General features: G+C 42.5%; 1 protein-coding gene across 9 annotated transcripts; it reads right to left on the bottom strand.

Annotated features, from left to right (window-relative positions):
- Window positions 1–21,338: 21,338 nt before the first annotated feature.
- On the bottom strand, window positions 21,339–41,369 carry tle3a (TLE family member 3, transcriptional corepressor a). 9 transcript variants are annotated; one of them, XM_026365081.1, is made up of 21 exons: window positions 41,234–41,369; window positions 40,570–40,670; window positions 40,282–40,345; window positions 38,950–38,994; window positions 34,713–34,775; window positions 34,352–34,456; window positions 32,658–32,687; window positions 30,677–30,881; window positions 30,254–30,261; window positions 28,640–28,759; window positions 28,410–28,460; window positions 28,164–28,316; window positions 27,563–27,695; window positions 27,278–27,450; window positions 27,077–27,150; window positions 26,742–26,991; window positions 25,985–26,232; window positions 25,712–25,859; window positions 25,463–25,613; window positions 25,252–25,328; window positions 21,339–24,958 (listed from the first exon to the last, which is right to left on the bottom strand). In XM_026365081.1, exons 1-21 carry the CDS (start codon window positions 41,255–41,257, stop codon window positions 24,851–24,853), a joined length of 2,331 nt encoding a protein of 776 aa, XP_026220866.1. In that variant the 5' UTR covers window positions 41,258–41,369; the 3' UTR covers window positions 21,339–24,850. The 9 variants fall into 9 exon arrangements, with proteins under 9 accessions (XP_026220866.1, XP_026220868.1, XP_026220869.1 ...); XM_026365083.1 differs by having other exon boundaries at window positions 27,278–27,453; window positions 34,382–34,456; XM_026365084.1 differs by having other exon boundaries at window positions 27,278–27,453; window positions 32,658–32,684; window positions 34,382–34,456.
- Between the last annotated feature and the right edge of the window lie 30,720 nt (window positions 41,370–72,089).

Raw genomic sequence — 72,089 nt, 5'->3', positions numbered from 1 at the left:
ACTTAAATTTAGTAGACGTTGTTGTTTCTCAAACGTCTCACAACTGACTGTGTTTGAGTGAAACTATGTCAGCTACCTCCCAGCCGTTGAAACAAGGGAGAGATGAATATAATAGCCCATACACAGTGCTGCTATTCCAGTCACTGATTGTTTCGCACACAGTCTATCATTTATTCACAGGGGGCAGCCTGCCAGAACAGGAACAGGATGGCTCATGTTGGCCACTATACCTCCAAAGCTGCAGCTTGAGACAAGCAAGCAGCCAGGCAGACGGTTTAAAGGGTCATAAGACCTCAACAGTCATCAGGTGGCTCTCAATTACCAGAAGTGTCTCATTTTACAGTCTCAAAAAACCGCTTTAATGTAAGCAGCTGACTGGGGCAATTAACCAATTCACATTTGACTTAATTTCCTGAATATGACCCAGACACATTGACGCATATGTATTCACACACACTGAGTCTCAAATGGATGCCATATGGACACACACACACACACATTACATGCAGCCAATTATGCATACTTGATCTTTTACAAACATAAACACACTCATACACACTAACCCATTCACTTATTCAATCATACACACAAACATGCAGTTAATGACCCATTTACAGGGGGAGGGGGGGCAAAATGATTAGCACTGCTGAAACATGAGCGGTTATTAAAAAATCAATACATTGTCATTGTAAGTGAAGATTGTTCCCTCAGAGTGAAGATATTGATCAATTCATGTGCTTACTGGTCATCGACCCAACCAGTTTCTATTCCATGATGGTCGGTACATTAGTTACCCTTACAAAAATGAAACTGTTTCAGTAAGTGAATAGGATTTAGGATTTAAATGTGTCCGTAGTCATACCACATCACAGAATTGTGCAGTCATGGCACAATTGCAGAGAAAACCAAATCTTACCAATAGCTCAATTTGTTACTTGTTCTGTAGCTTTTGATCATAACACATGATCTTCATTATCAGAGTTTACCCAGATCTAGCAGAAATGTAGATCTTCAATCTACATTTACATTTAGTCATTTGGCAGATGCTTTTATTACTTTATGAGTTACTGACTTATAAGTAAGGTACAAGGCAAATAAAATATCTAAGCCAAAGAGAAAAACTTAAAGTGCTCTAGGAAGAACTGTTTCCATTTCATGGGGTGTAAGTGCAATTTTTTTTTAAGATTTAAGTGCAGGGAAAGTTGCAGAATAGTTCTGTTTCAGCAGATTTTTGAAAACTGAAAGTGAGGCTGCTGAGCGTGCAGAGTTGTGTAGGTAGTTGCACCATCGTGGAACCGCTGAGCTGAGCTACATTTACAGTTTACAATTTCTTTGCAGTTTATGAGAACAATTACAAATTTACATCTGTGATTCTAACTTCATCTGCTGATGAATATCATGTTGTATGATCAAAAGCTACTACCAAAGAAAAAACTACTAAACAGCCCCACATAGTGACATATTTTCCTCAACTGCTGTTCCTCAGGTCAACAACAATCTTTAAACCTCTTTATTTGGTAATTATGGGCGACTTTGCTGATTTTCAACTTTCTTGCTGTGGTTCTGGTTTGGGGAGTACAAACATATGAGTTGTACTAAATTTGTCCCCATTTTTCGTTTTAAGTTAAAACGGGGTCCCAAAAAGAACCTTGTGACATAAATAGTTTAAAAATTGACAAGAATCATCCTTCACAAGCCACTTTCTATCCCCTCTCATGGAATCCAAAAACATATTAATAAATCTATAAATACACAAGACTACTGTTTAATTAAAAAATGATAATGGCATAATAGGAACAAATGGCAGAACAGTCTGTAACATTGTATTATGTGCCAACCTGGACAGAACAGCCACAACTAATGTTAAGTGCTGGCTGCTTGTATTATCTGTTTTCGTGAAAAGGTTAAAATTTCAGCCATACTCACAAATGTATTTTTAATACAAACACATGAAAAGTGAACTCTCAACAGAGTGTAACATCTATTACCATGTACTATTTACCATTATACCATCCCAGGTTAGTGAAGCTGTCAGTGGCAAAGTGGTCTGCAGACACAAATAAGTATTTGCCCATGTTGTCAGGAACTTTTTCAACTATTGACCCCCAGTAGTAGATGTAGTGATTTGTGTTATTCAGTGTAACCAACCACACTGCATTTATTCACCGGCAGCACATTTCTGCTTTCTGGCAGTAGCGTTGGTCATCATGCCAGTGTTGTGAGAGAGTACATTACAGCTTATGATGCTATCTCGAGCTAGCTCCTGCGCCGTAGGTGGAGCTTGGGGGGGGTAGACGCTCTGTCAGTGAGCCACAAACTTACATAATTTTTGTGCCCAAATCAAATATGGGATCAGTACACCGGGCATGCACCCTGTAAACAATGTGTATTCAAAAACTAGTAAAAAGTGACAAAAACAAAAGTATCTAACTGTGCACATATACAGACACATATAGTACCCGTATACTTACACAACAAACAATTACTTGCTGTTTTGTACTGAAATGACAATAATTACTTACTGTAGAAGACAACAAGATTGGTACTATTTAGAACAATCCGCAAAATAATGGTTTCCTTTTGGCAGCGCTGATGGCTGATCAGAAAAATGAAATGTGGCGAGGAAACAAGGCTTTTGTTCAATTCTGCAAAAAGCTCCCGTCTATTGGACCAAATGAAACTCCCCTGCAAATCAAAGCAACGATTATCATCCACCTCCTATGCTTTCACTCAGCCTCTGTGACAGGCATGTTTGTCTTTCAACCAATGCATTATTTAATTGGATATTATTCAGAGGTAATTCAAATGCAGACCTATTCATGAAAAGAGAGCTTGAAGATTTATGTTTGCTTAATCCTTTGAATTTGTGTATGCTATGTGATTCAGCAATGCACTGAAGCAAAACTCAATCATTTGAAAAGAAAAAAAAATTGCCCTCTTTAATATTTATAATCCCTTTTGAACTGTAAACTCCATCTGTAGTTTAAAGTGATGACTCATTCAAAGCATAATCTTAATCCTTTTTTACGCAGCTTAGTTGTGAAACCAAAGGGAACTGGGGGAAATTGAAAGCTGCCATGAATGCAATAAACTAGATTCAAGAACAACCAAGGGCACACTTTAATTCTCATACAAGGGCACTAATGCTGTTCATCTGTGTCCCTCACTGCAAAGTAAAGCTGAGAAAAAAAATCCACAATCTAGATTCTGTTGAATTGTAAGAATCCACACAGACACAAACCATTGTCCTCTGCTTCTTTGTATATTACATTCAGACCCGTGTGTCATTTTGTATGACTCAAAGGAAACGTAATTTACTTTGACATGCACTATAAAATTGTGATTCAATAATTATCCTGGTATGACAACTGTCATGTCAACACCTTAATCAGGTTATCTTACTTGCATCGTCTGTCTCTGTCCCTGAAGAAGCAGATGTCTTTGCAGCCAGCTGTAACCATATTTTATTTGCCATAACCATGCTCCTTCTCTAAATGTAACCACATAGCATTTGCCATGCACAGATATAAAACCTTTGAGCAATGTTGGCACTGGATGTAAGACAAAAATGCTGGCATTGAACATAATTACGGGTTTTGGAATCATCCAATCGGGATATTTCACTCCACTTTGCTACTACACTGTGAATTTTTCATTCTCTATTACACAACCTTCTTAATATGGTTGGACTACAGTTCAAACAACACATTAGGAGTGTGTCTTGAATGACTACTTAAGTGACAGCTCTCCTGCTTAACATGCAAGAAAAACAGTCACACAGCATCTTTTCCACAGATCAAAGCCAACACTCAGATTGACAGAGTTGCCGCTTGACAATTAAGGTATTAATTGCAGGGCTACTGTACTGGATCACATAATATACAGTATGCATACAGCGTTGCATATGCAGGATTTAATCTAATGGAATTAAAACAGGGTATGGTATTGTTTTTTTAATTCTAACTGCACTTGCATTAAGAATGTTCCACTTGTAATGAGAACACCATAAACTAATTTCTGCATGTAGTATAAACAAGACTCCAAAATAGTGATTCAGCTTCAGCTAAAGAATGTAAACAATCTCAATTAGCTGAGATTACAGTGGTGCTGATTGGCACAGACATTAAGCAGGTCTAAACATTTTGTTGCCCTTATCTATATCTGTTTTCACTCTGCTTTGTGTGGTGATGAATTGAGCGCTGGGAGTTATGGATGGGTTAATTAGCAGAGAGAGCTCATCTCATTAGACAGTGAATGTCATCAGTGCTGAGTCTACAACATGCTGTCAGAGCTCTAATGACACATTCCTCCACAGACCTGCTTCAGCAGTTTCTCCGTGTTTACAGATCTGTTTATAGGTGGTGACCACCTCATTTTGTCTCAGTCTCTAGATTAAACTGCACTAAATTTACAAAATGACTTTATGTTTTATGAATGATTTTATATTCCTAAAGGAAACATATAGTTTCTTTAAGAAAGATGTTTCTTAAAAGCATTTCCTATGTTGTTATATGATTCCAGAGAAGAGGTACAAGTTAGATTATTATTTATTATTTATTTTATTACTACATTTAATTAGTTTCAGGAGATGTGAATTGGTTTTCCCATCACCACCAAAAATAAAATTACTAATTCACAAGTCAGTACTCCAGTTTTACGATATAATTAATTAAAAGACTGCATTTATCCAATAATAATCTATGCACAGAGACTTCACAGATTTCTCACCTCATATGTTTGTAACTAGCCATGATGCAGAATTGTTATCTGAATCTGTCTGTAGGTATGGTACACACCGGTATACACTGGTTGTGGGTCCTGTGATGTATTAAAATAAAATCTGTGTGTAGAGAAAGTGCTGAAGAAGTCTCAATCTAGTTACACATTCAGTGAAAATTAAAGAAACATCTCACATAGTGAAGGTCAAATGAATAAGCTAAAAAGTGGTATCAGAGAAAAATGCAGAATCAGCTAAAATCAAATTAATGACCAGAGACAATGTTTACAGCTGTGAAAAAAGTAAAGCTAGATGCATAATGTTTATAGCCAATGACTCTGTAGCAAGAAATGAAGAGACATTCGAAGCCCTTTAATTTCTGCACTTCACTCATTGCTGTACAAGGACAAATAGGCAACACTTGAAAATATGCTCATGTGGGAACTCAACTTTAAATAAAAGTATAAAATGAAGCTACTAATGAATGAAGACTACTGTCCTTTTAGCTTTCTGGGTGTTCTTGCTCAGCCTACAACATTAACCTATTTAAATATCTATAAAAAGTGTGCTGTGACTTTCATTTGATGTTAAAATTTAGCAAGCAATATGAAAAAGAAAACATAAGTATATGTTTTAGACTTAGTGAATCTAATCATTGTATGCATTTTCACTGCAAGCTCCTGTGCTTTCTGACTGATTTTACTTCCACAGATAGGACACCTGTATAAATGGCTGAATATCGGATGCAAAATGTCCCTAATGTAGAATCTAATTAAGTTTGATCATGTCTCGTTTTCAATGAGGACAACCACAGGAGCTCTCCCCATATTGGTCAAATACAGATTATTTTACAAATCATCCCCCCTAGCAGGCTTAATGTCCCGTGCATATTCATAGGTTTTTCAGATTTCTAATCAAAGTGGTTGGCAGATCTCTGGTGTGAGCTGTGCCTCTCACTCCTCTATGAATCATTCATGCTGTTTAGCTCACAGTTGTTTGGGTGCATCTGGCTCAGGGAGGTATGGAGTTGGCCAAATGGAGAGGCCACATGGCAGCTCCAGATGTTTTGCTTTTGTGTATGCACAGCTCATCAAAAACAACAAGAGTGCCACCCTAGAGTATCTGCCATCTGGGGGAGACCAGACAACAGCTTCTCATGCTCCCTGGTGAACTATTTGAGGCCTCTTTTGAAAAGATATGATATATGTTATATTCAGGTAAGCCCCTAATGCCATATTCAGCAACAACGAAGCCAGGAGCACCTAGTTTACTGTTGTTTAATTTTGGGCAACAGCCTGCAAATTTAAAGACAGTTTTTCAGCTGGAAGGCCTGAATTTAAGAGAAAACAAGCATCTGCACTTTCGAAGTGTCCTTGAGCAGGACAGCAAATCCCTGCAGCACCACAAGATGTTTTGTAGGGGGTAAAGCAAAAAGACTTCTCTCTAAAGGGATCAATATTAAAATGATTAACAATGCTGTTGCAACGCTAACATGTCTTTTAGTTGTTACGGATTTACACCACTACATAAATCAATCAAAGTAATGAGAGGAATGTTTGAGAGCTGAAGTTCACTTTTTGCACAAAGTTTCTGAATATCTGTCAGGTCACATTATTCTGAGTGCCGTGTGCTCTGTTCTGTGCAGGCTCTTTGTGTCCAGCCCCCTGTGCACATCACACCCATTCCCAGATCCCTGCCACTCTCAGTAAAATCATTATTTAGTCCTTTTGTAAGCAAGCAGTGTCCCAGATCACAAATTAATCTTTCATATGTTTCCAAGATCTAGCCTTCTGTAATCCCATCTGTATGAGACACAACAAAGCACAGCGAGAGAGTGCCTATGAATTATTCATTCATTTCTCATGAAAGGCTTTCGTTATGTCTGTCATGTTTCACTCTTGCAAGGAAAATCCATTGATCCTTGCCTTTTCTCTGACAACAAGAACAAACAAGCGACATCACATGGCTGTACATTTTCACTCATTCCAACAAACAGAAGAGAGAAAAATGCATAAATAAGGACATGTATAATATGCATATATGCATAATATATATTCGCATGTTACTCCTGCGCATACTGTATGCTCACCATATTAAACGCATCTCCTTGCTATTAACTAACAGCTGCAAGTGCAACCTCAGGGAAAATGATTTAACCCAAACACAGGGAGGCACAGTGGATTAAGGCACATGTGGCTTGCCAGTAATCATTTATATCCCGTAGTTTTATAATCTAATGGGCATGTCTTCTTTCTGACAAGTTGCCTTCATAATTCAGTGCAACAGAATAGATAAAACAGCATTGTTAACAAGAAAAGGCTTTAAATCACAAGCACGGAGTACATTTCCTGTGAAATATTAATGTGGAAAGTGTGTTTGTGTACAAGGAACAGAGGGCAGAGTGTTGTACATCAATGGGCTGACAGTGCTACAGGCTCTACAGACCAGGCTCTGCTTACTCCAGCTATGGCACACTATGTATGTATAGGGGGTTGGTGCATTGGTGGAAAGAGAGAGGGCCATTTATAATGTATAGGCCTGACGGAGCATGAGGTGTTGGGTCTGCTTAGGTTAGTGTACATAGGTCTGTGTGGCTGGTCTTCACATCGCTCAGAGCACTTGCCTTATTTACTTCAAAAGCTTTCCTCTGGGGCCTTGTTTGAAAAAGTTGCGAGGCTGGATGCATAAAACTGATCTAATTCACTAACGCATCAATTTTTCCAATGATGAGCTTATGGCCTTGCAAGAGTGGGAGGAGGCACAATTCTCCCCCTGAAAATCACACAGCCACATTAGTGTCTTGTTACCTGCAGTGTAATGAGGTTAGTCGGGCGGTTGTCTGCAGGGTGCTCCAGTAACGCTCTTGGCTCTCAGGTTGGAGGAATCTGACTGGATCCTATTAAGAACAAAACAGTGGCTTTATCTCAGTTCACACCAATGACAAACTAAATATCAGACACATTTAAAAACACTGTACAATTACCATTAATGCTAGCGTACCTGTGGCTTGTTTTACACTTGTCACTCATATTTATTTCATAGTACACTGCAGCTCTGATATGACAAGTTGCTTGTGCTGATTGTCTGTACTTGACTATGTAGATTATACACCAGCTTGCAGGATAAGAGTTCTGTTGTTGGCCCAGGCTGCCTCCTCCCTGCCTGTCAGCGCCAAGCAGAGATGAGCTTGTGGCCCGTTCTGTCTGCTGTTAATCCTGCCTGTTCTGCTTTGTCAAAGCTGCTGTTTGAACAATGGAGCTGTCTTCTTGTCTGCTAATTTAGGAACAAACATTTGCCTGCGTAGCAAACAAGCTCTCCCAGGAAGTGCTATTAATAGGATAATTAAGCAGACGGTAATGAGCAGGATTACTGCTAATTATGACAAGATTTGTTTTGGCATTTGCCTGAGAGGCAGCGGAGTGTTAAAGTCTGCACCGGAGTTCATCACTGCACCGAGCGAACAGGCAGGCACCTGAGTAAACAGACTGGGACTCACTGGGGGTATGGGTGTGCTGCATGCATGTGTGCATGTCTGTGTGTGGATGGGAATGTTGTGTGTAGGAGGGGGCAGGGGGTCCTGGAATAAACACAGGGGAGATGATAGCAAAAGCACAATAATGCCAGACGTAATGCCTCTTTACGACTTCATAGCTGCGAGGGGCTGCCAGCTGACCCTGTACAGGGCATTCATGTCCTACAGCTGGTGAAACATTTTTGTCAGTTTCCCAGAGCTTCCAATGAAGTCTTTAAATGTTTTCCACCTCTAAAGATATTAAATTTACAATAAATAAAAACAGTGAGAGACTCTCTCTGTTAACTTAAACAATTATATAATTATTTCTATCCATTGGCTAACATTTTATATGATTTCCCATATTGTAATAGGTTGAAGATATCAGCACCTTTTCTACCTTTACTCTAAATATTCACCGTCACCTCTTCTCTAAATATGGGCCATAATGATGAAAATATATAGTATCTTAGATACAACAGACAACATAACCCACTTTCAAATATGACTTCCAGACAATGTCTGAACAAATGTCAGCTTGCTCTTTCACCCATGTAGCACACAACATGAGTTTGTCTGTGTCAAATGTGTTCTCGTTTAGAGAAATTATCCATTTGATTTCTGCGAGGGGTGGTCCCTGTGTAGAGCATGCAGGAGACATCATGTAAAACCAAAAAGTAAACTGCAGAAATCACCATGTTTTGGGTTCAGGTTTCTGCTGCTTGACGTACTGTCGATGTGCTGTTGCAGTAGCAGCTGTCACATGATTACAAATGATGTGTTATGTATATAACCCTGTCTTTCTGAAGAAGAGAAGTGTTGTATAACACTTGTTGTTATGCTGAGCATATCAACTGAGAGGAAACGCCCACTCTCTTACTGTGAATCCTCCAGACAATTATCTGCTGTATTGGCACACGGGCTCAATCAGACATTACTTGGAGTTTGTACTGACGTCCATTTGATGTCAGGGCAAACTGGCTCAGGCGTTTACATACAGAGCTCCTCCAAATAATGTCTAGGCAGGTTCGAGTGAATATGTGAAAAAGCCTACAGTAGACAATGTTATTAGATCCAGCTTCAGGGCAGTGTCTAAGTATAAAGAATCGTTCTGGCTCTAATTTTTCACTTTTATAAAAATAATCTGTTTATTTGAGCTACATTTATATATACACATCACATTATCATATTATTATGATATTATTACTCAAGCTGAAGTACTAAGTACATGCTTTAAATTTTTTAAGTACTAATACTCCACTAAAACAACAATGCATTTAAAAATAAATATTATTGAATTTAGTGCTGGTGCTTACATAAACATAAACAAAGTCTATTCCACATTGATGTCAGACACATTTTTCAAGTTAGTTATATAAGGCCTGTTCCATCTATATGCCTTAACACTTCCAGACTATGTGTAAGTTTTATGTCTGTGCTTTTATTTTACACATTAGGTTTTCATTGCCTTGTGTTGTACTGCAGTTGTTCTGGCTCTAAATGGATAGATAACATTTTTCATGCGCTAGCTGTATAAACAGATTGTTTTTCTTGTCCCTAAAAGAATGTCGCATTTGAGAGTTAAAGGCAAAATGTGAGCAAAAGAAGAAAATATTCTACTGCACAATATCATTGTCAAAAAGCTTTTTTAACTAGCCCCTTTTTGTCATTAGAGAATAGATGTTTCTGTTTGAAGTAAAACTTAATTTCCACTCCTTGTGTATAAAATGTGTGATCATTTCTTTGTACCTGCTTCTTTGCAACTGACAAAGAGGGCAAAAAGGCAAATCTTTTGTTTTGCACTAAATTAAAAGATTGATTATTTTTTGGCATATTAGTGTTTTATTATTATTTGAACAATAATTGTCATTGTCTCACATGATAGGAGATTAAATTCGACTGTTCCTTTTTAAGAACACAGTAGTCAGAAGAATTAAACCATGGGGTGACTAGAGATGAAACCTTTATTCACAAGATTCAATCAAAAACTGACAACAAACAAGCCTAGTTGAGGTGAAGGGGAATTTTAATGCGATTGTAGCTAAAGCTCAGACAGTGAGTCGCCTCCATTAAAGCATGCCACACGGCCCAGCAGTTCCAGATAAGACAGCTGAGTCTGGGATTTAGGGCTTTGGCTTATCGTCATCTTCACACCACTGTCTCACCAAGAGCAGGGAACACGGCCCCCAAATCCTCTCCAACTGGGTACTAAGCTTGTCTTTGGGCTGTAGTTTCAGTCCAAGTCAGGCGCAGGTACATTAATAGGTTACACCTCTCAATTAGGGCCTTGATCTCTTAGCCTACTCAAAACACACAGCAGCTTTGGCACACCAACAAGACTTTTCATTCTGTAGCAGAAGACGGGATAAGATTAGAGAGAGGGAGAGCTGTGTGGAGTACTGTTTCAGAAATAAAATTGCTTTTATTCCACCCAACATGTGTTCGGTGAGATTAAGACATAATCTTACAACGTTTAATAAGAGCCCGTTTGTGGCCTTCCGGCTGAGGCAGAAAAAGTGGAGCATGCCTGCTCTACTTTAAATCCTGTTTATTGAATTATAAAGAACCTTAAAGGATCAGAAATGTGACTCATACATTTAAATATTTCATGGTATTTTCACGTCAAAGCACATCATCAAGTATGCACTGCAGTGTTTAGAAAACTTTTTCTATCCAGCAATTTCATTTTCTAAATATAGCTGAACTGCATTAACTAAAAGGTGCCACATATGGCATCTATCCGGCTACCAAATCTGGCTTATTTTATGTGAATATATTCAAACGGCACAGTATCAATTACCAGAGGATACTGGGTAAAACAGGAGTAATGAGCCCTTCACTTTAAGATTTAACAATACAGAGAGACAAAATGATAACATGCATAAGATTTGTCATCACAACCTACATTCAAATCCTGCTCTATTCCTCAAACATAAGGCCATCTTGGAAATCCCTAACCTCAATTTATGTAATCCAAAGCCCTTGCATGAACTTCAGCTTGAGCTGTGGCTTTCAAGAGGTATTTGGAAGTTAAAGTCTCAGATCAGATTTGGACAGATTAGAATTAAGAGTTGGAAGTCTGGGAGGGGTGGATATGAGGATTTGCACTGCTCCACGAGACAGCCTTGTCAGTGATAAGTTATACTGAGCCACGGGTAAGAGGATTGCCCAGACTAATCCGAATCAAAAGACATACCATGTGAATTACATCCCGAAACAGGTTTGCTTACAGAGATTAGGAGCCTGCATGTAAATCCTGTCATACTCTACTTGGCACAGGAAGATGAGCCTGAAAGAAAAAACACAAACATGTGCTTGTGCACTGCTGCAACTGCTGGCACCAGGTCAGTTATCAGCTGTCGGTTTCCTTGATTACATCTTTCTTTTTTCTATTCTTCAGATGATTAGATGTCTATTGATGAGCTTATCAAGGCCAGGCACACTAATTATTCACAACACGTCGAGCAAAGTGCTTATACTGAAGGTCGAGAATAACCCTCCCCTTGTGAACTGACACCCACAAATACCAACACAGAAGCCTGCTCACTCCTCACTTTCCCTCGCTTGCCGTTCCTCCCTCCCACCCATCACTAAGCTAAGCTCTAGTTCAATGAAGCATTTATTTCTCTTCCTGTTTGACATGGGTGATTCTATCAAGGCATCTGGCAGCAAGTGCTGTAATACAAGCCTTTCAGTTGAGACGTCAAAGAATGTTACTCTCTGCCATAGTGAAAGAAAAAAAATAGCTTACATTTTTCTCTTTTTTTCCCCTCTCTCTCCAGAAGTACTGAACAAACAAGACTTGTATCCCTGGCCCAGAAATGCTTCAAAGAGCACATGTCTGCTGGGACTGGCTGTGAAATGTAGAGCAGTGCTGGCTGCTTAGCTTTGCATTTCAGCCAGAGCAAGCTCATAAGAGCACCGCAGAAATCTGGGCAGATCTGTAAACTAGGGAGAGTGGAGCATGAGGCACAACCTCTCTCACTGCAACATCTTCAGACAGAGGAATTGTAGTATTAAAAAAAAAAAAATGCAGTTTCATAACTTATCCAACACTCACATATTTTATATTCTCTGGACTGCACGCTCATTGCTGTGGGTAATAAGACACAACGTTCCCAGAGGTCTCTGAGTTACACAGGGTCATAGTTACATGCTTCACATAAAAACTGATGAATAATATCAGTTTTAAGATAAAATGAATTTGCTGGGCACTCATGTTTACAAGGGAGATATACTATGGTAATTACTATACACATCAAGATTTGTGAAAAATGCAGCAAAGCAAAGCTATTTTGTTCTAGATTGAATGGATGTTAATGCTTTAGGGCAGAGTGTAAATGGGAAGCACTGAGACGAAAGCAGTAGGAGCCGGCATAAGAAAAACCATCAAGCGGTGGTGCAAAACTCTCTGAAGCTCTGTGAAGCATGCCGAATAGAGGTCTCTCACTGCAGTATAACGGCTCATAAAGCCGCAAATGGTATTTCCACTTCATTCAGTCTCAGGGCCAGGTTCCAAGCAGCTCCTCAACGATGGAATTGAACCCATTAGCAATCGATTAAAGAACCAGCAGGCAGTCATCACTCTACCTGCGGGGAGGACCGGGTCTGGCGGGGGGGGGGGGGGGGCTGTCGGCCAGCAAAGGCTCCTGGGGATTGAGGTTCAAATCTCTGTTTATGTAGAAATAGTGGCAAGCACTTTAACCTTGGATCCCACCCCCAGTGGAGCATATTAAGGTGGTCAGATCAGAGCAGGAGGTGTTCAGAGATGCAGAGCATGGCGGCTTTTGATTGACACACCGTGTCAGTAATGCACACGGTACAACACTTCTCTGAGGTGCGACAGCACCCACAAGGCACCTGCTACTCCCCTTTGTGTTGTGGGTTACCAATATGATAAGCATATTCATAACTCCTATTGAATGTTTGAGCCGCGGATGTTTACCCAGACCATGAGATATGAATGATGAACAATCTGACCTTTGGAAACAGATTAGAATTTCAATCAAGTGACCACGAGCCGATCCATAAAACTATATGAAAACAGAGAGTTGAATGATGTAATTACCCGAGGCTGAAAACATCTTAAAAGTGTTCCCTTTATATAAATTAATTTTTTTATAAGTTTATGAATCAGAACTTTTTCTACTTGTGATTCTTCTCACCTTCATTCTTATAATATATATGCCCCATATATAACAGCCTGTCAGCTTTTATTCTTGGGGCCGACCTTTATCTGCATGGGCCTCATAACTGACATTTTCAATTACACTGCAAACAACTTATCAATATGCATGGATTTCCCAGCCAATATCACAGCAAACAGAGTCGTTGGGAGAGCTGAGTCTGTCAGGGGAGAGAAATAGGGCAGACATGTCAAGGTCAGGATTTTGTTAATGAGGGACGGGCCGCTGAATAATTGAATGGGCTGAGCAGTATCGACTGTTGAAGCAGAAGCGTTTAAAGCGTTGGCGATCGTTAAGGAAAATCCTCCCAGCACTTTTTGTTCCATGGCAGTAATTTATGCACGGGCATCCAAGCGGGTGCCGTATGGTTCACAGCACTGAATGCACTAAGCAATGAGTGGATTAGCCAAGCACACTTTAGAAACAGCAGCCAAGCGTGCAAGTCATTCCTATGGATGAAGTGATGGCTCTGGCAGTGCAATTATTCAGCTGTGCATTTTAAAAACACAGACAAATGGCAATGAGAGAAATGTTGGATATCTGCTGTGTACATAGCAGAAACATGGAAAAAAATGTTTAATGTGAACTGAATGTCAATGTTAATCAATCTGGAAATTATGTACTGCAAAAAGCACATTTAAATATAGGATAGCTACAGCAGTAAACGAAAATGATGGACACATAATAAGATGACATGGTGAACTGTATGCTCTGTAAACAGGTTCCTAGACGGGGAAAAAATCTGCAATATGCACGACTAAACTAATAACTTCAGCTGCTGCTTTTGGATTCCCTGGCAGACACAATTGTGATATTTGGCTGCAGAAAACAAACTCTGATAATTGTGGGATCAAAAGCAGCAGATGTAAATGCATGTAAACAAGCTAAGTAATACTACTTTAGCCAAATGCCCCCTTTGTTTTGAGCTCATTTTTAATCTGCACCAAGAACTGCTCAAGCTGTTGTTGTTGCAGCAACATACTGGAGCAGTTCTCAGGCCTTTAAGCCCCTACCCCTCTCTCCTCTCTGTAGGTTTGGAGCTTTGGGGGGGCTTCTAATCCCTCCATGTAATTACTGCTCCCTGCAATGGCCAGACCATCTCTGTGTAAATCAGATTAGCTGACCTAAATCGCTCTTGTTTCTCTCTACCCCATCAAACAATTCCTTATCTACACCCAGAGAGCTAAACAGCACACAGACACCACTCCTCCAACCTCCCGCCCCCAAAGACATGGCCTGTTTATTTGATCAGTACAGGAAAGCAAACAGTTTCTCTATGATACACAAACAAGCTGGGCTGGGCTGGCCCTGTTGGGTGGCCAGAGAGCAAGGGTAGGGTTGAGTCGCTGGCTCAGCTCAAGACATGCAGATAACCACACATCACGTACGCAACTTTCATACTGGGCCATTAAAAGCAATGGAAGCGAAGCAGACGCATAACAACGGCATTTTTCAACCTGCAGTAAATAAAGGTCAGCGAACATGATAGAGATGTATTGCTCCTCTATGTGCTGCCTCCTCGCCTCCTTCCTGTCCAATTTATTCCTCAGGTCATACATTTACAACTTCGAGAGAGGAGGTGGGGGGTGTAGAGAGGAAATGCTGCTCTTCAGCAGGAATAGAGACAGGCTAAAGTAAAGAGGGGGAACAAATGAGGTCTGTGATCCTGTCTGTCCCCTCCTCCCCTCGCCCCCCAAGCCCCAATCAGGCTGAACCACTGCTCTCAGTGCGACAGCCAGGCCTTTGTTGCTGTCTGAATGGAGGTTAAATATCCCTCGAAATCAGAGCTCTTTGGCTTTCTGGAAGCATAGTCAGAGACCCAGTGCCTTTCACATGCTAATGCCCATGTTTTTTATTTCCTTTGTAACCATGGTTAGACAGCGGTATCGTGCTAAAGGGTGATGAATAAAGCGGTGAATTTGTTTTTTTCCTCAACTCGCCCCCCCTCACCATCATCTTTTCTCCCATCCCTCCCCCCCGTCCTGCTCTCCCTCTTTTATCACCATCTATTCGAGCCAGCCCACATTCCATCCCCCTCCTGCAGGGGTTTAAAAAAGCACAGATGGTCTCTCCTGACCTGCTATTCATCATTGTGTCAAAAGCTTTGTCAGAAAATGGTCCCCAACAACAAGCTGAAGGATTTTATTTGTTTCTATTGATGAGCCACGTTAATTTCACAGACATCTCATTAGGCTTAAACCACCAATTAATTTCTTTTGTTCTCATTAAATGGCTAATTCTAAACATGAACCACGCTGACAATGAGCGCTGCTCAGAGCAAAAGCCAGACAGCAATGCTCCCGCCACCGAGCCACTGGAGCGTGAAGCAGGCAGGTAGAGGGAGAAAATTGAAGAGCAGGGGGGGCATGAGATGAGGGGTGGGGGGAGGGCAGGAGAATGAGAGAGAAAGTGGTAGCAGGGGCAGGGAAGAGCGAGGGAGCAAAGGAGAGCCCTGACAAAGCCTCTGTTAATTTGTAGACGCCCTTAACACTAGGCATGGATGGCAACTCATTAACTGCTTGCAGATTTTTTTTTCCCTGTCGGGGGATCAAGTGGCCCTCAGGAGTAAAGGTTGCAATCATCTGTTGGTGGCAGCAGCCACTACTCAGCCCTGAATGAGAACAAAACTAAAAATGATAGAAGAATAAATCAAAATACAAATGGGAACAAAAGAAAAAATGAAAAGCACAGAATGGGAACCAAGATAGTAATTTTTCTATTGGAAGTGTGCTCACAAAAGCTATCTTGTGCCTGCACTCTATTACAGCAGTGCAAGCTGTCATTATGGCCAAGGATATATGGAAGTCTCATAATATCCAGAGATTGGTAGTTTGTTAGACAGCACTGTACAATTTGCTGCAGCCTTGAAGGATCCTTGAGCCTCTCTTGACAATTTACCGAGGGAATTGCCGAAGCGTTGCCTTTTGTCTGCTGGAGACACAGGGGCAATTATCCAGCCTCCTGTAATGTTTCCCTGACTTTAATCTCCTGGCTGAGAGCGTAAAGCAGAATGGGTAAGGTTTCAGAGTGCCTCTGGGTTCTATTAACACACAACTGCTGTTTCTGTTCAGGCCAGGCAGCCAAGAGAGGACTGCAATCTGACAGACAGGCCTCCCCTGGGCTTTTAGGAAGAAAACATGATTATGTCATAATATATTTTCGAAAAGAGATGCATTTGAAAGATTGCCCCTCTGTCTTTTCAATCTAACATGGCTATGCTTTTGTCAGGCACAGTGGGAGCACTGGGAATGACAGATGCTTCAATGAACCAAACAGGAATAGAAATAAAGTGTTTTACCAAGAAAAAAAAATCAAAGAGCAGAAGCGGGGGTAACAAAATCCAGTTTCATTAGTTTCTGTTAAATACAAGACAGAACTGTGTTTGGTAAAAGTGAGCATTTTACTCGCAACTGGTCAACAAAAATGAGAAAATAAAGTACATTTCAGCAAAAAATTAGAACTGCAACAATAAACCAATTATTTGACTATAACTAAATAAAACATTAACTAGTAAATAGAGTTGTGCTACATTGATATAAAATGTATCTCTGTGTTTTCTGGGATTTTGCTTATTACACTAGTAGACTAGTGTTTTTGTGTTGGTACACTGGCTGGTTTACCCCGTTGAGGACGGCTGACTGCATTTTTTTTTCCATCCTCCATTTGTCCACTCATTGTTAAGTTGAGTCATAAATTCTAAAGACAGCTATGCGATCTTTACTAGTGGTGTGGTGTATGCCTATGCTAGCACACTGCATGCGCTCTCTTATCATGCATTCCTACTGCGTGGACTGAATGCATGGACACTCAAGATGTGTTTTTGATTATTTCTGTGACACAACAATTAAGATTTTTACCAGTCCCTGATTCCATCTTCTTAAATGTAGAAATTTTAATGATTTTCTATCACGTTTGACAGTAAATTCTATCTTTTGGGTTTTGTGCTGAATAAAACAAAACACATGTATCACTTTGGGCTATAGTTCTGACATTTTATTGGCCAAACAACTCATAGATTAATCAAGAAAATGTATCTTTAATTAAATTAAAGCAGCTAACTAACAATTATTTTAATTGTTAGTTACAGCTTTAGAAAATGAGCACTGGATAGCCCCAGACTTGGTAAAAAAAAAAAAAAAAAAAGTGTCATTCCTGAGGCCTGTCCAATCCACCAAATGACCAGAAACATATCACTCTGTGGCTTCACACTTGAGCTTCACAGCAGAGTATTTGGACAGTGCTGAGCTTTCCTGCATAGACATCATGCAACCACTTCACTACTTATAAGAGCTTTCCAAACAGCCAAGAGATGAGGGTGGGCAATCTTGTGATCAAAGTATAGTATACTTTTTAGAGAGTAGGCTGCTCTCTGCATCTCTCCAGTGAGAACTATAGTGCACTACAGCAACACTGAAATGAGAGCATTTGCTGTGAGGAAAGCAAAGAGGTCCACTGTTTCCTAATAGAGTACGAGACAGACACACTGTTCTCATAATGGGTAAAAATATGACCTTTCCCCTGATCGCCTGTGGCATCAGAATAGAACAGAAATTCCTGTGAAATTATAATTAGGATAGTTGTCATGTACTAGAAGACATGTTATAATTAATTATTCTTCCATTCAAATAATTCAAAGCAGTCTACCAGTACACTTATAACTTACATTAGTAAAGGTTGTATTTGTTACACGTACATGATATGGCCTGTTATTTGTGCCGTTCATTTGGGAAAACAGTGGTATATACAGTAAATGTGAATTAATCACCATTTCCTGTCATTGTCATTTTGGAATATGCCCGTGCTATCAGGGAAAAAAGGTTCCTTGACGGAATAACCTGGACCTCATTCTTTGGACACATAAAGTTGTTGAACCTAGACCTGACCAACTGCAGCAACCCCAGATCATAGCACTGGCCCTACAGACAGTTGGCACTAGACATGATCAATCAGTTTACCTGCCTCTCTTCTTACACTGATGCCTCACTTTTAAGTGGTTTTCTTGAAGCTACACAACTGTTTTGTCCTAATACACTGAGTTCCCTTCACATTGTGCGTGTTGAAATTCTCTTACTTTCACTATTAAACATAGCCGTGAGTTTTATTATGATTTGATTTCACCAAACATTTAAGAGAACGGTTCCCCACTATCCATCCATTTTTTAATAATGCATTGGCCAGTTGTTAACCCAGTTTTAGTAGTTTCATTAATCTCCTTAGATGTTTTCTTTGCTTGATGCAAATAATTTGACCCTTCTGAAACAGATTAACATCTTTTCCACGACCACAGAATGTGTTTTCTGACATGGTTGTTTAAAAAATGAGCTACTCACTGCATCAGTTAGAGTTAAATAACTTGCAGCCAGCTGAAACATCATAATCATCCATGCAGTAATTATCTGGCTCCTACCCATTTACTTAAATGAAGATGGTGACTTTTTTAGTTTTTGGACAGGCAGCATATTTATTGTTTAAACCCTATTGTCCCGCCATTTCATTTTTAATATCAGAAACATATACTCAATTAATTAATGCATTTTAACACAACCATCCCATCATAAATCTGCCTTCATGAATGTTAAAAGGTTTTAGAAAGTTTATACAAAAGGAGCAATTAACCAATACATACTCAACTTTCTGATCCAAGAGTTACTAATTAACTCTGAATATTATGAGCATCTTTAAAAACTTGCCTACACCTGTCTTGTGATGTTATTTTGTCCTGTACAGTGACAATCTGAACAGTTTCTGTAAAATAATCACCATAAGACATCAAGCTAGGTAGCATTAGGTTTGGTAACTTGGCTTGATTTGAATATTAATTTGACATCCCTGGATATTTTACGCTCCTCTGTGTTTTGATTAAAGTTAACGAAACTCACCAGGTAGTTGGGTTTGACAGCTGGATGTTAGGTAGATTTGCAGTTTTCTTCTTAATGGGGAAACAGGTGTGTTTAGCTTGTTGTTAGCTTGAGCAGCTACCCCTCTGGTGACATTTCACGACGAAAAAAAAACAAACATTAAATGGTCCGTATAAATTATTTAGGCCTTCTCTCCAGCTCTATCCACCCCTCTGTTGTTCCTCTGCCCCTCCAGCATGTTGATGAAGGTTTTTGCCAAAATACAGCAAATAAATAGCCACTTCCGGTTCAAAGCTCCCAAGATGGCGATAGCTAATGATTAGCATGACACGGCTACTCCAGCTGTTCAGTGTGAATAGGAAGAGTTGACTGGTGATAGAAAAAATTATTATAATCTAATGTTTTGTTTTGTTTCATTTTATTATTCACGTAAGAGTGTGTCTTAATTGATGAAAGTAAAAATAATGATAAAGTAATCTATGATGTATGACTTGATTAAACTTAGACTGATTTTTAAAGTTGAACTGAGCCTAAAGTTTAGCCTATTAAAAAATATATGGAGAAATATTACTGAAAGGTACACTACATAATTTAAAGTTGTCAAAAATTGTCACCAGAGCACCAAATGTGTATTAATACACTGCTAAATTGTCTCTAACAAAGTTTGGATTGACATTATTGTCAAAGACAGACAGATTCTACATGAATTATATGACCTACATATTGTTGCTTTTGTTTTTTTAATGTAATTGTATTACTATTAAAAACAGACTTCTCACTAATACCAGTGATTGCATGAGTTATTCATAAATTAGTCCACAAAACCTAACATTATGTGGAGTAACTTCCACATGTCTGTCTTGTTCATCAGTCCCACAGGGAACAACACACAGAAGCAAAAGGAAGTGCTTCCTGTGCAAAAAATAATATTTGCCCTTTGAATGCATTCATTCCATAGTGTTGAATGAAATCAAATAATACTTATTGATGAACAAACATTTAATTTTATGGGGACAGCTGTTGATTATCTCCAAAAAAAAGTAAGGGTATTTTAGAAATAAACACAGACAGTAGAAGGGACCAACGGGAACTCCAACTTCCACCACTTAGCCTCAATACCACAATTTCCTCTGTAATTAGTCATGTTGCTTATACACCTCCAGCTGTGCTTTAATCAAAGAATGTGTGTGGAAATATAATTAGCGCGTTAACATAATGCACATAATAAAGAAGTACAAAGAAGCTGTCTTGATCTCAACATCAAAGAGTGTGTTGGTTCCTTTTCAGGGCATTAGTATCACACAAATCTAATTACTCTGGGTATCAAATTAATGGTTTTTAGTGGATATTTGGAACAAACACAAAGGAATGTCCCAACAGGACTCTGGCCTTCCAATGAAAAACAGCCATGATGAAAAGGGCAGACACGTTAAGCTGGTGAAAAACATACTGATAATGTGTAGCCATCTCCTTGGGACACATCAGGAAGAAATTATTTTTTCTAGCTTCACAGCCCTCCAGTTGCAGTGACACAAACCTGCCCAGTGCAGACAGTCCGCTGACCTTGATATCTAAAATAGCATCCAGTCCATTACTGCGCTTGTGTCCTCTGACTAAGCTCCAAGACTCCACAGGGTGAAGTGCAACATCGAGTTCTTGTGTAGAAAGTCTTGTGAACATCAGTAGTCTGAACACAGCGGCAGTAAAAGCAGCGGTAGCGGTGACGGCGGCAGCAGCAATCCAGCCTAATCCAAATGAATCCGGGTCTCCCAGGTTTGTTCATCCTGGTTGGAGGGTGATGACTGCTCTGCTCTGCTGGGGTGCTTATCTGCTGTCAGTGGTCGGTGGCTGTACAGGCCTCGTGTTATCAGGGCTCAGTCTGCTCAGGGATTAAAGGGCCCATGGAAAGTAAACATAGAACCTGTCCTTTGCTTATCTATCCCAGGAGAGAGTGTATATGTGTGTGTGTGTGTGTGTGTGAGGGAGCAAAAGGAGAGAGAGAAGCTTGTTTCCATGGCAACCTCCTCCTTTAACCCCCCCACCCCTCCCCTCTAGAGGAGAACCCTGGTGGTCTTTGTGTAATGCGATTCCACTAGAATGCACTGTGGATTAGAGCTGCACTGCCTTCGGGCCCTAGGCAGGGCAACAGTGAAGACATTATTACCCAGATCAAATGCTGTAATCACTAGGCACTGGGGGCTTTCACATCCATTGCAGATAAAACCTAGGACTGGCAATACTCAGGTGATTAGGGGATTATTATTCTGCATTTCAGCACGGTGCCAGTCCCTTGCTGTTGGGAAAAAAAAACCCTGATTCTCTGTGTGATGGATGGGGGATGGCAGAAAACAGAATGCCAGCTTAAAGAACCAGCCAGAATTGTGGTGGACTCTGATCAATGCCTGGCAGCATAAAAAAAAAGAAAGAAAGAAAGAAAAATTCACACAGTGGTTTGCATGTGCAAGCCCACATATTGGCATTACAGAGCTCCTTTGATTTTCTGTAGGGTCTTTGAGCCTTGGCACTAAGAATTCAAGCAGAAGTAGAGAATTGGACTATGTTCTTATGTTTAGAGCTGCTGTATAACACTTAGGCCACTCTAGTGTCTTAGTCTGTTTAAATAGAATAGGGCAGCATGGGCTTTTGCATGAGAACCTGCTGAAAGCCTTCCATTGAGAGGTAGATCAGCAGAAGGCGAGACAATGACCCCCTCAGTGTCCAGCAATAGGCACTCAGCAGTACAACCTTTCATCTGCAGATATTCCACTGTTTGATTAAGTGAGGAAGAAAATTCTACTTGAGCATGGAGCTTAAGCTACAAATGTGCACAGGAAGTACACACTTCAGCAATGTGGGAAAGAAAGACTATAGCCTTTAACAAATGAGCCCGTGAGAGCGGAGCATGGCGGCTGGCTCCATGCTGAAAGCATCCGGCCCTGCTTTTATAATCTAACAACAACATCTCTGAAGAGGCAGCCATATAAAGGGCTCACAGCTTCCCGCAGAGTCCTAGAAGAGCCATGCTCTCGAGTGGAAGGCCTGGGCCATTCACCTCATCCTGCCCAAAAGTACTCAACTACCAAAAGACCACTCAAGAGTACTCATGAGCATTGTTTGCATCATATTTGCATCTGAAGTGGCGCTGCATAAAAGAAAAACTGCCTTATTGTATCACTCAGACGGCTGTGCAGCTTCAGCGCTGTCACCATACTGTACATGGATACAACCTTAAGAGAAACATGGGAGCTGACAGTGAACACAGTCACTTACAGTACACTGTGTCTTTGAGGGCAGTAGTTCATCCCTCAAATATTAATGCGAGCCCAGTCATTTTCTGAGTTAAAGCCATTGCCAAAGCTTCCTAGCAATCTCTCTAACAGCACCCAGTATGTCTTCATCTCATGTCTGTGGTTCTCCTGAGACACTTGTCAACTCCTGTCTGGATGCATTTACAGCCATTTACTGATGTCCTTCCATTTACTGTCAAGGAGAGCCAGTGAACATGTCTGTATGTACTGCAGATAAGACACATTTCTGGTTAGACAGGAAAAATGGTGTATTTCCCTGGGCTGTTACCCAACAACAGCTTCAGTTCAGTTTTACTCTCTGTCCCACTGCTGGCTGCAGCACACTATTAATCTGCATCTATAAATCTAAAACAGTACTTTTATATTTTGGGAAATAAGCTTACTTGCTTTCTTGCTGAAATTTTCAGAAGATTGGTAGTAATCTCATGTCTGTATGGTAAATATGAGGCTGCACCTGGCAGCCAGTTAGCTTAGCATAAAGAGCGGACACTGAGTGTAACAAGCATGGCTCTGTATGAAACAAACCAAATCCATCTATTGTCACATCTAAAACTATCCATGCAAAAACAACGTTTTTTAATTTTGTGGCAGGTTGTGCGCCAGATCGTTTCTTAGTAAGAGTAACTTTCTGGAGTCTTGTCATTGTGAGGTTTGCAAGACGACCAGCAGAAAACAAGAATTTACATGCCTGGCCAAAAACACTGGGGTAATAGTTTGGCACATTAATCCCCATAAATCCACAACTGGTGGTTTTAACACTTAGACAGTTGTATGGACAAACAACATATAATGTGTTAATGAGGTGATGTGAAAAAGATTTGTTGCAGTTGAGTAGAGGCCAGCCAGCTTTTTTCGTGTGCTAAGTTAAATAGCTTCTGATGGCGTTTAGGTACAGGCATGAGAGAAGTCTCAGTGTGGTATGGACTCATTTATCTTAACTATTAACTTATTTCCCAAAATGTCAAACTCTTACTTTAAAATGTGCAGCAGGCACCAGCTCTATAGAAATTCAGTCGTGATGGTTTCTTTTAATATAAAAACAGTTTATTGATTTATCAACAACTGTCAACTGTACAATTCTCAGGGATGATGAGACCTGTATGCTACACAATCTAATGTGTTTATGTAGAGACCGTTCCTGGCTATGAGATGACTGAAGTGGAATATTATGAAATACTGAAGAAAAGCAAACAGAGCATACCCAAAATGTCAGATGTGATGATGACTTTGCCTGCCACCTTTATGAGTAACCGTGTAAGTCACAGAGAGTCAAATGAGGAAGGAAATAATTAACTCTTATAGACTGATGACTAAACATTGTTATGTGGAAAAATGAGGATTCATACAACAGTCGAGTCAACTGTTTGAACTCAGGTCACAGCTGCTTCCCCATAAAACTCATCAGTCCTCCCACTGACGGTTATCCATTTTGTTAGTGAAAGCAGCCAGTGTTCAGTGACAGGTCTTCATTTCAAGGTTGAATTTCTGCTGATCGGGGCCAAAGGGTGAAAGTAACTAGAAACCAAGATTTTCTCCTTCTTCCAGTCTGAAAAAAGGCATTTCCAGAATTCTCCACTTTAAAATCCATGGGACTAATGTCTGTGTTACAGCAAATAGTGAAGAAAAAAGCCGTTGTCAGGGAGAAAAAAAAATCCAAATTAGATTTCCGAAAAGGTCATTCTGGACAACGAACATGAAAAAAAGCAGAGGAGGGAAAAAACTGAAATAGAATATCCTCTTACAAAGTCCTAATCTAATTTCCATCCCCAGAGGGGACAGAAAAATCACGGTAGAGAACAAGAAAGAACCATCACAAGTGTAACTGGACACCAAAATATAAATCTATAAAAGGCCTTTTATTACTCCATTATGTACACTTTTCACAGAACCTCCAAGGAGAAGCTCCACAGCGAAGCGCCGCTTCTAGTTGTGTCATGGAACTTTATCTCCACATTAAAAAGGACGAATAAAAAAAGAAATATCCAACAAACAGAAAAAACAGCAAGACATTATTTTCTTCTTAGTGCCTTGGGAAACTGCACTCGCTGTACAAGTGTTAGTTGTATGAGTGAGGAAGGGCAGAGCCGAAAGACACAGTATACAGGGCCACAACAGCACCAACGTCTATTTCAGTCTGGCACTGCCAAACTTCCTTCCCATCCACCCCAGGGCTGCAGGCAACATCCATGCTGTCTGTGTGAGGGAAGGTAGATGGAGGAAGAGTCTACTGTTCCCGAGCATGTACATGCTCCAATCCAAAGCAGTCTGGTCTAGTAGATGACTTCATATACAGTGGCCTTCTTGTCACCAGAGCCTGTCACAATATACTTGTCATCTGTAGAGATGTCACAGCTCAGGACAGATGAGGATTCCTTAGACTGTTAAAAGAAAAGAATACAGGTACTGAGTACTGTAGGAATAAAACATGCTCAGCTATATATCTGAATTTAAGTGGAGAAGATTAGCTGACTACAAGGCAAGATTAGATTGCAATGACATCAAGTTCTGGCCTGATGCCCCTCAAAAAGACTTCTCTGTCAGGTCAATAATACAGGTTCAGTTTTCACTGATAGGAGAGTCCTGTCAGACAGCGGTCGCTCTGCCCTTCCTCTCAGAGACAACTGTGCATACTTTTGGATGGGCTGCAGACAGAGTGTATTGATCTGCATACCTGGAATATGCTGGCGCCATAAGGAGTCCTCCAAGCATTCAACAGATTGTCCTTCCCAGTGCTCACGAACCATTTACCTGTGAAGGAAACAACAGTGCAATCAGGTCTTTCGTGGACTAACAACTTGAACAACAACAACAACAACTAAAGCCCCTCCCTGTGTATAGTCAACTTAATCTGTCCCTCATTTTATATTTGTGTCTGTTCATACCACAGTAGGCAAACTTGAGAGAGAGGACACAGCTCTCGTGTAGGTGGAGCTGATACTTGTCAGGCTTTGAGTGGTGGAGCACCTCCACGTTGCTGCTCTCCATGCCCACAGCAAGCCACTCTCCAGTTGGACAGTAGCCCAAAGAGAAGATCTGGAAGTGGGACACATTAATATTTATTGACAGCTAAAGAAAACCACCCTCCAATTCACATCTGTTTGTGTATGTTAGCCATGTCTTCTGTGTTTTACCTGTGAAGTGAAGTCATGCTGCTGCAGCTGCCGGCCCTCCCTTAAATCCCAGGAGCGAACAGTGTTGTCAAGACCGCCTGTCCACAGCTTAGTGCCATCATGGGATATGTCAATACAGCTAGCACCATCCGTATGACCCTGGAACTGCCTGCAATCAAAGTCAAAAGGCATAAAAAACAATTATGGACATCCCCTTTTAAAATTACTCACATAACAGCAATTCTGTTTCGGGGCCAAAGCCACACACAATGTGAGTTAGTGTTTTCTTCCAACCTAACAAGAGTCTGGTTGTGCAGATCCCAAACGGCAATGTTTCCATCACTGCAGCAGGAGAAGCAGACTTTGGCGTCAGGGCTGATGGCCAAGGCGTAGCATGCTGGGGCTGAGGAGGTGAGCTCAGCCTTGATGCGGGGTGTCTGAGAGGCCAGATCCCAGATGGTCAATGTGCTGGCCTCGCCTCCAACAATCAATGTGCGGCCATCAGGCAGCAGCTTACAGGAGCGGATGTAGTTATCCCTGTTCTGTTGCACAGAGGACAAAGCAAATCAATACATGTTCAGGGCAGTCAAGCTACAGAGAGATTTAGGAACAAGTCAGTGGGAAAGAGGATGAAAATCCTTCCATCACAGTGAATCTATGGTGTATTCTTACACCTAGTCTGAAGTGAACTAACACATTTTTTGTTTGTTGCATTTACACAATAATTCAGTAAGTTTAACTTTTTAAGTGTGATTTATCTAAAATGTGTTTATCATTTTCTTCCTCAGCTGTAGCCAAAATTCTCCTCTATTTCCACCCACACACTGAGTAAAAGTATCAGCTGCATGTGTGTTCCAGTGCATTTGCTGTCAAACTGTCTGTGGGATGTGTGCCTGTTGTGATCCTCATGTATAACAATGGCTTATCCATTGTTAATGGAATGACATGGTGTGTAAACAGTATTGTTTTTTACCATTTGAAACAGCTGCACAAAAGGAACTAACTGTGAAAATGTCGAGAGGAGTGAAATGTGAATCAGCAGCGTTCTCACCAGACAGTCCAGCTGGGACACAGGACTCTTGCTGCCGGGTTGGCTAATGTCCCAGATTTTGACACAGCCTTTGCCACCAGTGTAGATATGGCGTGTGGGGTTGCTAACGGTAACAGCACACACCACCTCGCCGTGGTTGAGTGTGTTGATCTGACGGGCGTGGCGTGGAATACCAGGACCCATCAGAGCATCAGGTGGGAAGGGCACAGGCTGCATCTGACCATCTGCGCTGACATGGAAGGAGTACGCGCTGGTGGAAACGATGGAGCCGCGTTAGTGTTTTACATCAGTACCGTTTTAAAAAATGTATGAAACATATTTGTTGAGACACTTACGGTTTTCCACCAGAAATGGATGAGAGGCTGGCTGGAAGGCCGGGGGCTCTCATGTGTGTGTGAGGATCAAACCCCTGAAAGATGACAAGATTTGAATAACAGATCTGTTACTGACCAAATCCACATGGCACTCGGACTATGTACAGGGCTTACTGGTGGTCCCAAATATAGCTGAATAAAAAGGGCAGGAAAGGGTGTTACCATGGGGGAACGTCCATAGGCTGCAGCTGCTGCAGCGCTCATCTGAGGGGGGATGTGCAGACCAGCATACACACCAGGACTAGTCAGACCTCCATTCATTTCATGATGGCCCATCATGGCAAAGGGAGTAGGGTAAGACCCTGCGATGGACAGAGGAGTACGCAAAGCTGGGGCTGCTATAGACAGAGACAGGAGCAGGATATTAGTATGTGACATAACCGTACATAGGGAAAGGATGGAAAGAGATTATCTCAGTTGCTAGAGAGGAAAGGGAATGGTACCAACCAAGAGCCTCTATGCCTGGCGGTTTGTTCAAGATGGGTCTGAGCCCGGGAGTAGAGCTGGTGCCAGGGGTGGGGGCATCGTTGCGAGGGGTGGGGGTGTTGGACTTGAGGCCAGGCGTGGAGGATTTGTCATTCTGTCAAGGGAATGAGAGAGCGAGCACATTCACAACCCTGGAAACCAGGCAGTGTGCAGACTGACAATTTGAGAACAAACTGAACTTAATCCAATCTAATTCTGACAACCCTCATAGTCCTGCAGAGCCATAAACTGCTATTTATTCTAAAACCTATTATGGCCACAATGGAGATGGGGCCGTTTTTATCCCCTTACTGCTTTGGCTTTAATCTTTTAGTGAGGCAGAGGGAGAAAAATCCTGGAATAGTTAAATACATTGAGCTATTAACAGAGAAGACCTGACTGATCCTGATGCAGGACAATATTATCCCTGACGTTTAGTCATGCACTTAAAGCACCGACAGCCATTCCTAATCCACTGCAGAAAATGTCCTAGATTTATTTGCACATATCCCTTTACTCTCTGGCAATTCTCATTTAAAGCCCTTTCTGTCCTAGTTTGTTGGTAACTCTCGCGGTGTCTTACATGACTGAGCTCCTTGGCCTTGGAGGATGGGGTGCTTCCAGAGGATGCAACGGATGCAGGGCTGTTGGGTGTATCCTTCTTTGGAGGGTGGGGCTTATCAATGCCGTTTTCAGGTGGCGAGTGAGCTGGGCTTGCCCGCGGAGTGGCAGGGTCCTGGAGAAACATTGCAATGTGTTTAATTTATGTAACAACTTCAACTCAGGTGTCACTAAACTGAAATCTGCAATTTACAATTATACTGCTCACCTCATTGGACACATCTACCACCAGGTCATCACTTTTCTCTCCATCACTGTCCTGTAAATATATTTGTCACCTTAACAAACCGTTTTTTTAATGAATCCTTACATAATCCTTGAACAAATACAAAGGAGGAAATAAAGAATAGCTTGAAATCTTGGCAGGTGAAAAAAAGGAGCCACAAAGTAAATAGGCCTATAAGCTAAAATGTGCAAACTTTTTCTTTGATGTCTTACATATCTGCTCATGCTGTCCTTCTCCACTTTACGTTTCTTTGAGTCCAAACTGTAGTCAGAGGAGCTGCGGTGCTTCTCACTGGCTGTGCGTAAGCTTTCTGATGGTGATATAGAGTTATTCTGAAAAGAGAAACACACTTTATTACCATTTTGTCTTCCATCATAAGACAGAGCAGTGAGTCATTCGTCCATTACACTTTCACAGAGAACGCACTGTGCCAATGCAAACACTAAAAATGCCTCATTCACACACTCTTAAAATGCAGCTGTAAGCCAGCTCCAAACAGTACCCTGACACCAAGCAAGCCCAATCTCACACACAAGCCTGTCCCTGGCCACACAACAGAATGGGCTGTTATCTGAACTGAAAGGAGGCGGGCTTGTTTTCTGAGCTGGGCTCCCTCCTCCTCATAACTGGACAACAAACAGCCTCACAGGGACAGGAGCAGTGTGTTGTGGCTGAACAGAGGGCCATTTCTCCAGAGTCAGTCAGGCTAAGCGTGAGAGGGAGAGAGAGAGAGAGAGAGGGGGAGAACAGAGAGAGTGAGCGAGGGGGAGAGGAACTGTATGTTGTGGGCACTGGGCATCGATCGCTGCAGCGTGCTTGGGCACCATGTCAGCTCAGGCTTTGGGCTCTGACAAAGAAAGAGAATCTATATCCTGCCAGTGGGCACGGCAGCGTGGGACTGACTGGTGCTTCTTCATGGAGCCTGCCTGCCCACACAAGCTGGGACAGCTCACTCCAAACGCCAACAGAATGGGAGGAACTAGGCAGATGTCCAGCAGCTTTCACAGGAGTTTGCCATTCGCCTGTAAACTGCCAAGTTCTCCTGATTCTCTCTGTCCCTTCCTCCGAGGACCAAAGCAACAACATGGACCAAGTCAGTAGGGAAGTGAACAATGGCTGACGGACTAGCAGTCTGGGCAAAGGGCCACTGTCTGCATAATGGCTGACCTTTAAAGAGATGCTTAGCGTGACTCATTAACCAAAGTCACCACTGTACTATCAGATGACCTGGGACAAGAGCACAGAAACAAAACAGGCCTGTTAATCGCCCCAGGAGTTCCATTTCTTCAGACATGACTGCACCCATTCAGCTGGCCCAACCTACAGAAACACAATCTTACAGGCCCATCACAAGCCATCAGAGATCGCAGCCATTTCAAATAAAATGCTTTAGCGGGCCCAGCCAGAAGGGGTGGAGAGAAAGAAAACAAAACAATTCTCAATTTTTGTTCATAAATATTCATCACATGCCAAGAAGAAGAAACAGTGAGCTGGTGAACAAGGGAGACAGTAGAGGGGATCAAATAAATCCTTTAAGAAGGGGAAGTCCAAGTCTGTCTTTAATTGTGATGAAATTACAAGGCTTCTAATCTCTCAAGCATGATACCAGTCATTTCCCTTCTGGATTAAACACACAGGACTTATATTCCAAACCTCATTTCCAATTAATCATTTTATTGAAAGCAGATTACAACAGTGCATGAAACCAGCGGTAGCATGCGGCTGGCCAATGTTTTTACTTGACATTTGCAGTGGAGATGAAAATGTGATGAATTATAAAATCAACAAGCCCTCAAATCAAAGCTGTGGTGGGTTTGGACACTCACCGTGTTCTCTGTTTCGCAGATGCAACAATGGCGGCCGAGGTGGTGATGAAACCAAGTGGAGCAGAGAGAAGAGCAAGTCAGTTAGCATATCATAACAGATGCTTCTGGCTAAACGTGTGAGAATCAAATGCACGGCACAAGGCCCCTCTTAGCACCGTGTGCTGGAGCTGTTGAGTAGCTTATGCAGTCATGGGCTGGGAATGTACCAGCTCATTACCCAGACACAATGTGAACAGACAGGATGTGCTCCTCACCTAAGGGCCCTATCATTCTGCTCTAACCTTAGAAGATTTCCACACTAAATAGGATTTCCCCTGTTTAATATCTATGTAAGTTGTAAGTTTAGATTTTTCTATATAAACTGGTTAAGTGGCTAACAGCTAACTGGACACCGATATGTCAGGTGTGAGGTTAATTCCTCACCTCTGTGTTCGAGGTCATGGTGGTTCTTCTCATCCTTCACTGGGAGGTGGGCTTGGCTGCTCAGGGCACCAAGGGCCAGCAGGCCTGATCCAGAGCCTGTCACTGTGGGGATGCCAGGCGGCTGCAAGCCTGAGGGGTGAGGTGGCAGCTGGACTGCAGGCCCGTGTGCAGCATGGGAGAGGTGCTGCGCCTGGAGCTGCTGCTGCTGTAAGTAGACAGGGCGATAGACAGACACCGAGTGGGTCGGAGGGAAAACGCAAGGAGAAACCACACACTAAACATGAGGCTGGTCGGTTAAACCCTAGATGATATTAGCACATTCACACATCTATTACTGTCAGGATCAGACTGCAATCCCCCTCCGTGCTATTTCCATACCAGGACACAGTGGCATAAGCCCTAGAGCTGTGCTGAGGATAGTAAAAGTTATGAGTAATGATCAACTGCTCAACACGTATAACACGAGACGCAGAGCTCAAGACACTCAATCACACAGCGTTAGTAGCCCACGATGAATTGAAAAAATAGAAATATTTTTTCAATGTATATTAATAACAAAGAGCAACACAAAGTCTGAGTCAACCACCACTTAACACAGAGGAAATCACTGCACTTCAGGTAAACTAGCAGATTTCACAGCGCAGCACCAGAGCACTCATATGCCATCAGTGAGTTGAGCAATCCTCTTAAGGAACATGAAGCTGTGTAGGAATCTGTCAGCCTGTGGGCTAAACAACTACCTGCTTTTTAAACACTTGAAAAACACAACCAGCCTCTATTTACTCCTCTCATATTCGCGTTGCTGGATTAGGAGAACATGAATCATTTGCACACCCAAACTTTTAAGAGACAGAGTGAACGCTAAGTGCTCGAAGCTGGCACTCCTTCCCTCTCACTCTGAATGTTTGAGTGTGTGTTTGTGTGTCTGGAAAGCTGCTCCGGGAGCCAGGGCCAGGGGTCCCATGCTGGCACTCAGTCAACCCTCCAATATTCACCATCAATATTTGAAAGGCACAGGGAAATGGATGGGAGTTAAAAGGCACTCAGCATGGAAGTAAGCAGTTTAAAGCAAGGTTAAATAATACTTAGCTGAGACACCAATAAAAACATCAGCAATTTATTACCCATCTACGAACCAGATGAATAATTCAGCTGCTGTTACAGCATGCACCTCCTTTCTTTTACAAGACTGACTTTAATCAGTGACCATTTATGGCCATGTCTGCACTATTAGGGACTGTGTAATGACTGGTGAGGTGGTACAATACACAGCACAATCTAATGAACCCGCCTAATACATTAACTCAGTAGGAAGGTTTCAAATTTTGATATCGAGTCACAGGTCTCACAAAGAGCACATACCACAAAAATGTCTACTTGAAAATCAAATCTAGAAGGTTTTTCTAATTGCTTCTGGCAGAACATCATCTACCCTGGAGGTGGACTAGAATATAGTGAGGATTTTAACTTGCAACCTTGTTCTCTGCTCAAGGGGGCAGATGTCAATCCAATTACAAAATGTACCCAGGACACCCACAGAGAGAGACAGAGAGGAGAGCAAGAGAGAGAGTGAGTGTGTTATAATATTGCGTCCATGAGGGAAATTAAGGAGCCAGTTCAATGGCAGGGGAGAGCCATCCTTGCTCATTGTGTTTAATGAGGCACTGATGGGTAATATGCATGGTTGATCAGCAAGAGCCCTCATTAGAGGGCCATAAATGAAGACAATAATAAATAAAGAAAGGCGTCTGGCCTATTTCCTCTAATTTAATATTCTAAGATAAAGACCTACTCTTTTACCCTTTTGTCAGACTGAGTGTATCTACATAAAAAGCACACACACAGGCAAAATTGAGCAAATGTATTATAGTATTCTCTAGTGTACCAACTAAACTAACTACAGTGAAACGCATAGCCAGAAAAGTGCCCTGCAACATGCACAACACCAGGGAACAGATAGATATTTGTGGATGCCACTGACCATGAGAGCAGGGTATGCAGCTTGCTGCTGCTGAAAAAGAGGACAGAAAACAGTCAGGGCTACAGTCCCTCCTATTGCTTATTTTTATTATTATAGCATTTACTGCAAAAAGGTCTATTTTACTTGTTTAGCTCGCTTTTAAAACAAAAACACCATGCAGGTCTAACCAAGCGAACTACTAGGAGAAAGGTGGCTTTACCAATTCTTGGTTGACAGGAAGCACCGGCAGGCAGGTTCATCTCAACACAAGCAGCTGCCCTAGTTGCATCCTATTAATGGCCCTCAGTGCCATCAATAAGGCATGGAGCAGGCTCCTGGATGCCGGCTGTCTGCCTGGCACGCTCTTTCACCCCACCTTGCTCTACAATATGCATGAGGATTTTGGCTTGCCTACAGAGCTTCTCCTCGATTAATAAGTAATAGAAAGGTATGCGTAAAACATACAGTAGCTACATTTCCACCCCCTCTGACATGAGCAATGAGCGTCACTTGGGCCGAGGCCGAACCGTTTCAGAAAACCGCCTGGCTGCCAAATAGGTTCTCTATACTAAAATCATGAATGGGCTTGAAAAGAGTCAATATTTTCTAAATGTAGTTTTTCATTGATATTAAAGTTAAATTATAGACATAGACATGAGGCCAACAGACACACAGTTAAACGACAAATCATGTATTCTTGTTTTATACAGTACTTAGAGTAAAAATAAAACACGAAGTAAAGTGCCGCAAATCAAATTTGCTTTTCTTAGGAACAACTGCTGCTTGCAGCTGCTCTGCTTTGGTGAAAGTATAATAAAGTATCCACTTTAGTCCGGCAGATAAAAAAACAAGCAGCTCTCCATTACCTCAAGACACCTACTCAGACATTTCTAGGGTGCAATTATCCTGAAACACAAGGTCACCTAGGGGGCATTAATTGAGTTCCAATATGCGCCTCCAGTCATCAAATCGGCCTTTTAGGCATGCTAAAGATTCAACTGTAGTAAGATCCCTGAGAGCTGGAGCTTTGTGTCTCTGTATTGGGTGAAACCAATCACTTCTGTTTTATAAGGGCAGAGTGAGTACAGCTGATCAGTGAGGAGCAGATGGTGTTTTGAAGCAGTGATGAACACCATACATTACAGCTCAGTGCTGTCGTGTGCAAAGACAACTGTGCAGTCGCGCTGTGATGGCTGACTGCTGTGTGTACCGTTTCAGCTAGCTTGCAGTGCTGGGTGTGTTCTGCTCACCCGCAGCCTCCTAATTCCCACAGCTATTCAGGTCAGCAGTGAGGGATGAGGCTCCTCGTTAAAACCTTAGCCAATTAAAGCAATACATGCTGCAAAGGAGATCTCAAGAGCTCTCAGGCTCGCATTTATAAACACACAACAAGGCAGTGAAGGTGCCACTGTGACCAAAGCCGGAGCAATAGAGCAGCTCTGGAGAGCTATGCTTGTGTATGTATTTGAAATTTATTGGTAGAATCCTAAATTGGAAAACACAATTAACACATTTGATTCATGAAGAGGCAAATCTGCACTAAAACTCCAGTTGGTTGTGCGTTACCTTAAATCAATAGCCCAGACTACTCGGTACACCAAAGAAACAAAAACCAAAAAAACAAAGAAATAAATGATTTACAGCTAATGAACATCCTATGTGCAGGTTTGCCCCTAGCCAAGGTCAAATAAAGGAATAAAAGGGGGTATACACACTGTGAGAGGCAGATTGGGAAGTCCACGTACCCCGATGATGGCATTCAGCTCAGTCATAGTCACCTGCTTTGCCCTCTCCACTGCCTGAGCAACCTGCTGTTGGTGCTGTTGGAAGATGATGAAAAAAGATGATTGGGACACGCAAACATCTATCACACACCCACACTCACTTATCTGTGATTTTCACACTTAATTTTCATGGCATACTGCTGCAAAGGGTAAATGCCACAGACAATTACTCCAAATTGCTTAACCTGAATATTTTATGAAGTAGTATCTTTAGAAATCAGGCAACCATAAGTGACTTTAGTATTTTAGTACTAAACTGTGACACTGTTTGAGAGATGCATTGAAAACTCACCTCTTGTGACAGGAAAGGCATAATTTGAGCTAAAATTGCGTTGAGCCGCTTGGCAATCTCTGTCTGGAAAACAAAAGAGGAGCAAAATGAGATGGTAAAGTATGAAACAGACAGTGACTTCATATAACCCCGCCTTTAATGTTTACACCGATTAAGTCAATTACTGCAGCAATCAGAACTGCTTGACTCAACATCCTCTAAACAGCATGATATTGACATTTGAAATATTTAAAACATTAGGAGAGCCCAGGGGGATGGAGCACAGCTGTGCTGAGAGTGCACTCCATGCTAAACGGATATGAGCAGGCAGAGTGCTGCTGTGTTGAGAGGATCCTCTCTCACTCTGCCCTCCTTCCCCTCATCTGCAACTACGCTGTCCTGCAGTTAACCTCAGAGTTAAACCACACAACCACACCCTAGGAAGTGAGGCCCACTAACCAGACTGCACTGTTTACTTACATGTGAGGGTGTAGGCAATTTACCGTAAGGGCTATAACTGCAGAATGAGCAAAGACTACAAACCATAATGACCTTGAGGGTAACACACCTCAAATCTATGATCAATACCATTAGAAGACCAGCCTGTAGACGTTAAGAATGCAGTGCTAGAGCTCTGGCTTTAAAAGACTTAAGGCCAGGCCATTTCTTACTGCAATCAGCTTCCCAGCCCAACATCCTCCCAACCTCCCATCCATCCTAAGAGCCCTGCCTCCATTCTTCAGCTTGTCTACCAACTGCCATGGCAACGGCTGCAGCCCTATCTTGCTGGGATCATTATGCAAATGGCACCTCTGCTTGACCGTAACAGGCTTTAAAATCATATTACGTGCTTGGAGGCAGGTTATTAAATTGAATTTTCAGCCTGTCGATCACATGAACGTAGCAAATGAATGGTGGCTAAAAAGAAGGAATGGGAGGAGGGGAGCAGGCGAGGTGGGATCCAACCCCTCCCCTGTAAAAACACTGCACAGCTGACTTGCTCTGCCTCCTTCTTCTCCCAGGGATGGAAGATGAGACTCTCAGGTTCAAGCTCTGCACAGGGAGCAGAAAAATAACAGTGCCAAAGCTACATCATCTATGGAATTTATGAGCTGCAGTTCAACCCAGGGCCACTGCGGAACACAAACATCACAGGGATTTTCTCCAATTTTTCATTTGGAGCAGCACACACAATGTACTTTGCAGACCGCCAGCTTATTTATTACACATGGCAGAAATGCCAGGCAGTTTTGGCAGCCAGACATATTACCTCTGAGCAGAGCCAGAGAGATTGGAGAGTAATGTCCAACAGAACGAGACCTGCTGACCCAAGCTGCAACATGGACAGCCACTTAGCCGGGAAAGCCAGCAGGAAAAACAACAAGCCGAAGATGAAATATCAGATGAAACAAAGTATAGCCTGGGATCAGAGGCAATAATGTGAAACAAAAATGTAGTAGCATGTGTTGCAGAAAGTACAATAGTCCATAAGATAACACTGGCTACATCTTGATTGCTCTCTACAGACAAGAAAGATGTTGAACTCCAGTCTCCGCTGATACACAATGAATGTGACCTATCATCAATAAAGCAATAAAAGGTCAGGTAAAGGTTTTCTGGGAATTAGTATTAATGCTTTGCAGTAGGTGCTCTAGCAAGAAGTCAAGAGAGGCCCCAGAAATGGTTGAAAAGCTACAGAGCCTGTATAATCCATGTTTGTTGAGATAAGCCATGTCAATAGCAGTCAAACATTTGACAGGATTTGTGAAAAGGCCTTGAGCGCACAGTCCATTCCTCTGAAGCTTTGTGTCATGGTGACAGCTGGCTGGGAGAGGTCAGGAGGTGGCTGATCCACTGTGCCCTAAACAACTGGCAGCCTCTGCACTCTCACAGCACAACATGCAAATACATGGAAAAGGCACCAACTCAGCTCACCACTGCTGTCAAAAATAGATACACTGCAGTACCGGGAGGACTTTTCTTTTTTTATTTTTGTTCTGCTGGCAGATAAAAATGGGGCTGTTGTCACTTTAAGTAGATGACAGCTTGGCCCTTGAGAGGCCAGCTTTGTGCTGCTGCTACACAATTACAGGTACTCGGACCTGTGTAGCACCACTTTAAGAGCACTCTCAGCCTGGCTTGTCAATGGTGTGCAGAAAGGTATCCGCCTGTTGCTATCAGCAGCGGGAAAATGGAGTCGAGACACTGATGAGTATTAAATACATTGAGGGAAAACAACTGGTGGCTCTGGTCACATGAATCATCTATAAACAGTACTTGACTAGTCAGATTTAGAGAGCCTCCAATTTGTCTAAGATGACTGTATCACCTGTTTCTGATTTTTCTAGTAGGAAGAAAATTAGACTAGTATTTCGAAAGTGGCTCATTTAAGCCAGAAAGTGACGCATGTTTCCACTAAACTGAAATGTTACAAAAAACCTCAAAGCCTTTGTTAATGTCAAGCAAGTCAAGAATAACTTTCTAATTGGCATTTGCAATTATCGGTATTGATCTGAGTCAGACCAAAAGTCTGACGGAATGGATGCATGTGTCAGTCAGGTGATATCCTGGGCCAAATAATGATTATGATCTTAAAGCAATAATTCTATCAAAAACTGCATAATGGCATAACAATTTTATGCCACATGTTGTTTATTATGTCTTGAACTACTTGAAATATTTCAACGTTCTGTTTATATAAGTGGAGGTGACACCCAACAGTCCACACCCTGTAATTATTACACTCTAGTCCAGCCACATATGACAGACTAGGGACAGAGGGCTATTGATGGTTTGGATAGCCTGAGTTTGTCTCACCACTTTTCTCTGCATAGCTCTTGTGTATGAATGCTGCAGACAGTCCCCTAGCTCACCAAGTTTCCTTTGGCCCTGTGCATAGCAGATATATTGCTACTTAGCAAATCATTACCACAGCCATCGGTCTCATGTCTGTGCTACGACTACTCCAGGTAGCAGCCAAAACTGACAGAGCTTCACCTACACCCAAGCTCCAAACGCCATGCAGCTCTTGGAAACAAGCACCAGATGATGATAATTACTGGCTGACATCACGCAGCAAAAATTAGCAGTTTGCATCTACATACTGTCACGTCTGACAGAGATGGATCAGAAAACTGCCACATCAGTCCATCTGAGCTGTGCTGGTGTTCTGAAATCTGAATTATGTCCCAGCACAGTAATGAAAAAGGACGAGTTGGAAGAATGGATTTCCTCACTGTGGAATAAATCTCCTGGCAGGAAAATAATATGCCTATGTGCATCCAATAATCCATCCCAAGCCTGCCTGTTAACCACTCCCCATCTTTCCTTCTCCCCTGTCAGAGCAGTAAGCTGGGGGAGCTGCATGGACAGGGCCCACACTGTTTGCTCACAAACATGCCGTTCAGCAGGTTAGGGCCCCAGTGATGAATTATTCAAGCACTTCCATCAGCTTTGTTGAGGTTCCTGATAAAAGTCAGGCGCTAAAATGGATCAGTCGATTAACCTGTTTACACAGAGCTGGGCTGTTGCCCCTCCCCCAGCTCTATTCTCCAACTTGTCTCCGGCTCCCATCCCCCTCCACTTTCCTCTGGTTTAGCGATAAGTGCCTGACAGAAGCTATCAGAGCGGCTCGAGCCCTGACAGACATGTGGCAGTGTGACACATGGCCCAGACACTGATGGATCAGCCTACCACACCATCCACCATGCCTCCAACGTGGTCATTAAACAAGCTAGATTGTTGCAAGAGAGGGGGCAGCCTCACTGGTTTAAGAGCAGCATGCATGAAAATCTCGGGATTACTCATTCATACAATCTTTATCTCTCCAAGCATTAGTGTGATTGATCTGTGGAGCAATACGAGATAGGATGTTCTGATAAAGATAAGGGCACAACAAAGGACTAAAGGACTTTTGCCCCTCTCATGTAATTACTGTTCACCATCAAAAGAAATACTGACCAGCAACTGAATCAGCAACTCTTCTCTTTTAATCATTAAGTCAAAGGCTGAGCCTTCCAAAGTCTACCTTTAATCTTATCAAATCCACACCACTCACACATTTAAAAAAAAAAGGTCACAGACATTGTACAAGCGGTGATACAAGTCTGAAGTTGTACTCCCTTGTTTTTGTGCAATAGATCCATCTGTTTACAGCCTATTACTGATGCTCAGTTCACAGCTCCTCCTGGGTCTGACATCCCCTGACACTGTGGAAAACCACTGAGCTGAACAATATGAAGGACACGATGGTACCTACCTGTTTGTGCATCTCGATGTTCAGCCCATAGGACATCTCGTAATACTGAAATGAAAGCAAGGATTTGTGATTAATAGAGTTGATAAGGTTGCATTTACAAAGAAGGTGCTACTTATTCCTATACTATAAGAAAAATTAATTCTTATAAAAACTAAAGCTGGTTTTGTGTGTTAACTCATGATTATAATATAACAAACCTCCTTTACATAGCCACAAATCAGTATTTTTAATTGATAAATGTAATAAAATGTAAAATGTGTTCTTTGAGCAGCTGGAAGTGAATATTGCCAATAAATCAATATGTTTTGTTTATAGTATGGGCACAGAGAAGAAAGGGTTAGATTTATTGATCACCATCGTAAGCCCTCAGATCTTAGCGTAATGCAATTGCTCAACACTCTTGATATTTCAAGCCAGGTCAGTCTGTCTGGCTGAAATGTAATTCGTGGAGCCCACAAGTGGCAGCCAGGGCAGAAATGGCTTTCCAGTCAGCGTCTATTTGATGAGGCCAATGCATTATTCAGTCCATTAGCTTCTTTGAAAATTACTCTCAAACAAGAGAGCCATTCTGTCTGAGATCAGAGCCCTACACCCATAGCGTAACGTGATATGCAGTGCTGGCTGTGGGATACTTCCCTACATGTTTACCTAACCTCCTCCTTGTCAGGCTGACATGTTGTTTTCCTGTGAAAAGAATGTTTAACTTAAGCCTGCGTGTATTGGTTTAAGTCATCCGCTGTGTTTACCTGAGTACACTGCAACAGAAGAACCTTCTGATTGCATCATGTCTGAACTAAATTTCTGCGTCATAGGCACACCTATGTTTTTCTAAAACATTGCTAAATTAAAGGCTAATAATTAAGATTGACACGGGAGCTAAGGTTGAATTATTGCAAAATAAACTACAGCACGTTCCCTATCCTCCATTTTGTTTGCTGTGGTGCATTTTCCCACACAGTGCTCTGGCTGGCCCTCCGCTGTCGGCTCACACCTAATTCATGGCCATGCATATGTCTGAGTGTGGAGTCTCCTAGGAGAATAATCAGATCAGCACACACAGAGGGCAACGCTGCAGTCGACCCTTGGAGATCAGGGGCGCACTATAATGGAGCCTCAGCCCACAGCTGCCTGTCTGTCAGAAAGGGCTCCTCCGTGTAACAACCAGCTACATCAAACCCCCCGGGGGCTTTCACAGGCCTGTACCTGACACTCAACCCACCCTAACCACCACACAGGTGATCACAATAGCCTGTCTCGCTCCACCCCAACTCAATCTCCAACAAGCCTTGCAACTCTGAACCATAATTGCTCCCTATTGTAACATAATCTTACCATGACATAGTGGCGCTGCATCTCTGTCTTCTCATTGGCCAGTTTGTCATACTCCACCTTAAGACTAAAATAGAAGACAAGGTGTCAATTTCAGGCATCTCTATCGCTTCAATAACTCAGTCACACTTAACCACTTGACAGTGGTGTATGGAGAATATTAAAAAAACACTGCTTTCTGTTTTCATTCTTGCAAAGATCAACACCCAAATATTAGCTGTAACCTTTACTATTCATCCGAGAGTAAATGTTGACTTTGTCACACTCCGTGACATACTCTGTAATCATTACCTGTGATACTGGGCTTGCAGGAACTGAAATTCGTCTTTAATCCTGTCACAAGACTCGGCGACGGTAAATTTGAAGCCGGGCTGGCCGGGCTGGTGTGGAGCCTGAAAGAAGGTTTTAAAGAAATCACATCAGTCCTGTCACAGCACAGCAGAAAGTTTTCTTCATCATTTTCTGCATTGTGTCCCGTGGTTCTGATGGGAGCTGGAGAGCTCTCACATTATACTACTTTCAAGATAATATCTCCTCTGCAGTAAATAAGACATTACCAGACCAAAGAGGTGGATCTACTTCACACCTCCAGAAGCTAATAACACTACACAAATAGGCTCTCACACTGAAAATGAAATCCAATTTCAAAAATGATTTAAAATCACCACATGTCCTCATAGTCAGCAGTCATACATTAGTGCATGGCTGAGTAAATATCTCCAGGCATGCAAACCATCTGCATCCATTTACCCTTAAGTGCATATTCTGATGTACCATAGATGCATTGTAATAGCCTATAACGATAGAGAAGCTTGATGAGCTGCATTAAGGCTGGAAAAAACGCTTGGCAAGGCAGATTTCAGAGGGAAGCAGCACAATAAAGAACCATGTCAACATCTGTGTTGTCAGACTAACACGTAAGCTGCACTAACTATAGTAAGGAAGCGCTTCTTACCGGATGTCGGCCTTGTGGATACATCTTGAAACGTATCCTTTGTTTATCTCTCCAGTGTACAGGTCCTTTAGCAAAATGGTTGAAATTCACTCACAGCCACACCAGTCTCAGCGGACAGGGTGGAGGGTGGGGGGGGGGGGGTGGGGGAGGTCGTGAAAAGCCTGTGTTGAAAAATGACGGGGTTTTTAATCTATAGAAAAAACTAAATCACACACACACACACACACACACACACACCACAATACAGCTCACGTTGTTCCATAATTAAGTAGTCAGAACAGCAAACTAGTCCCAGTGACTGCAGGTAGCTCTACTGCTGCGCTCCTGTCTTCTTGATGACCTTATGTGGTCAGACACATGCACAAACAGAAAAGAAAATCACACATTTCTCATTTTAACTAGATGCAAACACAGCACAGTTCAGACGAGGAGGCTACTTTTCGCTGCAACGTTCAGGTGTTCGCATCGCGACTGCACTTGTTTGTGAACCGATCCGGACTGATGTTCGCCAAATCACTACAAGCCCGCTCCAGGACTTCTACAGACAGGCCACAGCCGACCGCAGCTGGCGTCCACCTACTGTTTGAGTCCGCGGAGAAGCGACAGGAGCGGAGCGCTGCTGAGCGTCCGCCCCAAAAAAACCCTGAAACACAGACCAGCCCCGCTGAACACATACCTGTGCGTGCGCCCTGCACGTCCGTCCAAGTTTTGTTCCTGGAGAAGAACAGAGCGAGCTATAATTCATGCGTTTAATCCCTCCAAATGTAAGAGTGGCGGACGCAGATCTCGACAAGCATCCCCCCCTCTCTTTCTCTGTCTCTTCTCTCCGGAGCGCACCCAGCCAGACTGGGGGAGCAGTTAGAAGAGGCTCGATGAAACTACTTTATTCTCAGTCGCGAACCTCCGAGGAATATGCGCCTTTTTTTTGTGTGTGTGGCTGGTTAATCCCCAAAAAGAAAAAAAAAAATATGTATAGTGTTTCCAGAAATCTGCCTTCCGACTCGAAGTGGCTGGAGATTCTTTAAAAGCGTAACATGGTACTCTCCACAATCTCGCATTTCCCCCAGTTGTCCAGCTCACCCTGGTTGCCACACACAGGCAGCAGGGCTGAACTGCCGTGAAAGCGCCTATCTGTCCAATCGGATTACTCGGACGGAGAGAGGCCACATCTGCCTATCGGAGAGCGACGGGCCCCACGTGGGGTGCAACGATACATGACATCATCGCCGCCCGTCCGTCCGTCCGTCCCCCCCCCCGCGCGAAGCAGCAGCAGCAGCAGCTGATGATGATGATGATGATGATGATGATGATGAGGATGAGGATGAGGAGCCGACGATCACAGTCCCATTTGACAGGGACAGAACAAATTCCGCGTCCGCGCTTCATCGGGGATGTTATTTTATGCCTCCCAAATAAAGTTGATGAATTTCTGGGGGTGAGACCACCACCGGCGGGACGGGGAGGGGAGGGGAGGGGGTGCGGGAGGTGTGCGGTGCAACAAGCACGCTTGAATTTGTTTTTATCCCCATACAAGGAGAGAAAGGAGGGAAGATGAGAGGAGAGCGTGTTTGTATCATCTGCTTCGAAAATGTGAAGCATCGCTGAGACTAGAAATGTCGGGGTTGAACCCCCCCCCCCCCCCACACACACACACACACTCCAAACACACACACACGCGCAGGCGCGCGCCCCGTGAAGGACACGATAATGACCAATCGATCGACGATGTCCCGCAAATTAAAGCTGCGGGGGCGCCCTCCGCGCACATGTTTAAGTTTGTCGCGGTTCGCCCGCACGCCCCCGCATCGCCGCGGCGGTGATGGAGATAGTTGCAGCGCGGGTGGAGAGGCGCGGACCGCCTTTGTCTGATGGGAACATCAGCCATGTCTGAGCGCAGCTTGTTTTGAAGGCTTCAACTCGGCCCCCACGTGGGGTCTCCTCTGCGGCTTTAAGGCCGCTCGTCCAATGGCGACGCGGCGCACTTACTCCGCGGCTTCTCATTGGCGCAGCGGCGCCGGGCCTGTCGTTCACGGGGCTGCGTTGTCAATCAATACCACGCGGGGTGAAGCGCTGACAAATGCCTGTGCAGCTCGGTGCAGCTCGGTGCAGAGCCTGTGAACGGAGCCGGAATGGCTGCTTAATTAGCTTCAAATGGCTTTTCTCTCCAGTTCAAACAATCTGTTAGCACCACGTGGTAATGAGAGCCTACATTAAACAAAGGAAGAAAGGAAGCATGCAAACAGTTGTAACATACAACCTGTAGTTTTCCTTTACATACGGGCGAATGTAACGAGCAGACAAAGAGATCCTGTTTAGCTTCATCACAAAAGGCCAATCGACCTGCTCTAAACATTAAAGCAGACACGAGGTGATGTTGGTGTTGCTGCAGCACTTCTACAGTCAAAAGGCCAAAAAAAACGAGACACCTGTCTGCTTGTTTCATTCTTTTATGGTGCATACAAAAGCAGCTACTTAAATCAGTTGTATGGTATTTCTTGGCTGTGATAACAAGCCTGTGAACTGAAGAAAAACAACACCAGATGCATTAAAATGGCAGACTAATTATAATATCCTCAGCCTTTTAATGTATAACACATTGAAAGCTGCTAACTTATCAAGAGAAGAGATGTGGAGGCTTTACACATGCCTCATATAATTTTATACAATACTGAATTTAATTATAGGCACGCAGATAAAACAAATTGAAATTAATAAGTCTGGCGTGGATTGTATAAACAAACAATCTGCTTACAGTTGATGATTTGTTACATCTTTGATTAGAAGAACAATAAATTGAATATAGGCCTATTTAAAAAGGTCAAACCATAGGGTTCAGTATTTAGCAGGATGTTGTGTTTAAGTGTCTAAGGCACCAAACTTGTGTTGTTTTGTGTGTGTGGTAGTGTGCTTCAGACGAACATAGATGAAAATAGGCATAATCAAAATCAGTTATTTTAGTTTGTGGGGGCTAAAATGTGGAACAATAAAGAGGAGACATGGTTCAACATATGTAATATTTGATCTGCATGTTACAACCTTTGGGCATAATGGTAGCAGAGGTTTTGTTGTTAGTCTGATTTGGAGCAGGCCAGGATCATCGGGAATCAGTTATATAAACCTTTAGTGTTTTTTATCCAATGTCATGCTTCAGTTTTATGCATAACACATTTTACGTTATTTTTTTTTGCCTTGTATGCTGCTTGTATTTTGTGATGTATTTCTTTCATCTTGTACTTACACCATGATTTCTCTCTCTCTCTTTCTTCTTTTGAATATTTCAACAAGTGTGTTGAGTGCTGGTTATGACAAACCCAAACAATGAAGTGGCTAAAACAACCATCCATATTTCACACTGAGCATAGCAGTAGCTCTACGGGAATACCAAGCTCATTTTGCCATGTTAACGTCTGACATTGCCCAGCAGTCGTCTTACTTGTCATTCTTGTCAGCCACGTTGAGGATGTGGGATAGCTGTGTAATTTCCAAAAGTATGGGGGCAGTCTGTGAGAAACTCAGGCACACACAAGAGCTGGTGGGCTAATCTCAGCCAGGCACCCCCTCATGCTTTTCAATAGAGAGTGCTTGGATTAAAGGCAACAAAAGGCCAGGCCAAACCCCAGGGAGAAGGGCCCCTCCGCCCACTGAGACCCCCACACTGTTTATTTACACGGAAACCCCAGCCTCGGTGAAACTCCCACCCTCAGGCATTACACACTGGCCTATTTGCAGAGGTGGCTCTAATTCTTGACAGAGCAGGGATTGTCCTCACTCCTCCTGACACTTTAAACTGTGGACCAACTCACTTTCCACAAGGCTCAGACACAGCTAGTGAGCAAATATTGTACGTTGCTTCTCCCACAGAACAATCTCTGTGGGGTCACGTCGTCCAGTGGTAGCAATAACTGTCAGACTCTGCATGTATTTCTGTGGAAAAATGGTTTTTACTGCACTATTTGAAACCACAATTTTGCAGCTAGAGAATGAGGCAAAGATCAATGTTATGGTGGAACTATTTATCACGAGTGTCTTGAAGATTACACAGTATTGGCTCATTAATGTGACTTGCTGTTTCTAAAGGACGAGGGCATTTTTCTCTCTCATGCATTTTTAACTTTGCTGTTCATGAAGCAGAAAATGAGGGCCCTGTTACTGCGAAGGCTTAGGTTTGTACGGCAACGACGTACACTTCAGGCTACTGACATGCTGTTTATATGGAGATGCACACAGACTCACTGCACATTCATAAACAAACACACATGCTGTGTGTCGCAGGCACGTCATTCACAGGCAGGAGGCAGAAATTCACAAACACGCACGCACGCACATTCCATGCAACAAAGAGCCTACAGTGTGTGGTGGGAAGATGAATTGCCTGTACTGTATTGTCAGGATGAGTCATCAGACAGCAATCAATGAAAACAGGATGAAAGTCCTTATCAAAGGAGAAAAATGAAGACATGAAAAAGGTCTCAAAACAAAGAGATGAGATTTTTGGCAGGAATCTGGAGCTGTACTAGCCTTCGGCTGTGGCGGACACAGAGCCAATTGCTACTCTAAAATTAATATTCTCTGCAATCAACAGTCCCTCACTGATAAAAATAAGAACAGATATTAATAACAATACACAACACACTTCATCATAGCCATCGTACGCCTATGTGTATGTGATTATACTTTGAGATAAAGTAAAGTTACTCAGTCAACATGGCACAAAAATGTAAGGTAGTTTCCACGACATATTTAATGTTCCTATAATAAGAAACTGTTAAAAGTGACATTTTTAATCACACTCTTGTGATATCATTCAGTGTGTCAGTGTGTGAATAAATCTATAGCACATATATCAATAAACGTGTTTGTCACTTCTGTCAGCACATCTAGAAACCAAAGCATCCTCATCTTTCAATTAAAGTTTAGTAATATAAATCTCATTGTTTTAATTCAGAACACTGATCACAATATTCACTAATGTTCAGATACACAGTGTGTTCGGACGTGCTGTTCTGTGCTTCATTTATAATACATCTCATTGCAGAGTCCACCGCACACACTGCAGTTGTGTGAACTCCTCTTGTTTTATCCACAAAGTTGTTGTCCAGCCTGCACAGCACACATGTTTGCCAGATTTATTCCTGTCCACTTATATTCAGCACTTTCAGAGTGATGGGGGAGGTTTGCAGAAGCCCTTCTAAACTTCATCTTTTACTCACACCCTTCACGCTGCATAATCAAGAATCAGAATCACCATGGTAAGAGTTTGTTCAACAGGCCCTTAGCTCTGACAATGTATAGCTGCTACGTTCAGGCTAGAGGCTCACAGCTTGTTTGTGTATTGACTTATTCCCTGCAGACAATCTCCTTATGGGGGGTGCACCATAATTCAGGACACAAATACTATGGATAGTCTTAAAGCTAAACTGATCAAAGGATCAAGTGGCACTGGTTGATTGAGAATATCTTGAGCTGCTCAACAAAGATTTTGTCACTCTAATCCAGTTTGCTAAATAGCTAATGTGATTAAAAAGATTCTTTGGGCTTGAATTCAGTTATAGTTCATGATTACATTCACATGGCATGGGAATGACTTCACATGACTGTCTCAAAAGAAAATATGTTGTCAAGGCAACAGCCATTGCAAGAAAAAGTGCAATTGCTACTGAGGTCAGAGTCTGAGAATTGTTTGGCAAAGTGTCTCATGAGGGTGAACATTATATTCACTTATATCAAACGGAGATGTAGCGTATAGCAGTGCAAATCCTCGATGATGAGAAATGTGATGAAACAACTTTACATGAGTTGCTGCTGAGATGAATTTATCACAAAGTGTAATGAACAGTAAGTGGAGCCCTTTAGCTCCACAATGACAATGTGATGTGTGCTGTGTAGTATCTCAGAAATATCCTTATGAAACTGCAGACCTCTGTGCTTATATACTGCATTTCACCACTTCTGCCCCGCTGAGGAGCATTTCATATTCCCTGGCACACAGTAATATAGCTCTCGTCCTCCATGCCAAATTGACTCTACAAGTGCTCCTATACCTGCTGACTGACACATGCTCGCTGAAAATGATTCCTTCACCAGCAGCCAGCATTGCTGCTTGCTCTGGAGGGGTACTCGATTCCATTATTAAGTTGAAAAAGAGAGACAGAGCGAGGGGAGAAAAAAAACTCAACTGGGTGGTGAAGAATAATAGAGATCTGAGGAAGTTATCAGGGCAGGAGAGAGAGAGCCTGGCATCTGACAGTAGATCAGAGAGCTCCTCCAGCTGGAACCTCTGCTCATGAGCCCAGCAGAGCACAGACTACAGTCCACTAGGATGAGGTCCAGTTGTACAGAACAGGTTACAAAAGCATCTACCCCACAGCTCATCACTACATCGATAATACTGATGATCAATATGTCATGAAGAATTAAAATAACTTACTCAAGCTTTGTACGTCAGCACCATTTGTCACAAGGCTCTGATTTTACACAAAAACATGTGCGACTTATGAGTTAGCTTTATTTAGAAGAACTTGTTGTTCGTGTATCCTACTCATTATTTCAGATGCTGACCCCACAGACGGGGAACTGCTGAAGTGTACCTGAGTAGTTAAAAGTAGCTCGGCTTCGACCAGCTACATTCATGCATCAGTGTTTACAATCAGCGTGCCATTTTGTGCACAGTGATACTTTTATTTAAGTCGGGGTTTGAATGATTTTTTACTTGTGTTTTTACGTTGATGTTTCGGTTATTCAGATAAAAGATGAGCTCATATTGTGTCTATAACTGTATCTTATTCAGATACAGGTATTCATGGTCTCCATGTTTTGTCCCCTACACAAAGACACAAAAGGGTTAAAGAATTATGGAAACGTAGGCCTAGAGAGAGAAAGTGGGACCAAATCAACAAATTAATGCCTGTCCTATGAGAAGCTAAGCCTCTTATTTTTATTTCAAATGAGGATAGAAATTGACTTCCTTATTAAATCTAATTATTAGCTGGTGCCCTCCAAAAGTCTTCTGAAATAGCCTGAAGCGACCAGGCTATTAGCATAAACACCACCACTGGCAAGCTTAAAACAAATGGTATATTTAGTCAGTGTTAATGGGATTAAAGTGTGCTAGATTCAGGAGCAATTTTACTAACAGTGAGCATCACATCTTCATTATGGGTGCCCTGACTTCTCCATTTCCACTCTCTTTGTTTGCATTTCATTCCACTCTGTTGCCTCGTGCTCCTTTCAGTTATTCAACAGCTTGTGTTCAATCTTGATCCAAAAAAATCCCAGACAATCATAAATAATAAAGGATTACACCAATCTCTAAAAAGCTGGTGGCTCGCCAGCAGCAATGCGCACACAGAGAAATAATTGTTGGCCATCTGTGCACCAGATTGGTAAGAGAAAGGGTAAACAAAGAGCACAGTGTACCTGCTAAAGCTTTCTTCCCTTCTCAGTCTCTCCCTTTAGCCAAAGAACATGAAAGGCTTTGATGACGCTCACCCCTGCAGAATCCACTGGCTCGCTCCAAGAGATTTTTTGATTAGGGAGGTTTCAGAACCACAGACTGACAAGCCACGCCTGTCAGGAATCTAACAAGGCTTAGGATTATCTCTCTATCAGCAGCCAAACATTGCTGAAACACTGCACAATGCCAGCCAAATAGAGGAGGGATGGAGGATAATTGAGCAGGCAAATGATCACATTTACATGTCATATACACAGCTCTCCAGAAGAGAGAGTGAAGTCATGAAAGCTTACCCTCTGCTGTCTCATAAATCACTCCTCTGTGGGATCAGATTGAATTTACTGGCGCAGTGTTACTTCCACGTTGCCAGAGCACCTTTAGGGGTGCATAAACCTACACAGAGCATCACAGATCCTTATAGGGAAAATTGAATTTGTTCAGTTCATCAGCGCATTTTGATTGAGCCGTAAAGTTTAGATATGCTTTAGATTTATGGGTCAGAGAATGAATCAATAGGAGATGGATTTTACATGGGTTCTGCCATATTTTTAAAAGCCTGATTGAATCCATTATACTGTCTCATAATTAAGACTCATTTGATATGAACCATCACATTTACTGGTTGGCTAATAACCACCAAATGTTGGATTTTCCACATGAAACCAACACCCCATCACAGCTGTTTCCACCTTTTAATGAGAAACTAAAACAAAAGCCTTGGTTTGGTATGCCTTTGCTGCCTCATAGTCTGTGCAGGACGTGAAAAATGACCTTACGGCTTCCCATCCATCCCAAATGGAGGACCCTCATTACGGTGCGAGATTTATATATGTATATGCAGAGAGAGATAGATAGAGATAAATAGTGTTGAATTCTGGTGCACAGAGGTGGAAAAAGATAGGGCAGAGGCATAATGAGCTGTGTTTATGTGCAGCATTTCTTGGCCTGTTGACAGCAGTTAATGAAGTTACAGTTAGTGGGGGGATCTGCTGGCACTAATTAAACTTACTGTCATTAGCAGTGTTGCAAACAGGAGGATCTGCAGCAGGAATGGGAGGAGCAGACATCTGCAGATTCATCAGCACACACACACACACAATCCCACACAATCACACAGTCTCACACACATTGGAACTACTTGTGACAAGCAGGATTAGATATAACTTTATTGCAAACTCCTGACTTTGCATTTAAGTTTTATATGATACAATACAAATCCTCTTAAAGCTGACTTGATCAAAAACAGAGGCTGCCTTCTTTTAAAGCAAAAAATGTGATACAGTAAAAAAGCTGATATCTGATATGAGGTTTAGGATTACGACATACGGCGGTATACAGCCCTCCATCAAGTATACACATAAATAAAGATAACACAGTTTATATTAAACAACAGGAACTATTTTACACCTAAGTGAACCTACAGCATGGACTGGCCCCTGTAGAAGCCGCAGATCTGACATCTGGAAATGCACCACTGAGCTGTTAGAAAGTGGGAGAGAGCTCGACTGACTGTCACTGAGACTGAGTGGAGCTCAGTGTGTGCCATCTTAACCACAGCTCCATCGCAGCCTGTAATCCAACTCACCACCAAAGCCACCGCTGTTGGCTGCCTGCGCAGACCAAGCCTCACTGTTTGTTTATGCAGCACACAGACCTGGCCATTAAAAATGGGAAGCCTGTCAAAAATAAAAAGAGACTTTTCATGTTTGAGGGCTGCAATTGTGGCTCTTGTGTCATGTTTCCCCTCCACACTGACCCCTTGCTTTGAGGTTGGGAAGCCGCTTAACCCTAGGCTGTGGAGCCTTCTGATTGGCTGGGCCAAACGCAGTATTTTTGAATGTGGTAGCGCCTTCGGCAGAGGTACTGTGGTTAAATGCAATGACTATGACTGTGTAACCAGGGCAGCAACACATCATTATAATGGCTCCTCAGGCAGAGAAGCCAAAGATCCTTCATAAATGTGCACATCATTTTCCTCATTATGTCCTAGGTACCTTTTGTCATGTTCTTCAAACCTCACTACAAGCCAAGTTAACCATGCAACAAGCTGAGGAAAGGCTATGGTATCATTGTATCATAGCTGAAATAAATGAATAACAACATTCTCACTGAAATACTAGACTGTTTAAATAAATACTAATCTGTGACATACCTATCCATAACATGCAACCCCTCAATATACAGAAGCTGCCTACAATTGGTACAAGTTGTTTGAAATAACCATTTCCAGCTCACAGTCATTCAAATGCTAAAACAGTGCAGGGGGAATGTGGAAATTTGCTATGTAGTTAACTTGCGACAGCCACCAATTAGGTTTACGATTCGGGCGCCTTTGGGCCACTGTCGCCAGGCCTCAGTCTCCCTCTGATGTCATTACACAAATCTGCTGCAGTCTGACAGTGCAATAGGGCTGTAGGACACAGGAGTGGGGTGGGGGGGAAGGAAAGTTGGCTCGGCTCCTCTCCTCTGATAGCAGCAGATAAGCTGGCCTTGGGGCCTCTTATCTCATCTGTGGATCCTGTGTAAATGTAAGTTTTAGTCTGGCAGATTACATCAGAAGAGCCTGCTGGGGACAGAAGCTAGGGGACCATGATGACTCCCTTCATGCGACAAATGCCTCCCCTCCACCCTTTATGAACTAACAAAGCAGGACCAGGGTGTACTGTGGGAGATGGTTCCTCTCAGCCAGTCAAAGTGAGTCCCCAGAGGAACTGGAATTAAAACTGTCAACTTCCATTTAGTCCAAACGTACACCCCATAACATTTGTTTTCACTGTCAGCTGCACGCTGTATGCAGTGATAGTGATATTAGTAGACAGCATGCCTCACTTTGGATAAATGTCTGTATTACAGCTGTGTGGAGGTGTGTGTGCCGACAGGGAGAAGAAAGGACCAGCTGACGTGGGACAGGCCCTTTGTGGTCCAGAGGCCACAGAGGTGCCGTGTGACTAAGAGAGGTTCATTTTAGGATATATAAACAGAACCTCCCTGTTTGTCTAAATGTCTCTCTATCCTACTGTATGTACAGCACATTCCAGCCAGACAGCACAGACAGGCCACATCTGGGGCGCAACCAATGGAAGGCTGTGCCCCTGCCTTCTTCCCTCCTTGCTCCCTTCGTCTGTCATCCCACCCAGAGAGGGGAAGTGGTGAGGTTGGAGTGGTTGGCCAGACGGGACCAGCTGTGTGACCACAGACCTCTGAGTGTGTGTATGTGGGAGGGAGGGAGGTAGGGAGGGATCCACAGGCCTTATTACAGACCCAACTACACACTGGGCCTCACAAACAGCTACTTCACAGCCAGTGGCAGCCACTACGTAGCAGCAGTAAGACTGCTGGATTTGTACTGTGACAGCATGGGAATGAATGCTCGCCTGTAACTATCAGACACTGGTATCAAGTGTTTTGTATATAGTGTTTATATACATGGTATATATATACTTTACTATATGATAGCTAATATCTACATGACACAAAATGTTTTATAGATAAATAAAACAGATGAAATCTCAGGAATGATATACTTATTAAGGTGATACAGTTATTAAATAAGCCTGGCAGTTTGGCAGGAATGTGTTTTACCACAGCCTGCTGCCAACTCATATCAGTTTAATGTTGCTGAACTGCACCGTCAACCAGATCATAGGACAGAGGGTCTCAGAGTGATGATGTCACTGTTTTCCCCTGGTCCCCAGGGCAGTGATTTACGAGCTAATCTGAGTCTGTCTCCCCAGATTCCAGGTCTTTCTCTCCCTTGGGGAGCTGCTAATAGCAGAGCGGGATGGAGCCACCATGCAGCAGAAGTCGTGTCAGCGCACAGGCCCTGACATCCATCTCCATGATAACACACCAAAGAAAAAAAAAAGAAATAGAACAATGTTGACTTCATTTTACTCTGCACACAGATGTACACAGACACTTGCATTTGCACACACACACACACACACACACACACACACGCACACATGCACACACACACACACACACACACACACTAATACACACATACTTGCACAGAAGCAAATACAGAATAAATTAAGCACCGCATATATAACCTTGGCTATTTGCAATTTGTCATGCAGCCCAAGAAAGATAATTGAGGCAACCTCCCAGTATGCAAATAGAATGATAATCAGCCTGTGCCACTCTACCAAACACACATGGACAGAAAAAAAAAACAGTTACATTGTTAGCAATTTCTAATAGAGGACACCTATTGACCCATTTTCTCTTGGAAAGCAATTTGTCCCTCCAAAATAAAACTAATAGGTGGCAAGATGAATGGATTAGAGTGGGCTAGACTGGGTGCACCGTGCCATGAGGCACTAAATCACCAGATTATTAGTTTTATGAGCCAAGCCCATGGGAGAATAATTGCTAATGTTCCCAGAGTAACCAAGGGAAATAAAGGTAATGGAGCAATTTATAAATTCTGATTGGTATACACAGAGAACTTCCAGCCCATCTCCTTTGTTATTTTACTGCTCTCGATAAAATATGCCCCAAGCCACACAAGCACTAGGACCAGCTATCAAAATCAATACAATCACAGAACTGTGAGTGCTGCTTCTGCCGCTTTGTTATTTTTAGTGCAATGCAGCCTGACTCACCATTATAAATCAAAATAATGTGGAAAGAAGAAAAAAAGCACGAACATCAACTTCCATTTCTTAACTTCATTTAGCCTGTCTGACACACTCTGCATAGGTGTGTGTTATTGATGATGAAGACAAGCTCTATTTAAATCATACAAAGCGAATTTGGTTTCCAGAGCTGTTGAGATTGTCATACAGAGACAGAGAGAAGAGAGAAGACAGGCTGTTGGAGCAGGCAGGTGTTCTGTTTAATCCACCCAGCTCAGATAACCGTCCTTCACTCATCCTGTTTCTGTAACCACACAACTTTCCATCATTCAGACCCAAATCCCTAATTTCCACCTCTTCACAGCTCTCTGATGTTTAAATTGTAAGTTGCACTAAGTTCAAAAGTAGTTCAAAATGTTCTGCAGATGCAGACCCTTCTCATGTGGCTCATGAAAGCAGAGATTTATCTGGTTAGAGAGGGCTCGCTGCTTTGTGGCCACAGCCCGCCCGCCTCATATCCAAGTCGAGGTGGGTGGTCCTAGCATCTTCTTATGTCCACTTCTCTATGAGGATAAACAGCACATATCCTGCAACGATCAATTCCCGTTGCTTTGTTTTAAACAAACCGCCCAATTGTAATTTAATTAAAAACCAAACAAGCTAGTTGGCTGTTTAAACTAGATGCACAGTGTGAAGCTACACCATACTCCGTAATGTAATTTGATTCACTGCCGTATTGAATTACTCACTGAAATCAAGGTGAGAGAAAGTAAAACAGATTATGTAGAAAAAAACAATGTGGCAGGATGGAGAGTGGCAGGGTTAGAGAGTCACATCCTTTCCCAGCCCTGAGCTGCTTGTCTGTTGGTGCATCTGTGATAGATTTGCTATGCTGGAGTGTGTGCAGTCAAGCAGAGCTGATGTCTTACCATATGCAGACACAGCATACACATAAAGTACATACACACACACCCTACTTGACCTTTCGGCAGCAGTGATGACAGCTTGCAAACACCTCTTGTAACGAAGAAATCTACTCATATACTTACACCCACTCCTTTTTTTTCTTTTTTTGTGGTGAAACCGTGTTGCTCACTTGTTTTCGCTTCCTCGTCTTATAGGTATGAAGTAACACTGTAAGCCGCGACAGCACTATCTGTTCAGACTTGTTGACTTATGGTAAGTGTCTTTTTTTGTGTATTCAATATTCATTCCTGAGCGGGTGATTCAGCGGAGTCAAATAAGGACTCTCCTCAGGTCAATGTGCATACATTTTTCAAATCCAGACTCCCACATATTTGCACTTTGTCATCCCATCTGTACTTCTGTAGTCCCACAGAGAGGGTGTTTGTGGGTCAGATCATTGGTTCATCATCACCTCAGATTTCCTGTTATGAAATAGCATGACACCCGACACAGTGTAAAATAGATCTTAACAAACGATGCGAGTGGAAACTATGTAGGATGGAAGTTTATCTCGCAGCGCGTAGATTCATCTCTACTGTTGTTTTTTTCCCATTTTGCTAATGCTTAAACATTTTATTCTGGTTTTATAGTGTCATTTAAATTGAAAGAGGTTTTAAAGCAATTCACTATCAACCTCAAATGTCAATTTAATTCCACACACAGCTTTCAAGAAGCACTGACAGCAGGATGCAAACTCAGACATGGAAATTGATTTTCCAGGGGATTGAGTCCTCCTGGATCTTGTAGTGATCTACAGAGAAAGAGGCAGTAATGACACATTCTGTGATCCCACAGTTCCTATACTATGTGGTTAGGTTTTATCCAAATGCGACATAGCCTGTAATAAATCTTGTCTTCCATCCATCAGCTTGCCAGCAGCTGGGAGCCGTCAAGGGAAGCCACCCCAAGCAAAATGTTATTCCAGCTTGTTAGTGTTTGAAGTCACAGCAAGCTGGGCTGTAGAAGCTGCTGCCTGTGGTTTATGGCTTGTGGGGTTGCTCAAGATATGGAGTCTCACTTTCCAAGTCAGGATGTCTCACAGCCATTGAAGCCACAACTGTAGCTGTGAGATAACGCAGGCACGTTGAGAAGAAAGGACTTTAGAGCAGACATGTGGTCCTGACTCAGTGAGTGACAACACTACAGTGTGTGTGTGTGTGTGTGTGTGTGTGTGTGTGTGTGTGTGCATGTCTTTCTATGGCTTTGTAGGCAATTTTTAGTTCAAATCCATTGTTATGAGGACATTTCAGCTCTGCAAGGACATTTTGTTTGAGGATTAAGACGCGGTTAGTTTGGGGCTCTGCGTTTAGTTGCAATGTTTCAGGTTAGAGTAAAGGGCTAGGGAACATATTATGTTGATGAGTACCCTCACAGCAACTGAAAGTTCAACAAAGACAGTGTGTGTGTGCTTGTGTTTCAGTGCATGTCTTTCTACATCCTCTTACTGATGCAGTACTGAGCCATGTGCTAAAACACTACTGTTTCCTGTTTTGTTTTGTCAAATACTTGAAACATGCCGATTTTTATGAGTTTATACACTTGCCAGTTTCTTATACAGCAAAACATGTTTTATTCTCCTTTTCAGTCAACGAATTACTTACCCTGGCAAACTGGCAACATTTATTTTTGTACTCACACAAACACAATGAATAATTAATACAGAAATGGATATGCAGTTGTGCTTCTGCGCAAAAGACAGAAATAATCCTATTCCACTAAAAGATCACAAAGTCACTGAGTTCTGAAATTCAGTATCAACTCGGTGCTTCTCTGATTATAATGATTTCAACCACAACAGGTCAAAGGTCATCAGATAGACACAGCTTCAGTATGTGATACTTGTTCTGTAATCCTTCATTTTGGGACTCAAAGACCTTTCTCTAAAATCAAACAAAGAACCAGTTCTTAACAGTTGAAGTATACTGATCAAAACACAACTACTACAACTACCTACAAGGAGAAAATCTATTTGTTACACTGAAAGTGCAAAATGCACAATATCATGATTTAGTAAATGTTTGCCTTCATGTGTAAGCACCCTTTTAACTGCAGGTTCTAAGGTAAGGTGGGATATTAATCATATCTTATAAACTGTAAGTAAATTAAAAAAGTAAAACAAACTATAGATAATACAGGTATTTCACAACCGTACTTTACTATACTACTGTTCGACAGTGGTTTGGGATCATGTAGAAATTGCCTTGTTTTCCATGAATCCATATGTACTTGTTTTCATCTCTGCTAACATACACAGTAATTTCAAATAAATATAATTTCCATTTCTCTGCCCCCCAAAGCGACTTCTTTAAATTCCGTTCTGTTTTTTTTATTCCCCATATGATTCAGGTTAATACCACAGAAGACAAATAAATGCAGCAAAACCTAAACTGATCTATCAACTATGAAAATAATTCAGTTTAATAACTGGTGAACTGACTAATCACTCCAGCTCTTGCACTGCTTTAAGAGTAACAACCACAAATGATTAAAATCCCTTGGAAGAGGAGTGCAGGAGGAGCAGCTGGACAAAATACTTTCTGCGAGAATGCCAGGAGGATGTGAAAATACTTCCTATGTACTACTATGAATAAACCATTAGAGCTTAAGTGAAGGACATGCAGATACTAATTGGATATGCTTGGTTGATTCTATTACACAGTGAAGATAAGGTTAGGCAGAGAGGTCAAGAGGGCAATGCGGTGCTTCATCTGATTCAGTGATAGTTTTCTCCCAAACGTCCCTCCTCCTTCTTCACACACACAAACACACAAACACACACACTTAGACACATGACCTCTGGGTCAACCGTCGTGGCTGCTGCTCCTGCTAGTCCCTTAGGGACGGCAGGCAGACAGGCTATTGATCAGGCGGACTATTATCAGAGCTGAAGATGTTTATCATGCTGTCTCCTCTCAGCACGGAGCCTCTGTCTCTAATGGACCATAGTACGGTCCTCCCCTGCACCTGTCCTTGTCACCCCCACACCTTAACCACCATCGATCCCCATGTCACCCGTCCTTGTCCTGCTGGTGCCTCACTTGGGGGAGGGATGTTCCTCCTGCACTGTCAGCACCGAAATATGTTTTTTCATTGGTGTTGCCCTGCTGACGGGTCTCTTCTTTGTCCTCTGTCCTGTGTCACTCGTTGGAAATTATACTCCGACCAACCATATGTTCATGTTGATCAAACATAACAAATCCTGTTTATGTCATCATGGTTACTTAGAATGTTTCAAGTGCTACTCCAGCGCTTTAATTCATAAAATTTGTTAATGTGAGAAACGCGTGGAGGTCAAATCTAAAGCAGCAGAGCCTGGAAATACAAACTTTTCGTCTCTGGTATGATTCACAAACACAAAATCCTACATTTCCCACAATTCACCTCAACAACATATTTCCCCAGAGCCCTCTCTGTTTGGTAAAAACCTAACTAATCTCTGTTGTGATTCCTGCCTCATGCTGCCTGTTCCACCTCTGTCAGGCCCCTGCATTTCTTCAGAACTTTCCAGAGCCTGCTATTCACCATCCATCCACCAGGTGCCTCTGGACTTTCTTCCAAATCCCAGTCATCAGACTGTCCTCACCCACTCACCTGCTCCTAGTTTCCTCATTATCCCAGACAGTATTTAAACCTGTCAGCTAATTGCCAGATTGTTTCTTGTCTTTCTGCTGTCCATGCTGTGGACTAAAGCTAAATGCAACTCATCTGTTTTGCTTTCCGTTTGTTCGTCCCAACACATCACAGTTCATTATTAAACATTTTCCAATCCCAAGCCCAAGAAAGACCTGTATATAAAGAGGTACAATAGTAATATACATTAACAGTTAACTGATATTGGTGCTTAAAGTCAGTGGAATACTCCTTAATATTCACCAAAAGCCTGTAGTGTGTGTAAAGTTTCAATAAATGTGTAATCTACTGTCAACATCTGTGTTTGCTGACAAAGCTTTGAGTGAATGTTCCATTGACAGTGGGTGACCTACTATATCATATGTGCTCACTTGATTGGATAAAACCGTGCCCAGTCACGCGCTTTAAGGCAGCGGTCAATAACAGTTCTGTGTACAGCAGGGCTGTTACACTGACCTATTAAAAAAGAGGCAGTAAATGTCAGACACCAGAAGCCGGGGCCATAAACAAGCCAGTGGACAGTGGTTTTTCAGAGGTCACGCCGAGTGCTCAGTTGTCTGTGGCGGCTGGCCGGGGGAAACAAAGTGATGAGGATTTAATGATATCCAGCTTTGTGGCTATTGATAGCAGAGTCAATGGGCTGCACTGTGGGTGTCTCTCTGATACACAGCAGATTAGCAGCTCTGTGCCAGATGAAAACGTCAGAGATCAATAGGACACAAGGGAGAATCAATAATCGTCCCACTAGTCTGTGGCTTTCATTTGGTGGATTGCTCTGGTCCTTTATGGCTTGCCGTTCTGTCAGCGTGCCATTAACTGCATTCATAAAACATGCATCATAGATCTGTCACAGGCATCATATGTTAATGTCTGCTGCTAATGAATATGAATGCTCCGTTCCTAAGCCAAGTCTCTCTCTCATTACATTGCTTTACACCTCACTGAGCCTGAAGAGTTCGCCTTGGATGAAATGTAAATCACTGCTTTATTGGGGTAAAATACATGACTATCATACTAAAAGGCAACGCAGGTGAGAACAAAATATGCTCACTTTGCTGTAGAGTGAATACTTTGAAGCTAATAGTAGAAGTGAGAGGAATGAGTGGGCTAATTGCAGCATCACCACTGAGCCTGGGATGGAGAAACAATAGACTATATTCACTCATGTCCTAAATACTATAATCAGCATTACCTGGCTTGTCGCGCTTCATTATAGTCCAGAGATCTTAGATTAATTAGCATTATTGTGCACAGTGAGTGAGAGAATTGGACAGTAATTACATTAACCTTCGGGATCACACCTTGTCTTTTTACAAGACGTGTCTGAGCAATAAAAGATTGCTACTGCATAGATGATTACTCTTATCCTTGACAGTGTCTGCCTTCCAAATTGATCCAATTAGCCATTCAGAGCTAATTTAATTACTTGGGGCTGCTATAGCCTCTCTATCTTTCTGTCCTTGCCACCAGTATAATCATAACTCTGAGCACTGGAACAGATTATCTTTAGCACATGCATGAAGAAAGCTAATTTAATCTGATATGGGAAAACATGAATTAACAGTCCTTCTTACAGCAACAGAATGCAAGCATATAGTTCTCCTTGTCCTGATTCCTTATGTATTAATGTGCTCTATAGCAAGCTTATTCTTTAGTACTGACAGACTTGAGCAGGAGAAGATAACAAGTCTAGCTTTGTCACAGTTATCGGTCTCAGAAGTCTCTCACTTGGGAAACTTCTCTGGAATATCAATCACGCAAAAAAGTATGTTTCATTTCAAACACTAATGAAGGTGGGAGCTAGTTCATATGAAAGAACATATCCATGTGATTAGTATGCATGGGGCAGGCTTGTAGTTGATATTAGGTGAAACCGTCTTCATGCACACAGAGTAATCTCATCTGCTTCATTTTGAGCGCAGCAGTGGGACGCTGAGCACGTACCAATTTCCTCTGCTCCAGGGACAATATATGGGTTTGAGAAATGAGAGGTGGAAGCCACCGCACTGCCAGCCACATCCATAATTGGCAAACCGAACAAGATGAGAATGAACTCTGGGCTTGGCTCGTCTTTGTTGTAATTAAGATGAAATTCACCAATCATTTAAACTCACAAATGGAGGTTTGACAGGGGGCCAAAAGCCCATTGAAATACCATTGGCTTTGGAGTTTAGCTATTTATCTGTCTCTAGTGAGCGGAGGAGCCAGTATTTAAGTTTCTTCAATCAGCCTACAGGATTGGGATTCCAGTAAACTTTTTGAGTGAAGGTCAAATGGTAATATATCAGAAAAAGCAGAAAACACGTGTGATATAATTGAATTTGTAATCATTAAAATCAAATCAAGAGTTGTCTTCCTGCATCCTACACGTGAAAGAGAAGCGAACCACTATATTTTTATCATCTGTTGAGCAGCTTCCACACAGTGCGTTGGAGACAACTTAAAGATCCACTGGAAAATAAATCTGTTTTATCCAGGAAATACCCAGGAAAGTGTGGCCATTTTTATTTCTGTTGTATCTCTCTGTGAATTTGCTTCAGAAGCCCGACATGTTAGATTCAGGCCAAGTTTGGGAGCTAATGAGTTGAAACAGATCCAGAGACTTGGTGTTCACAATAGCCAGTGGGAGCCACATTAAAGTCTGTGTGTTCTCAGCTCTGCTCGTCCTACGGGAGCTTTCTTCGATGCCTGTGTGAATCTCACTTGGTCATGAGCAGGGCGTATAAACAAAGCTTTAATCAGGGAATTGTTTGGGGAGAGTTCTTTTAATCTGTGATTATAACACCAGATCAATGAGGATTCGGAGCCATGTCAGTGATAAAAGGGAGGATTTACATCAAATATTCATAACCTAACATTCCCAGAGGATTCAGCACTACTGACAACCACTGACTTTTATTCTATACAGAACAGATGGAAAACAAAACCACCAAGTGAATTCTCTGTAAAGGCAGAGATGCTCCAAATTGGGTCTTATGTAAGAAAAGTTGCAAACTGCAGTAATTATCTACAAAGTGCTGCTTCATGTTTTAAGAAAGAGAAGGATAAACAGAAAAAAGGGGTCTTTCTTGTCACTCTCCCTCTGCAACCAGGGTTAGGATAGTGAGTCAACCACATGTTAAACATGATTACACCACAGTATTATGCGGTCAATAAAAAACAATCTCCTGAGACTAAGTCAGCCCTGTCACCAGAAAATGTTAAGTCTTCTATTCCCAGATTTCCTTTAAAGAACTGAGCCATAACTTGGATGGACACACAATGGATGCACAATGAATAATAAACAACTGTGTTAGCAAAGTGATAAAATAAAATAAGTTTACAGTACAAGATGTCTTTTGTTAGCTCATGAGCATTTTAGGCTAAAATGAATCTGTTTTAAGTGATTTACATACATAATTGATGAAATCGATGATAAGAGCACCTGTTTCATTTATCCATATTCACTTCTTTGCTCATTAAATTTTATTGATTTAAAACATTAAACTGCAGCTGTTTTCTATTTTTCCCCACACAATCATTTAGACAGCATGCTGTTACTTCAGAGACACGACTGAGTACCAACAAATCAGAGACTCGATGTAATGTGCCCGTTTAGAACGAAACAGAACTTAGAGAACCAATGCAAGCTCAAAGCAGTGCAAGCCAGTTTAATCTGTTTTAATGTTTGATGGTATTTGCTTGAAAGTGAAAGCAACAAGTACATAATTATCTGTCTAATTAAGCTGCCAAAACACAAGCACAGTGCTGGAGCACCTCTGAACAGTGAGTGCACCATTCATTAGCATGTGCTATAAGCTTATTAATCATCTAACAGCCAATTAGCACACTGTTACCATTTGCAGTGGGTGTGTAAATAAATTCCTGGGTTAATTTCTTCCTCTGATAATAAAGGGAACATTATGAAAATTAGCTCTGTGACTATGTAAATGATCTATGTCGTTAATTGCATAGCAGCGATAGATGTTTGCCATGAACCGGGCTGGTGATGCAACAAATATTTCCCGGGCTGTTAGAGAAATTAAACGGGTAGCTGCTGATCCCCTGGAGGAATCCACAAGCTACAATAATGACATTTACCCAGCCCTCTGGCTCACTGATAATGACAATGTTGCTGCTTGGCAGCAGGCCAGTGGGAGGTGAGGACGATGGTGTGGGGCTGGCAATCATCTCTGAGAAAGACAGCACAGACACACAAATATGCACACACACTGGCCACACTGGCAGAAAAACAGTGGGCTTTAAGGACTAAATCAGCTCTTGTATCACCCACTGGTAATTAATAATAATTGCTTTCTAATAAGGGCCGTGCCATTAGCAAATTACCTCTCCTCTGAAATGCAACCGCAGCAGAACATGCCCTTCTTGGAAATGGAATCTAATGGGATTCCTGTGAACAAAATAAAAACACGCACGCACAAATACACATACTGAATTCATTGAAAACAACTGATGACCACTCACTGCTAATGGAATTAGATGCATAATGCATTGTTGCTGTCAAAATAATGTCATCGCTTCCACGGACAAGGAGCTGATGCTGAATCATTGTGCAGCTTTGACAGCAGACAGGAGAAGTGAGCATCGATTTCACTGTTGACGTTCTACTGACAAGTGAAGAGAAGTGAGAGATGTTAGAAAAACAAAAAACAAGGTGGGCTCTGTTTCCTTTTGCTTCAACCTCCCCAGCCCATTGCTTACCCCCATGTTCTGGCCTTGATAAATGCTTCAAGCTGGTCTTAATCATGCGTGTGACAGAGGAGGAAATGGAGGCCGGTGCAGACAGACAGGATGAATGGAGCATTTACTTCGGGTGGCTTCCATAAAACAGCCCTCCATGCAACACTGCCCCTGTGCTGCTGACAATGTCTGGCTACTGACTGTGCGGCACAGACACTTCAGCAAAACCACTCAGCATGTTTGGCTGGAAAAAGTAATGCCAAGAACATTCTGATTATGGGTGTATCCACGGTAAGAGCTGGCCTGCTCATCACTAAGATTTGCATTGTTCCCCTTATGCTTTCATGGTTATGCATTTAGCTGTTTGGACTGTGGCCATTTTGTCAAATTATGCTAGAGAACGTCTTGAGCTGAGTGTTTATTTATCAGCTGCTTAACCTTGAATTCTCAGTGCAGTCAGTTCCTCCATCCTTCTGCTGCCCAATCAATTAACACACAGGTAATACCAGGCCTATTAAAGCCAGCCAAAACCCTCCCAGCCCTGTCATCTGCTGTTGGAACAATTGCTTAATATAACAACAGACTCAAAGGAGCACTTACTGTGGCCCAATCTTCTGGAATCAATAACAACAGACAGGCTATATTGTTTCAAACAAGCAAACAGTGGGGGATGAGAGCGGGAGAGGAGGGAGATGGGAGGTGGGTCAATACAAGTGCTTGGCTTTAAGAGACGCTGGCTCAGCCATAAAAAAACACATTGTGCCCTAAAGTGCTGCTGTTCGCTGACATGGATATAAGCACCACTTCCTGGACAGAGGGGAGGGCAGAGGGTCTGTGTGTTGTTAAGGTCTGAGAAAGGACACGGCCTATCACCAGGCCTCTTCACGACTATGAGAAAAGTCATGAGGTTTAACCTCTGAGCAGCAACACAACAGCTAAAGGGCAGCAGCCTGGAGGGAGACACTGTGCGACCGTCACCGGCACAGCAGGACGCTGTCAGGGAGTGGCAGCATCCGTGACATTCAGGGTCAAAGAAGATCTCATTCTCTTGATGATAATTCCTCACGAGCTGTCCATCAAAGTTGATGAAAATTCAAATTGTGCTACATGCAGGTGATTAGAAAGGCATTTGCCATCCACATAACACAAATGTCACAGCCTTGCTAGCATAACAATGACAGGGCAGAGTCATCCAGCCGAGCTAATGGAGAGCATTTTTCTAGTAAGTGAAGCTGTCGCTTCTCTGGGGCCTGTCAATGTCAGAGCTGCATGGATCGCATCATTTCCTGTGCCAGCAGGGTGAGCTGGCTGGGGACACCACAAGGTATTGATCTGTCTGTAATCACACAAGCAGTTTGGGCTTCAGAAAAACTTCACCCTGAAGAGCTCAGCTTTAAGGACAGGATCCAATTTCTTTGCACAGTACAGGCGAGGACTGAAGGAAGGAGGGAGAGTGATACGGCGTCAGTGATCTTTACTACAGGCCTGAAACAGGAGCAGAAAAATATCGACAGCATGCTGTCTGTCATCAGCACTGGAGGCCTGACCCTTCCCCGGTGCGACCCACCTATGTGAGACCTCATCACAGCTGAATCCTTTGGCGCACAGACTAATAACCTGTCTTTACAATTTAGTGCTACCAAATTGGTTTGGTTCGATCAGGTAAGTGCAGCAACGGCACCTGATGCCCAAATATGTATTTTCAACAGGAGCAACATTCTGTCAATTAAAATAATGAAACTGAGGAAAAACCACTTTCCTGGATTTATCAGTCTCCTGTTTTCAAAGATGCTTTCTGAATGTGTGCTCATGGATTTCTATTAGAAATGATCAGTGTAGCTGGATGAATTTGACAAATCAAAAATCTTTAGTGGGAAGTGAAGACAAAATGACAGGTTTTCCGATGATGGAAATTTGAATAATTGTCTATTTTGGGAGCAGAAGAGGTGGTTTTGACTAACACATAACGGGTGAATGATCACACCTGCATCTTTGGATAGAGATACCGAACCTCAGCGGACAGAAAAAGGAGTGAGTGAGTGAGAGAGCGAAGAAACAGGTGAAGAGGAGGTGTGAACTATAGCATCCCCCCAGGAGGAGTGTGATCATTCTGCCTCTCATCTCACTTCTATTTGATGTATTCACATGAAAGTACCACCAAGTCAGACTCCAAGTGAAGGTTAAAATGACTTCCTGTGAAGGAAAAAACAAAACAAAACTATACAGTAATAGAAATTAGTGCTATTATAAATCACAGTACAGGCCATACTGTTGTCAATATCTACATTTAATAAACAAGAAATTTAAATTTTCCTCAAAACATTACACAAAATAAAAGAGTATAACTTAAAAACAAAGAAGGAATAGATGTTAAATAGAATGAAAACATAATTTCTATTCCTACCTACCTGATTTATTCAAGAAAAGATGAATATGAGTGAATTTTTCTGTGCTGCCTCAACATATTGGGATAGAAACAGATGTGCAGAAGACTCTCTGCCTGCAGACAGACAGACAGACACACACAGCCGTCTGTATGGCTATCAAACAGCACACCATGACTTCTTCCAGCTTACAGCATGCTACAGGCATACGTCCCCCCAGTTGCCATGGTAATAGAGACTGGCGTAAGTAGCGACGGGCCAACCACAGACACCACAGCGGCTCTTAAGCAGAAACATCAGACGACTGCTGGTGGAGGTGATTTATTAAGACCATGTTCAAACTCCATCTGAACCATAACAAGCCCATGAGCATTCAACAGATTGAATATATTACACTGGTGGAGAAAGGCCCCTCTCTCTTCATTATGGTGTTCATATTACCTTCCATCATGCATAAAAGGCTGAATGAAAGGACAAACAATGAGAAACGGAGTGTGCTGAAAATCAAGCTCACAATCTTATTTGGAGAATATTATGTTTATGCAAAGAGTGAGCCATAATTTGCTCCTAAGTAATTGATGTCTCCAGTGTTAAGATGTGGGGAAACCATCTTGGTTTATCCAGTGAATGGCCTTTGTAGAATATTAGCCTTTCAGAAATGTCTTGTCAGACCTGCCACCAGGCTGTACGTATAGAGACTCTGCTCTTCTACGCCTTCCATGAATAATAACCTTCTACTAACCTTTAAACCACAGCGAATAATTTCAATCCTATTTTCATATCAATGGCTGATTCAAGCCAAGCAATTATCTTTTATCCGTATACTTTGCTGTCAGTGGAGAGAATAATAAAGTTTTCCCTTGTGAGGAACTTGGGAGAATGAAGAAAAGAGAGGGAGCCAAAAAAGAGAAGCAAGATGCTGGAGATGCTATCTAAAGACATTAATGCAGCGATGAATTATTCAGTAATGACTACAAGATCTGTCATAGAAAAAAAAGCTTTACTAACATCTGCACCGTGTTCTGAGGGGGCTGAGCAGAGCAGGGCATTGATGCCAAAACGCCTCTGAAGATAAACATGACAAATTGGCAGATCATCTGTTCAATTAGGATAGCAGAGCAGGTGTGCCGGTGAGGCGCCTCTGCCACAGGATGACACAGTTACCAAGCCAAACCAGAGGCATGATGGGAAATGCCTTGTTTGTGTGACAGTGATTTAGAGCGATGCACCAGAAGGATACCCCAAGAAAAAAAAAGGATATTCCCCTAGGTACTCATTAAAATTCGACTGCAGACGGCACCCTGCCCCTCTCCCTCTCCATTTCATCACTTCATCCTTCTGCTTTTGGCTCCTCAACTGCCTGACTGGACCTTCCAGGATCATTTCTTATTAATCCATAAAACATACCACACTGGTGATTGGTTTGAAGGGAGCACTGGAGCAGCAAAACATGAGATATGGAAAAATATCACACATTTGGGCGAGCAAGCAGGCAGGCAGGTTGGGTGGGGGGCTGGTGTGGGGAAAGTAGAGAGGAGTATAAGTGGTGAACAGGGAATGGGCTGTGTGTGAGAGAGATGATGTTGGGGGGAGGAGAATCACAGGGGCAAAGGAGGGAGGCATAGAGAGAAGAGGGGGAGACAGGGGGGTGCAGGCACGAAACATGTTTTGAAATATTAATCTGTGGTTCTGGCCGTGGGCTGGTGCACAGAGATGAAAAAACGAGCAGGGGAACCTTTGAAGCAAGGGAATGTTCCCTGCATTCGTGAAGCAGGCAGTGCACAGACGGCCATGTTGGTGGAGAACAACTGGGGCAGGTGCAGCGTGTTTCTCCCTCACGTCTGAGAGCCCTCGTCTCTACTCTAACCCGTGCAGCTTGTTGGTGCAGTGTGTATTTAGAGTGTTCCCTTTTCCCAGCCCTGACACAAATGAGATGAGTGTGGTACAGTCTCCTAATCCCCAGTGCCTTGTAAAGCCTTTGAAAGGAATACTTACTGTGGCATAAACTATCGTTCACAGTCTTAAAGCAAGCACATGAGGCTCTGTGCTCTGAGGCAAAGACTACTTCTTGCACACAGCATCCCCTGGCTGTAGCATCATCAGATTTAGGTGAAGAGGAGAAGTGTATAACAGGATACTACAGGAGCTTATTGAACCTTAATGACCTGCTGAAACCCTGCTGAGGGACTAATGGATCCAGCACTGTGTTGCGCCTGCCCCGTGTGCCCGTTAGAACCACGGCCCACTTACTCACAGCTCAGCGTGGCTGAGCGGCCAGCCAGCCAGATCACCTGTCAGCAATCTTTCAGTGGTATCACACATGATCTCACTACACACACAACATCAACACTTCACTGTCTTCACACACCGGCGTGCCAGAGCCCCAACCACACTACACATGAAGCAGCATGGAGACGTCTGCAAAAAGTGAAGGCTCATTAAACATGAATGAAAAAAGCTCATTTAGGTGGATAACTTAATATGCAGTGCTCGAATTTACCATGGCAAACACATTCGCTATGAAGACAATACATTAGAACACTTTGAAAAATCACATTGGGAAAAGTCATCATCATTAAAGCATACTCAGGCTAAGTATCTTAGATGAATTATGCTCCCTGCATCAAAAGACAGCAGGAATAACATTGAAAGTGTGTCCTTTCCTCTTCTATTCTCTGGCAGCACCCTGCTGGGAAACTTGAAATTACCCTCTCTCTGGCTATTCTCCACTAATAATAATGATAAAGTTTTTTCTCCCTAATTATGCAAAGAACTCTCAATTAGCATAACTCGTCCTCTGTGTCAGTACAAACAGTAGAACACCCCACGGGCCCATGATGGTTTCATTCTCAGCCTGTTGTTGTTTTTTTTTAATTACTTTTTTTCTGACTTTCTCTAGTGAGTTAATGAAGATGTATGTTAATAACACATAGCCGTGCTGGTGTTGGTGCAGGTAGAAAGGAGCTGTTCTAGGTGGTGGGGGTGTGTCTTGTTCAGTATGCTGCCCTCTGCAGGTCTCCCAGAGGGCCTGCAGCGCTGTGAAAGTCAGGCCTGCAGCTTCAGTGGAGAGGCAGTGACACACTCTCCCTCATACAGCCTGCAGCAAAGATTAAAGATGTATGTTTAGGGCAGATCAAATAGAATGCAGAATCCACATGCCTACAGAGAGAAAACAACACATTAAAAAAGATTTTAAATAAAACCATACGTACTGTGTGCTCGAGGCTTTGTGTGAGCCTGGAGCCGCGGTGGCCGATAACGTCCATCAAGCCTGCTATCATCAAAAGAAACAGCCTGGTTGTGCATTTTAAGGACAATGTAGTCCTGAGGGGAAACCATGAAAGAAGCTGCAAACAAATGACGGCTGGTGTAGGACTCTCTTCATGTAAATGCGAGTATAATGGGTGTGTGTTGCAACTAGGAGATGGCGATGGCAATCAGTGCTCAAATACTCAGACTCAAAGGTATATAGTGTTTTTAAAAAAATTCAAAACACTGTGAGAGGAAAATAAGACATTAATAGCTCAGGGAACCCAGGAAGGAAATATGTACTGCTGAGTGCTGATGAAAGTGCCTGTAAGTCCTTAAGGGTTTGGCAGTAAACACAACAAACAGACATCTCCACAGAGCTTCATCACCTCCCTCCTCCTCTTCCTCTTCTTTCTGCCTCTGAGGAAGTGCTCTTTGAGAGGGCACACAATTGAGACCACACTGAGGGTGGGGATGTGTCATTTCTTCAAGAAAAAAAAAGAAAAACAGTCAAACCAGATACCAATAACTGTCAGATATCTCCTAAGCCGTTTCCCAATCAAGTGACTCAACACTAGAAAAAGTCACAGCTGAAAGTGTGAAGTGGACACCCAGCCACCACATGACACGGCGATAACCAATCAGCAAACAGCGCTTTGACAGATCAGCAGCACTCCAGAGGCGCTGCGTCGAATCAAGTGTCCACATTCCACACACACACACACACACACACACACACACACACACACACACACACACACACACACACACACTGACAGACGTACAATGCACAGGGTGGAGCACTTTTTCTGTGAGAAGTGGAGATGAAAGGTCACATTACGGTGTCAGATTAGACGTGTCTTTGAGTGGGGCCCTCTCAGAGTTCGGTCAGACACATTAGAGGGACATGTTTTCCCATTGCCTCATTTGAGGTGCGCCTGTGAGCCTTGTGAAATCCTTTCTCTGCCTTACATCCCACTTCCACCGCCTCAGGCATTCACAGAGAAAGAGAGGCAAGAGTGAGAAAGAGAAAGAGAGAAAGTGTGTGTGTGAAAGAGAGAGAGAGAGAGAGAGAGAGAGAGAGAGAGGATTTCACGAATGCCTTCATCATTTAAACGGCTGTGCTGTCGCTGGAGCGCAGCATGAATAATTCAGTGTGACTGCTCCTTCTTCAAACAGACAAATAGAACAGGATTACGCCTCCACAAAGCAAACAGCAAACACCACAATCAAAACAACAGAATTAATTAGGTAATTAGGGAGACAAAATAAATGTGAAATAATGATAAACTCTTCTGAGACCACAGCTGCAACTCGGTTACAGTATGCAAATATGCAGATTCAAGAGTTCAGAATACATCGAAAGGCTCAGAGGATTGTTTGGATTGAAAGGCATTGGCAACCATTTTTTAAAATGATGAGATTCAACACATAATCCACATCCAAGCACGCAGCTGAGGAGGAATTTCAAAAGTGGATTTGCGAGGCAGCCTTGCACAAATCTACACAAAGTCAATCAATCAGTTGTGATGAATATTCAAACCTTTTTTTTTACTGGCTCATGAGCAAAGAATGTTTTGCTTACTTAATGTTTATATTACTTTTAAAAACCCCAAACGGATTCTTATTAATGCTTGTATTTGAGTTGAAAGTTGAAAGAGATTATAAACTGTGTCCATCGAGGATATTTTTGTATATACACACTGACACTGTTGAGTAGGAAAGAAAAAAAAAAACAGATGGGGGACTTACATAATTGAAGAATGAACAGCAATCCAGCTCAAGGATTTGTTGTTCATTTGCAGTCTAGAGTTAAGAAGGCATTTATCTCCTTCTCATTCCAGCTGGAGCATTTCACTGCTCTACAGCCGATTAAAAGTGTAAGCAAAGAGAATCCTTCTCATCTCTGAGAAATCCAACCATGAAGAACAAGTGACAAAAGCGTGCGGAGGAGCAGGCCTGCTGAGAATTTTCTTTGCTTTGTGATCTGCAGAGGTCAGGGCTAAACCCTCTGCTAGCTGCAATTAGCGTCTTCAACTCATGGTGCAGGATGTACAGTGATCATCCCGATCAGCCGACATCCTCAGTTATCATCGCATGACAGAGCCTGGCACGGCGGCTTTAGGTGAACACGAGCACTATCCATTTCAAGAAATATTTAAATCACATTTCCAATTTGCAGCCCTTGAACAGCAGTTTAGAGCAGGATGAGGAGGTTGAGGAATAATGAGAGCTTCTCAGGGGTTTATTGAAAGTGATGAATGCTTAGAAGAGGGGATTGCACACTGTGAATTCATGAATTTGAAAGAGATTATTTAAGCAGAGATCAGTTTGAAAGTCCTACAGCTCAACATTGATGCAATGTTTCAAGGGCACAAAAAAATACTGAGCACGAGCAAATGAAAAAAAAAAAAAAAAAGAGACATCCCTTCGACAGTCTGAAAAGCCCTTTTTGCTGCTGGAACAAATTAGCTCTCCAAATCTGATAATGCTTCCATCCAAACCAGTTTCATCAGCAATATCAGGGCAAGGAGGACACTACATGACACACTAGAGTGGAGAGACACTGTGCAGATACTGTGCAGCCTCATCTACCCACTGTATATGTGGCAGCAGCATATAATGATGGATGAGCACGAGGATGAAAAACAAGCCTTAATGTGGACCAAAGCGGCAGGAATCACAAAAATAAGAAACAATCAGCAGCCATTAGGCCTTAGAGTGAGTACAAATTCACTGCTGAACTGCCTCTAAACTGCTGGGACTAACTATATTAGCCATCACTGAATACAAACCCCTGAAGACAGCATTAAAGGGTCTACAAGACAGACTGAAATACACTGTTGCTATCAAAGGACCACAGAAACAGATCCCCTGTGTCAGAGGAAAGAAAAGAAAATACATCACTAATAAATGAACATGAGACACAAAGAAAAAAAAAAAATCTGGGACAAAAAAAAACAAAAAAACAAGGCTCATAATTTGTGTGAGTCAAATGGAATAGTGGATGAGGAGCTGTTGTTGCTGTCCTGCAGAGGCAGGGCAGCTGTTTTTGTACAGCAGCTCATCCTCGTCTCTGCCAGCACTCATTTACTGATCTCATTTATATCCCCACTCTGAGGAGGAGAGAGACAGCAGCCGTGAAACAGCCTCCACCATCTCCTCCTCCTCCTCCTCCTTCCCTCCATCCTCCATGTGCCTGTTCCACTGGGTCCCCCTCCCTCTTCTCTCATCTCCGCCTCTCTGTAGTTCAGTAATTGGGCTCAGCTCATTGTTATTCAAAACCCTGTAGAACCAATTAGCTGCAGACCTCCTGACCCTGGGTTGCTATATAATGGTGCAAGCTAAAGACTCTAAGTGAGGAAGCCAAGAGCAAAGGTTTTAAATTCCTTTAGTTCCTGATTAATAATCCTGTCAGGGCGATCAGAGACATTAAAGAGAGACTCTGGTTCGGCTCCTGCTTTTATGGCTTCTCCCTCATTTCTAGGCTGTCTATTAAAGCTTAATGATGCCGGGGGTCGCTCTCTCTCCTCTGTCTTGTCAGATAAATGTACAGTTAACAGGATAATGAGGAATCCTCATCCTCCAGCAATCTGGGACAAAGGAGCCCTGTGACCCCGCTGGGATGAAGTAGGGCAACGGGGGGGCTGAACGGACAGCAGCGGTGGTGTGTATGGTGGACCAAGTTGTTCAACCGCCCTGGAGGATAGAGATGAAAGAGACAGGGTGAATAAAATCTGGGTGGAAGGCAGAGATGAGAAGGATGCAGATAACACCTCATGAAACATTGATGAGGAGACTGAAGGTAGAAGAAGAGTGGTGGTGGAGGCTGCGTAGACAGCCTGGTGCTACAAGTGATTTGTTTACATGGGATACGAGAGTACAGGAGTTACAGTGCAAAATTAGATTGT

The sequence above is a fragment of the Anabas testudineus genome, chromosome 6 (genome assembly GCF_900324465.2).
Source record: "Anabas testudineus chromosome 6, fAnaTes1.2, whole genome shotgun sequence".
NCBI classification, from domain to species: Eukaryota; Metazoa; Chordata; class Actinopteri; order Anabantiformes; family Anabantidae; genus Anabas; species Anabas testudineus.
This window is presented reverse-complemented; position numbering and strand designations above follow the sequence as displayed.

Excerpts from the sequence above, each read along its gene's own strand:
- tle3a (XM_026365079.1), bottom strand. The coding sequence starts at position 41,257 with ATGTATCCACAAGGCCGACATCCG. Across the intron at positions 34,457-34,712 it reads TGCCTTTCCTGTCACAAGAG|CACCAACAGCAGGTTGCTCA; the intron begins GTGAGTTTTCAA and ends ATCTTCCAACAG. Across the intron at positions 26,233-26,741 it reads TGTCCCAGCTGGACTGTCTG|AACAGGGATAACTACATCCG; the intron begins GTGAGAACGCTG and ends TCTGTGCAACAG.